Genomic DNA, 72,089 nt, shown 5'->3' on the forward strand with positions numbered 1-72,089 from the left:
GTGTTTAAGGCTTAGGATCCTTTTTTGTGAGGTACTTTTGCAGCCTCTCTAGTTGTTGCAGGTGTCTAATGAGGTATATGCCAAATGGGGCATTGTACTTGATGATTGGCCTGATGAGGGAAGAGTAGAGGGAGACAATGACCTCTTTCTTCCTGGATGCAAAACCCTTAATAATGAAATGAGGAACATAGAAGGACTTTCTGACCACAGTGGCAATGTGGTGGTCAAAAGAGAGGTTGCTGACAACCTGTGTTCCTAGATCTCTTATAACTCCTTCTGTGTTCAGTGGACTACCATCGATGTGGTAATTCATGGGAACCAGGTTTTTCTCAAGGGGGATGATGACACATTTTTTGGCATTGATTTTTGGCCATTGTTCTGACTCCAGTCATTGGTCTCAGTGAGGCCTTTCTGTAGGATATCAACATCACTTGGAGTTAATAATAGCTCCCAACTTGAAATTGTCTGTGAACTTTGTCAGCCAGACTCCCTTCATGTTGGCCTGGACTTCAGAGAAGTAGATACCAAACAGGAGAGGACCCAGGACCGAACTCTTTGGACTCCACTTGTGACAGGTCAGCAGTCTGACTTGGAGTCAGCTACTTTCACACTGTGTGTTTTATCTATGAGCCAATTTGCAACCCACCCGGTGATATAGGGGTTGATCCCTAGCTTAGTGAGTTTTTCTATGATTCCTGAGTGGGGAATTGTATCAAAGGCCTTGGCCAGATCAAGGAAGGCTGTATGAACAACATTGCCTTCATCCACAGCTCTGGTGCCTGACTCAAAAAAGGTTGAGCAGGCATAATCTACCCTTCACAAAAAAACAAACTGTGTGGGATCCAGAGTTTGGAGATTCCCTATATCCTTGTTTATTAGGTCCATAATGATGTGTTCCATAGCTTTGCATATTAGACTTGACAGGCTAATGGGACAAGAGTTCCCAGAGTCTGTAGATGCACCTTCTCTGTGGAGAAGGATGACTGTAGCAGTGCGCAATTCAGTAGTGACAAAGCCTGAAGTGAGGCTGTGACTGAACAGGGCACACAGGTGTGGTGCCAGTTCACTCTATAGTTCATGTAGAACACAGCAAGGGATATTGTCAGGTCCCATAGAAGCTGTATTCTTGGCCTTGGACATTGTTGTTTTAACATGTGCAGCAGTAATACTGGGTGCCTGGCAATCTACTGGAATTGTGATTGGTCCTTTGGTGGGGGAGACAGGGTAAAGTTGGCACTGAATCTGTCGGCCAGTATATTGTCAATAACTGTTGGCTCAGTATAGGAGGTACAATTGTGAAGTAGCTCAGAGCAAATCTGGGTATTGCGTGGAGATTCTTTACATAACTATAGAAGGCCTTATGGTTGTCTTTACTATATGCTGAAATTCTGTTTTCATAACTAGCTTTAGAAGAATTGATGAGGTATCTCAACTTTTTGTTGAGGCTGATAATGGAGTTTTTCCAGTCTTGGGACTTCACCTTATTCCACATCAGTTTCCTCCTTCTGTTGTAAAGTTTGTTTATGGCAGGAGACTACCATATTGGATTCCTTTTTTTGGAGGAGAAGTCTTGGTTCTATTGGGTATGGCGAGATCCATGCATTTGTGTACGTGTTCGTACTGTGCATTGGTGTATGATTCGGCGGTCATGCAACTATTCTCCATTTGCATGGGTGCCGTGAAGTTAGCCACCTCTGTTTTTAGGTCCCTGAAGTTAGCTTTGGAGAAGTTTTTCATGGTGGTTACCTTTGCAGGGGGTTGGGGATGGGATGGATGTGGATTTTCAAGGTGCTTAATTTGTGGTCGGATCTAGCCAGGGAGCAGTTGACTATTGGTGTAGAGCAATGGTTGCTCATGTTAGCAATGACCAGGTCAAGGATGTTGCTACCTCTAGTGGGGGTAAGAACAAGCTGATCCAGGGCATTGGAATTAATAAATTTCAGGAAACGTTAGGCAAGTGTATTGGTACATGAGTAGTTTTCCCAGTTAATGGCGGGGTAGTTGAAGTTGCCCAGTATGAGAGTGTTAGGCTGGACCCTAATATTCTCCAGGCTGCATAGGAACATGGAGTGTGAGTCTTGAGACATGGTTGGGGACCTGTAACAGGCAATGACCTGAATCACTGTCTTACCCAATGTTAGCTGCACCTGAAGTATCTCTGATGCGATATGTTGGGCGGCCAGTCTGGAGATGTGCCAATCCTTTATGAATATGGAAACACCACCTCCTTTGGAGCATCGGTTCAAATTTTGGGGCCGAAAGGTGTGGAATGAGTTATAGCCTGGTAGTAGAGGGGTGCTTTCTGCTGCCTTGAACCAGGTCTGTGTTACAGCACAAGTGTTGATGTTCTCCATTTTAAGAAGTGCTTCGAGTGAATGCATTTTGAGATTTAGATTTCTAGCACTGGGCAGCATGACCCTCAGGTTGCATTTGTTTGTAGCTGTTACAGTCGTAATTTGGACTTTGGAACACTACCTAAAAAGGCATTATAGGGGTGGCAAGAGCCTTGACCAGTATCTGGAAGCCCAAGATGACAGATGCAGGCCATCTCTGGCAAAGCTTCGAGGTCTATCAGTCATGTCATCCCAGGCAGATAGATACTGCATCCCCTTAAAATGACACCAGAAACTTAACCAGTTGTTGAAATCAATGATTTTCTGCTTGTACTGTGGTATCATTTTGGGTAATGGTAGGAGGTTGCTCAGGGCTAGGGTCATACCCTCCAGGGCTACATAATCTGAGAGCTCCTCCATGTCTCTTTTCATGTATTTCAGGGAGGTACATCTCAGGTCATTCACACCCACATGTACAATAACAGAGTCATACTTGTACCTGTTGTTGAGAGTCCTGAGTGCATGCATTATGTGGTGAATCCTGGCACCTGACAGTCAGTTGTCAGTTACTTTTGCCTTATTCAACCTAGTGAGTAGGACATCAGTGTGCCTCACTATCGAGTCACCTATGACTAGTGTGTTGGGCATGCTGTTTTGGCTTAGGGTCTTTGTTTAAGTGGAACACTGTTTAGGAGAGTTATGTGTCTCGTGATTAGTGTTGTGTTGTGGTGGTTGAGTGTGTTTCTGCCTTGGAAGTCTCTGCTGTTTGGGTAAATGTTTATTGAGAGCCTCCACAAAGGTGGGTGTGTGTTTTGTGTTTTTATGTGAAGGCAGCATTGGTGTGTGTTCTGGAGCCATGTGTTCCATGTGTTGTGGTGCCAGTGTTGACCTTTTCTTCTTGTCCAGCTATTCAGGTCTTGGCTGGAGAGTGCGTGGCTTTCAGTTTGGATATATAAGTGCAGCTCTCGCAAGTCTGATTGTTAGGAGGTAAGAGGAGAGGGTTGTCAGTGTACATGAGGCAATTGCCACATTGCCTCAGGATGCCCAAATTCACCAGATTAATAGGAGAAAGCACAGGGAACTGACCTTTAGACATGCCTGGAGGGGTGGGCATTAATAATAAGTACTGGAGCTGTTTCCTCATAGAACATTTAATGCTGGTAGCACTTTTGTGTGCTAAAATAATTGCTACAAAATGTCTGGTAAAGTGCTAGACTAATAAGCTAGTAAAAGTGCAGTAGAGGTTAGAACTAGCAGATCAAAGGGATAAATTGAAGAGCAGACATTGGCACCACTCAGAAGCTCACAAACAGTCCTGGATACAGCAAATCTGTATCTGGACTAGACTAGTTACAGAAAAGGTAAGAAACAAGTGCAAACACAAGATTTTAAACCAGAAAGTTGAAAGAGATGAAAAAAGCTGCCCAAATAGCCAATAAACTACAATTTCTGGGCCAGAAACCACTCCTCTTGTGGTAGATAAGCTACCTGGTGCTTACCACTCCAGCTGATAAGCTAAAAGGCTTCCCTTCAACACAGAAAGGCTTGGGGGGCTCAGAAGCTTACTTACAGTCCTGGATACAGCAAATCTATATCTGGACAAGACTAGTTACAGGAAAGGAGGGAAACAAGCGTAAACGCGAGCTTTTAAACCTGAAAGTTGAAAGAGATGGAAAAACTTGTCAAAAGGCCAATAAACTACAATTTATGGGCCAGAAACCACTCCTCTTGTGGTAGATAGGCTACCTAGTGCTTACCACTCCCACTGATAAGATAGAAGGCTTCCCTCCAACACAGAAAGGCTTGGGGGGCTCAGAAACTTACAAACAGTCCTGGATACAGCAAATCTGTATCTGGAGTGGACTAGTTACAGGAAAGGTGGGAAACAAGTGCAAATGTGGGCTTTTAAACCAGAAAGTTAAAAGAGATAGAAAAAACTGCCCAAACAGCCAATAAACTACAATTTGTGGGCCAGAAACCACTCCTCTTGTGGTAGATAGGCTACCTAGTGCTTACCACTCCCACTGATAAACTAGAATGCTTCCCTTCAACACAGAAAAGCTTGGGGGCTCAGAAGCTTACAAACAGTCCTGGATACAGCAAATCTGTATCTGGACTAGACTAGTTACAGGAAAGGCAGGAAACAAGCTTAGATTTTTTTTTCCATGATGGATGTTATGCTGTGTCCCAACATTCATTTGTTATTCTATAACAATGTTATACCATTTTACTGAAATGTGTTTTGTTGGTCACCCTTTTTGTTAGTGTTTTCATCACATGCAGTACTAATACTCTCATCTAGAGAATTATGCTGCCAAAGGCATGGGTGTGAACTCATTTAGTTCTAGTTTTGTTGTCTTGCTCTCCTCTGTTCAGTGGTCATGAAATATGTTTTGTCAGTAACCTTTTCTAAAAGTGCCTTTGTGGCATGCCTTGCTAATGTTCTGGTCTAGGGTATTTCATTGACAAAGACATGGATTCATACCCATCTAGTTATAGCTTTTTTGTCTTGCTATCCTGAGTTCCATTTTGTGTTTTATGACCTCTTGCATTCTGTTGCAGAGGCTCCTCTTGTTCATGCATTACTATGAAAACATGCAGTGCAAAAGTCATGCTCTCAATTTGATTGAGATCTGTCTTTTTTGTCATCTGTCTGCATATATGCTGCATTTCCTGATATGTGGGCTTTTTACCCCTTTAGTTTGACTACTGCAGTGGCTCTCCTTAACAGTAAATTGTGGATATACTGGCTTATGAACTACTTTGATGGATTGACACCCCTCAGTGTAACACATATTCCTTTTTTACTGATCTTGACAGTATAGTTCAGGCCCAGTACTGACTCTCTGATGTTGTCAGGACTGGTGCAGGTTGCTACATAACAATACATTTTTGTATCCCACCTGTCCTGTGTAGTATTCACATTTTTCAAAACTCACATATTGTCATTATACCTTATTTGCTCTGATTTTACAATTGTTTTGTTCCACAACTCTGTTAGCACTTCATGTTTTCCATCCCTGTGGATTCTGTTACATAGCAACCCCTCTACTCCATTTTCTGCCACCAGCTGTACTTTCCTTAAATTTTCACATTTCTCTCTCTCTCTCTCTATATATATATATATATATACATATATATATATATATATAGCATAGGTTCATAGGTTGATACCAGGCTATCTGCCCTAGGGCATTTATAAGCCTAGCCAGAGTATGTTTGGCTTTTGCCACCCTTTTAGATTAGTTGACTGTGCCTCTGTATAGTAGGTCACAGAAGGTAGCCCTTTTAAGGTTTGTTTACTGTACCTCTGTCAAGCAGCGACACAGAAGAGATCCCAGGGGTAAACTTACGATCTCCCATCCATTCGTCAAGATTTCTCTTGAAGAGGGTCAGTGAGGGGCTCTGCCTGACATAGATTGGGATTTTGTTCCAGAGTGAGGGGAGCCTCTGGGATATGAATCTGTCCCTCCTGCATGTCCTATTTATTTCTGTGCTGAGGTTCAGGTCCCTGGAGTATGTAGCACTAAGGGATTTAGATTTTCTGAGGTGAAGCATGTCCATTAATTCTGGGTTGGACATGGCTTTATACTTCAGACACAGATCGCCTCTGAGTAGGCGGTACGCAACTGAGTAGAGCTGGAGTTTCTTTAGCCGAACTGCATAGGGCCCTTGATCCTCTTGGTGAGATACTTTTGGGGTCTTTCCAGTTGCTGAAGGTGTCGGGTAAGGTACATCCCAAACGGAGAATTGTACTCAATTATGGGCCTGATAAGTGATGAGTAGAGGGGCACAATGACCTCTCTTGATCTAGATGTGAACCCTTTCATGATAAGGTGGGCTATATAGAAGGTCTTTCTAACCACTTTGGCAATGTGATTGTCAAAGGAGAGACTGATATCTACTTGAGTCCCCAAGTCCCTAATTACTTCTTCCATACTTAATGAATTACCACCTATGTGGTAATTTGTGGGCACTTTGTTTTTCCAAAGGGGATGACTATGCACTTTTTGGCATTTAGCCTTAGGCCATGGCTCTGGCACCAGTTATCCGTCTATGTGAGACCCTTTTGGAGGATGCTTGTGTCAGTCAGAGAGTCGATTATAGCACTCAGTTTGCAGTCATCTGCGAACTTGGTCAGTCATAGTCCACCCTTGTTAGCCTGTACCTCAGAGAAATATATACCAAACAAGAGAGGTCCCAGGACTGAGCCTTGTGGGACACCACTTGTAACTGGTTTAGAGTCTGACGTGGCACCTGCTATTCTGACCATGTGGGTTCTATCACTGAGCCAGTTTGCAACCCATCTTGTGACATAGGGGTTGATATTTAAGCTGGTGAGCTTATTTATGATGCCCGAGTGGAATATTGTGTCAAAGGCCTTTGCGAGGTCCAGGTAGGCTGTGTGGACTACCTTTCCTTCATCTATTCCTTTGGTAACTGTTTCAAAGAAGTCGACCAAGTTCAAGAGGCAAGATCTGCCCTTAACGAAGCCGAATTGGGTAGGATCCAGTGTCTGGAGGTTCCCAATGTCTTTGTTTATAATTTCCATGATGATATGTTCCATAGCTTTGCAGACTAGGCTAGTCAGGCTTATAGGGCGATAGTTTCTGGGGTCTGTTGTGGCACCACCTTTGTGGAGTGGGCCACTGTTGCTGTACGCCATTCTTTGGGAACATATCCTGTAGTAAGGCTGAGATTGAACAGTGACTTTATATGAGGGTTTAGTTCTTCTTGGAGCTCGTGTAAGATTTTCAAAAATTATTGGTCATATATTTGATATATTTGTAACTTTTTTTGCTAGTGCTCATTGGTATTTATTAATTAGTACATTATAAATTAGGTAATTGTTGCTAATTGGGCTTAATTATTAACTTATTCTTTAGGGGTAGTGGGTATATATATATGTGTTGTGTTGCATTGTGATTTATGACTCTGATGAAACCAGGTTACTGGTGAAAGCGCTCAGTCTAACTGGTGTAATAAATGTTTATACCTTCATTGTTTTGGTGCCTGTGCCTTCCTGCCTCACACAGTGGTTGTGGCTATTGGATTTTGTTTGAGTTTTGATCCTAATTTTGGATTTTTTTGTCTTTTTGTGCTCGTGTAAGATGCAGCCCGGGACACCGTCTGGTCCCATTGATGCTGTGTTTTTTGCTTTGGAGAGGGCAGCTCTCACCTGTGCATCTGTGATCTCAGGAAGGCTACACTCTGTTGGGATAGACATTTGATCTTTTGGGGGGAAGGGGGGAGAAGTTTGCACTGAACCTTTCTGCCAGGATGTTGGCAATGTCTGTGGGTTCAGTGAATTTTTTGTCATTTTGCACTAACTCAGAGCATATCTGGGAGTTGCCTCCCAGGTTTCTGACATAATTAAAGAAGGCCTTGTGATTATCTTTAGTGTCTTGTGCAATTTTTCTTTCAAAGCTGGCCTTAGAAGATTTTATGAGGGATCGTAGTTTCTTGCTAGTACTGATCAGTGACACCTTCCCTTTTTGGGATTTTGCTCTGTCATGTAGTAGCTTTCTCCTTCTGTTGTATAGCTTATTTATGGCCAGGGTCCACCAGACAGGTTTCCTGCCTTTGGAGGAGTGAGTCTTGGTTTTATTTGGGATAGCATGCTCCACGCATTCCTGTAGATGTCCATAGAATGCTTTTGTAAAGGATTCTGCATTTTGGGCTGTATTGTCCACTGGCCCAGGGGCTTTGAAGGATTCCACCTCAATTTTGAGAAGTGTGAAGTTTGCTTTTGAGAAGTTCTTCACCGTGGTTTCCTTGGCTAGGGGTGGGGACGGAATATGGATGTCCAGTGAGATTTGTTTATGGTCTGATCTTACCAATGAGGGGTATACCTCTGGTGATGACCAAATCCAGTATGTTTTCCCCTCTTGTGGGAGTGGTAACCAGTTGTTCCATAGCATTTGAGTTTATAAATTCTAGGAACCGTTGGGCCAGGGTGTTTGGGCTTGAGTAGTTTTCCCAATCGATGTTTGGGTAGTTGAAGTCACCCAATATAATAGTGTTTGGAGAGACCTTCATATTCTCCAGTGTTCTCAGGAAAGCCGAGCAAGGTTCCTGTGTTTGGGAGGGTGATCTGTAGCAGGCTACAAACTGAAAGGCAGTTTTGCCCACTGTTAGTTGCACATGGATGGTCTCTGAAGCTTTGTGCAGTGCCACTAGCCTGGAGGTGTGGGTATCTTTGATAAATATGGATACTCCCCCTCCTTTTGTGGTTAGGTCCGAGTTTTGGGGCCAGAAAGCATGGTATGAAGTATAGCCTGGTAGTGCTGGGGTGCTCTCGGGAGCCTTGAACCAGGTTTCTGCTACTGCACAGATATCGTTATTCTCCATACTGAGGAGAGTCTCGAGTGTGTGCATCTTGAGGTTTAGTCTTCTGGCATTGAGCAGCATTACCCTTAGTTTTTTTTTTCTTTGTGTTGTCTATGGGGCTGGGTTTGTCTTTTGAGCCTTGCCTAAAAAAGGCACTACGGGGGAGGCAAAAGCCTTAGCCAGTATTCGAAAACCCAGGGGTGACAGGTGCAAGCCGTCCCTAGTGAAGCAACGTGGCTTATCGAGCATGTCATCCCAGGCAGACAGACACTGGATCCCCTTTGAATAACACCAATACTTTAGCCAATTGTTAAAATTGATAATTTTGTCTTTATACTGTGGCATCATTCTTGGTGAGGGTAAGATGCTACTCAAAGTCAGGGTCATACTGGCCTGGGCTACATGATCAAAGAGCTCCTGTACTTCTTTTTTCATGTAGTCCAGGGAGGTATGTCTCAGGTCATTCACACCAGCTTGGACAATGACGGAGTCATACTTGTACTTGCTTTGGAGTGACCTGAGTGCTTGTGTTATGTGGTGGATCCTGGCACCCGACAAGCAGCTTACAGTGACCTTCTCCTTGTTCAGCCTGGTGAGTGGGACGTCAGTGTGTCTGACAATAGAGCCACCTATTACAAGTGTATTAGGTGTGTTATTTAGCCTTAAGGGCTGTGACTGTGTGGCACACTGACTTTGTGAGCTATGTGCTACGTGGATATTGTTTCGTGGTAGGTGTTGCTTGTATGTCTGCTTTGGAGGTTTCTGCTGCTTAGGCAGATTTTTATTTAGAGCCTCCGAGTATGTTTTTGTGTGTTTATGTGTTTGGTTTGCTCATGCGATAGGTCTATGGGAGATGGGATTTGTGGTGTGTGTTGTTACCTTCTCCTCTTGACAGGCTGTGCCAGTACTGGGTTTAAAGAGCTTAGCCTCCAGTTTGGCTATATAGTTGCATCTCTCACATATATTTGAGCTTGTTGGGAGGAGGAGAGGGTGGTCTGTATACAGAAGGCAGTTGTAACATTGCCTCAAGATTCCCAGATTCACCAGCTGGACTGGAGAGTAAACTCAAAACTGACCTTTGGACATGCCTGAATAATATAGGGAACTACTTATTGACTAATCAGAAAGAACCAATAGGGAGCAAGTGCTTTGAAGGAGTATAAGAGGATGTAGTGCTTTAGTTTGTGTTTACCTATGAGATTACTTATACAAGCAAGTGCAGGGCTTTAGAATGAGAATAGAGTGCTTAATTTGAGATTTAGAGCAGTTCTAAGGGAAAAAGTGAAGAGTAGACTTTGTGGAGCCGGGAATAGTTTAAGCTTGTTTAAGCGGCACTGCCCAATGCTGCTCTGTGCGCAAGACTGCGCTAAAAGAGGGTTGCAGGGTTTTAAGAGATGGAGATCAAGGAGTTTAGAATTGACCCAAAATGGCCAAAAAAACTACAGCTTCTAGGCAGTAACCACTCCTACAAGGACAGGCAGGCTGTTCAGTGTTAACCACTGCCACTGGTGAACACAGAGACTTCCCTTTAGTCCAAGCAAGCACTGGCCTCCAAGAAACTTACAAACAGTTAAGAACAGCAAATCTGTAACTGAACTTTCTTAAATTTCAGAAAATGGGAAAAAAGCAAGATTTTTTTTCTTCTTTATATATATATATATATATATATATATATATATATATATATATATATATATATTGCCATTGATTTCATCAGCATTATACAACTCTGTGTGTGTGTGCATTCATTGACTGCTGGAGGTAGTTGTACACAATCACAGTTTATCTTAGCTATTTATATCTTAATGTAGCCATGGAGTGGTTTACCATAATCTAGCTGTGGGTCTGTGCTGGGGTGGTTTACCATGATCTAGCTGTGGGTCTGTACTGGAGTGGTTTACCATGATCACACTGTGGGTCTGTGCTGGGGTGGTTTACCATGACGTAGCTGTGGGTCTGTGCTGGAGTGGTTTACCATGATCTAGCTGTGGGTCTGTACTGGAGTGGTTTACCATGATCTAGCTGGTGGTCTGTGCTGGAGTGGTTAACCATGATCTAGCTGTGGGTCTGTGCTGGAGTTGTTAACCATGATCTAGCTGTGGGTCTGTGCTGGAGTGGTGTACCATGATCTACCTGTGGGTCTGTGCTGGAGTAATTTACTATGATCTAGCTGTGGGTCTATGCTGAGGAGGTTTACCATGATCTAGCTGTGGGTTTGTGCTGGAATGGTTTACCATGATCTAGCTGTGGGTCTGTGCTGAAGTGGTTTACCATGATCTAGCTGTGGATCTGTGCTGGAGTGGTATACCTTGATCTAGCTGTGGGTATGTGCTGGAGTGGTTTACCATGTTCTAGCTGTGGGTCTGTGCTGGTGTGGTTTACCATGACCTAGCTGTAGGTCTGTGCTGGAGTGGTTTACCATGACCTAGCTGTGGGTCTGTGCTGGAGTGGTTTACCATGATCTAACTGTAGGTCTGTGCTGGAGTGGTTTACCATGCTCTAGCTGTGGGTCTGTGCTGGGGTGGTTTACCATGATCTAGCTGTGGGTCTGTGCTGGAGTGGGTTACCATGATCTAGCTGTGGGTCTGTGCCAGAATTGTTTACTGTTATCTAGTTGTGGGTCTGTGCTTGAGTGGTTTACCATGATCTAGCTGTGGGTCTGTGTGGAGTGGTTTGTTGTGATATAGCTGTGGGTTTGAGCTGGGTGGTTTACTGTGGTCTTGCTGTGGGTCTGTGCTGGAGTGGTCTTCCGTGAGCCAGCTGTGTGTCTGTGCTGGAGTGGTTTATCGTGATCTAGCTGTGGGTCTGTGCTGGAGTGGTTTACTGTGATCTAGCTGTGGGTCTGTGCTGGAGTGATTTACCATGATCTAGCTGTGGGTCTTTGCTGGAGTGATATACCTTGATCTAGCTGCGGGTCTGTGCTGGAATGGTTTACCATGATCTAGCTGTGAGTCTGTGCTGGAGTGGTTTACCATGATCTAGCTGTGGATCTGTGCTGGAGTGGTATACCTTGATCTAGTTGTGGGTCTGTGCTGGGGTGGTTTACCATGATCTAGCTGTGGGTCCGTGCTGGAGTAGTTTAACATGACCTAGCTGTGGGTCTGTGCTGGAGTGGTTTACCATGATCTAGCTGTGGGTCTGTGCTGGAGTGGGTTACCATGCTCTAGCTGTGGGTCTGTGCTGGGGTGGTTTATCATGGTCTAGCTGTGGGTCTGTGCTGGAGTGGTTTACCATGGTCTAGCTGTCAGTCTGTGCTGGAGTAGTTTACTGTGATCTAGCTGTGGGCCTGTGCTGGGGTGGTTTACTGTGATCTAGCTGTGGGTCTGTGCTGGGGTGGTTTACCATGATCTAGTTGTCGGTCTGTGCCAGAGTGGTTTACTGTTATCTAGCTGTGGGTCTGTGCTGGGGTGGTTTACCATGATCTAGCTGTGGGTCTGTGCCAGAGTTGTTTACATTTATCTAGTTGTAGATCTGCGCTAGAGTGGTTTACCATGATCTCGCTGTGGGTCTGTGCTGGCGTGGTTTACCACGATCTTGCTGTGGGTCTGTGCTGGAGTGGTTTACCGGGATCTAGCTGTGGGTCTGTGCTGGAGTGGTTTACTGTGATCTAGCTGTGGGTCTGTACTGGAGTGGTTTACCATGATCTAGCTGTGGGTCTGTGCTGGAGTGGTTTTCCATGATCTAGCTGTGGGTCTGTGCTGGAGTGGTTTACCATGATCTAGCTGTGGGTGTGTTCTGGGGTGGTTTTCCATGTTATAGTTCTGGGTCTGCACTGGAGTGGTTTACCATGATCTAGCTGTGGGTTTTTGCTGGGATAACAATGAGAGACTCCTCACTGTCCACATTGGCATGGTCATATGCATGCATGATTAACATTGCTGCTTATCATGCACGCACTGTCAATGATGTTTGCTTGCCTGTGATCATGAGCACAGCATTTATGAATCTCTGGGCTTGTTGCCTGAAGGTGGGACAATGTGTCTTATAACTTAGTTGTAATGCAGTGTGCATTCAAAATTTCCCTCAGAATCGCATACCTTTTTCTGTATTAGAAGCATATTATTAACTTACCCATCCTTGTATCTGTGAGAGCTGCATCCAATTACTCCTTAATGGTGGGATGCTCTGAATTAGGTTGAGTCTAACAATTTTAAATTTAGTGATAGTAGGCATTGTAGAACACTTCTACCTCAGAATAAGTGCTCTGGATTTCTTTAAAAGCTCTTGTCTGATTACTTAAAATTGAAATCCTCGTTTTGATTTGGCATTAACTAAGAACTTGACAATATTACAAAACAACTTTCTGCCAAAAAAATAAGTTACATTTTACAGATTTTATAATGCATTAATAGTAGATTGTGTACTTTTGTACTTGTAATGTTTTTTAAATATGTGTGGAACATTTTTCCAGATGGACATACTTGATTAAATATTAGTTAAATAAATATACAACCCTTTATTTAATAACTCTGTTTACAGCTTGGCTTTTCAAGCATCATGTTTTGTTAACTTTCCATTTCTCTCAAATTTAGTTTTAAAATTATTTGTCTTAAAGGCTACAAGTATATGAGAGTTATATTGTGGCACTTCCAAGCGTTGTACTTTTCCTTGACTCTCACTTTAGCAAGTAGAGGCGAGAAATGTAAGGAAAATATAGTGCATGGAGGTTTAGTCCAGTATCTATCTATATATATATATATATATATATATATATATATATATATATATATATATATATATATATATATATATATATATATATATATATATATATATATATATATATATATATATATATATATATATATATATATATATATATATATATATATATATATATATATATATATATATATATATATATATATATATATATATATATATATACCTGTGTTGTAAACACAGGGGGAAATCTGTTTCCTACTATTTATTTTATTTTACATTTGTTAACTGGGAAAGTTTGACTGGAGACAGGTCCATTTTCAGTGGAGGCCCGGGGAGAAAAGCTCCAAATGTACAAAAACAAGTGTAAATACAGTGAAATTATTACAGTGAATTATCACAAAACTGAGATTTGTTTAATGATATGTACACACAGGTACATGTTTTTCTCACATACACACAGCAAAGGTCGGAAGCAAGTAGATGAGAAAGAAATAGTTAAAGATTTCAGCTGAGAAAGGAAAACACATATATTAAGGTGGTTATCATACATGGTGTAATGTTAACTTTAAATCTTTCCAGTAGATGGGTGATACACAGAACTTTAAACAGTTAGAGTGTCAAAGTTTTATTCTTGTAATGAGGTTCTCATTTATGAATTATGTTTGAGTGGGGGTTAGTCAGGGTTTGTACAGAGACAAAGCTAATGCATTTTTAAGTATTTCCTAAGGGATTATTTGAATTGGGATAAGGAGAGGTCAGTGGTGAGTTCAGCAGGAAGTAGGTTCCAGTTTTTACCGGCAGAGTTGGAGAATAGTGATTCACCAGCTGAATTGTTGGTTTTAACAGTCTGCACTAGCAATTTTTTGGAAGAGCGAAGGGATTTTAGATTACTGTAGGGGGTAATAATATTTTTCGGTATGGGTGTACTATCCGGTTGGTAGAGGATTTTGTGAACAACTATTAGTTGGTTATATTGCAGTTGATATGGTAGGTCAAGCCAGTCTAACGACTGAAGGTTAAGGCTGTGATGGGTTTTATAAGATGATCCTGTGGCAAATCTGGCAATAGTAAATTTATTGAGGTTTGATTTGCTTAGGTTTATGAAGATGGGTGAGGCATAAAGAAGGGTCAATAGCAGATGTGTATGGGCAATAACAGTTCTGGCAGATAGGGTTAGGAATGGTTTAATCCTGTATAAAGAGCCTACTTTTTTATTAACTGTTTTAATAGTTTTGTCTATGTGAGCATCAAACTTGAGGTTGTTGTCGATGATCACTCCCAGTAGTTTAGTACAAGGTTCTGGGGAAATTATGGTACCATTGTTAGATATTATTGTGAGAGGTGGTGAGGGGACCTTGTGAGTGGGGGAGAAAAGTAATAGTTTGGTTTATTTGGGTTTAACAGTAGTTGGTGACCAGTGAGCCAGTTCTCTACTTTGTTGAAAGTGATTTGGGACAAGGATTGTAAATTTGTAGGAGAGATGGCAGAGCAGATTAGAGTTGAGTCATCTGCATACTGAATACAAGTTGCATCAGGGATGACTTTGTACAGGTCATTAATGAATATGGAGAATAGGAGGGGACCTAATATAGATCCCTGTGGGACTCCAAGGGTGACTGGTAAAAGGGACGATATGTTATTCTTCCATAGTACAGCTTGTTGAATGTCACTTAGGTAAGAATGAAACCAGATAATTGCTAGGTTATCTATGGAAAGTGATTTTGATGTGTTTAAGAGTAGCTGGTGATTTACCATATCAAATGCCTTGCATAGGTCAAGGAAGAGGGCTGAGGAGAGCTTGTTGTCATTATGGTTTTGATTTATTGTATGGGAGAAGAAGAGAAAGGCTGAGGTTGTACTATGGCAAGGTCTAAATCCATGCTGGGAAGGGGCTAGGAGAGTGTTTTGCTTCAGATAGGCAGGAAATTGCTTGTGGATACATTTTCCATTATTTTAGCCAAGGGAGACAGAATGGCTATATGCCTATAATTTGAAAGTTCAGTGGAATCTCCTCCTTTACGAAGAGGAACAATGTGGGAGATTTTCCAGATGTGGGGGATATAGGCTTTGTAGATAGTTCTATTGATTAAAATTGATATGGGGTATGCTATTTCATTAGCGGCTTTTTGGAGATATTCTGCAGGTAGTAGGTCTGCTGAAAGGGTGGTGGGTTTCAGTTTTTTAAGTAGGGACTTAATAAAAAATGTTGGTACTGGATCAAGCTTAAAGGGGATCTTATTATCAGGTGTGAGGTTGGTAGTACTTGGGGTATAGGTAGATAGATTATTGGCTAATGATTGCACGGTTCTTGTAAAGAAAGTGTTAAAGGTGTTAGCAACAATTTTAGGAGGTTGTTGGAGGGTAGTTAAGGGGGTAGGGGTAGATGATTGGCCTGGGTGAAGAAGTTTGTTTATGCCTGACCAGAATTTATGTGGTTGATTTTGGTGCTTTTGTTGCAGATTACAGTAGTAATTATTTTTGTCTAGCACAATAGACTTCTTTATATAATTTCTCAGCTGTTTATATATAAGGTGGTCTTTTGGGGATTTAGTGGTTCTCCAGGAGGTCCATGTTTTGTTTCTGCTAATAATTTTTTGTCTTGTATTATTGGACAGCCATGGTGCTACTTTGTTATTGCTTCTGATAGACTCAGTAGATAGAACATATGACTTGTTTCTCATGTAATTTTGGCTCTTTATATATTCTTGAAAGAGCATAATCATCTGTTTATTTACTGTTCGTTTTGTTTGTTTGTTTGTTGGTTATGAATGCCCTACTAGGAAATCACACTTTCAGAGGACTCCCAGGCAAATAATTCCAAGAAATATATACAGAAGATAAAACAATATGAAGGAAGTCATCTACAGCTCATCTATGTCTGACATCTTTAAACCGTATTTACACTATTTCACATTGTTCTTGTACTTAATCACCTGGGTACCACAAAGTTACACATCTGGTAAAATTAGAAGGGTATCTAACCAAGATATTTTTTCTTATTTCTTAATACGTGTATATGTTGTAACCTATCAGAAGGTCTTTAGTTTGGATAACTATTCAGACTAGGGGTGTAGCCAACCTAAATTGTACTCCACAGAGATTAAATGGATTTCCAGTTAAGGGATGCAGCAATTTAACGTGCAGTACTCCCTTAAGGGCTAATGAGTTCTGCAAACCTTAAGAACTGTTCCAGGCAAACGTAATGTTAACTTTGAGGACATTTGGGATAAAAATTGTAATACTTGCATGCTATTCTAGTTTCAACTCTTTGTATGTCCCTAGTTTGTTAAATGTGTTTACCTTTCCAACAACATATGTAATTTTTTATAAGCTTCCTATATTACCATTTTGCATATATGTGAGGACATGAAATAACATATCTGTATTATTTGCTTACCATAACACCACTGTAGGTCAAGAACATGTATCTCACAAAATATCCCCAGCACCAGTAGTTTCTCAAGGTGGATGTCTGAAACTCTGTAAATGTTATTTTTACTCTTTTAAGATACTTCAGTGGCATGTGAAAGTCTTCATTGTGGACAGAAAAGCAAAAAAGCATATTTATATTCAGAATATAGATGTATATTCATATTATATATTTAATATATTTTTTCCTCAGTTTCACTATGACAACAGGCCAGACACCCCCTTTTTAGTGCCTAGTTATTACATGCCTTCTCTTTAATGTTTAGTACATTACCCATTCAGGAAGTAAGCATAGTTTCTAGTTATAGTGTATGCTTACATGAATAATGTGGATTTCCATTTCAGAAGTGAGGACTTCTTAAAGGAGGGGATGTATTCTGGGATGTCTGTACTTTTGTTATACCATATCAAAATATTGCCAGGTTACCATCTAATTGCTTGAAAATAGAAATTTTAGAGTATCTTCAGATTCATGGTAGGCAATATGGAATTATTTATATATGTCATCACTTTAATCTCTAAAATTTTCAAGAGGGGCAGAACAAAAATAGGCTAAAAATCAGAGCTGTTAAGAGTTCACATAACAGGTATGACATCAACAAGCATTTTCTGAATGAAAGAAGTATGATGCCCTTTGACTGAATATAATTTTCAATGGCATATAAAAAAATCAATCACTTAATTGAAGTACAGGATAAAAATATCAGACAGAATCAAGGCTGTTCTGCAAAATCATACAGAGTAGAAATGTTTACGCTAAAGCGTCAAATTTAGGATTGATTAACATCACTACTGATTTTTTTTAACTTGATTTTTTTCCTGAGGTGTCTTTTTATAAAACTGTTTGTGATAATGTTTAGAATGTTAGGACATCAGTACATAGCTCTCAAACTGCGTTGTAGCTGTAACATTCTAAGCAGTTCACAAATACACAAGTGCAGTATATTTTTTCTCCATCATCACCAGAAACTCAGTATTTCAAGGAAACAGAAATAGAATAGAAACAATGCTGAAAGACTTTCCACTATCTGCTGGAGTCAAAATGGTATGTTGCTAAAGCCTCAAACCTCTTCACTTTGTAAAAAGTCTTCCAAAATTAATCAGTGATTTACCTGGTTAGTGTAAAATCAATCTGCCCCAGATGTATAATGGTTGTCAAATCTGTCAAGTCCTTTTGCTGTTACATTTTGAGCATTACTTTTATATCAAACATAGGTAAAAATATTAGTTTGCATCACTAGGGATGTATGTATTTCCATATATCAAAAAAAGGATAATATCAAATGACAAGTGATTGAAGACAACCAGTCAATCAACTGCTGATCAATAAAGAATGAAAAAATGTAAAACATGTTTTTTCCTGATAGTTGTATATACCAAGTCTGAGATTGCACTACAATGAGGAAAGGGCAAATTCCTTGAACCCCACTGTTCAGCAATCTCACACAGAAAAAAGCCAGCACATGAAATAATCTGATTTTTGATTAGCTGTACCAGATATTTTTCTGCTGAACAAAATGAGTGTTCATCCACTTATCAGCAAACCCAAAGCACATACCCTGTCTTGGATGCAGTTTGATTAATCATAGCCCAACTCACCATGGTGTATGCATTCAAAGCCAAACAAATGAATAGGTGAGCTATTGCTTCTTGTAGGGGAACTTCAGAAAATCCATGTAGGGGGGCTCTAAACTTCTTTTCTATTACAGCAGTTTCTAAGATTTCCAAACATTAGTATGTTACATTCCACAAAGAACAAATCATCCATTCAGCTGAACAGGTTCAGCGGTTGTGTCTTCCCTATGTGTGATTAACTGAGATTTGATAAGGTCTAACTAAATGATCACATATTGTCAAATTTATACTTGCTTGTAAGTCTTCTTGTAACATAGGCAGTGTGGGATTGCTGTGTGTTACTGTTGTACACTGTAATGTTTTTTTTTTCTTCTGTACTATTGTGTCTCCATGAATTTAAGTAAGGGGATATAGGAGGTGAAGTCCTCACACAGGGCTGGAGGGAGCTTATCCAGGTTTCTTCCAAGAACTGTGTTTTCAAGGAATTTACAAGCACTGAGCTGATTTACATTCTTGATTAGTGAGGATTATGATTTTGTGTTGTGAACATTTCTTTATTGTTCATGGGAGCAGTTCAATTTGCTGTGTGATTAAGCAACTGAACACCCTTTAAATACAACACATGTATTTTTAATCCCAGCTTCACAACATTCTACGTATTATTATTAAATCTGTGTGTAGTTTCTGAACCAGCTCCTGGGATCACAGAGTTTTTCTTTTATTTCAGTGCATCCTACTCATATGCCTTTTACTAGACTTTATAATCCTTCTTTTATGCCACTTTTAAATCAAGTTAAATGAATGAAATGTTTCCCACTGTGTCCTTTTACGTCAGAGTGAAGCACCTGTCTTGCAGTCCTTAACTCGCAGATTTGGAGAACAGTATACAAAGGTATAGTTGACACCTCCTGGTCCAGTATAGAAAGTGGGAGACTAAAATGAGTCAGTACTTTACATGGTCAAATAAGACAGCTGGTATTGCCTGAACCTATTCTAGACCATCACAAATCTAGACATTACACTGAAAATAACTCCAGCTTTAGTTAGTGATATGACAAAAAATATATATTCTCATTTAAATGAGATTGATCCTCCTCTTATTAACAACATTGAAAGAGAAAATGGATTGCTATAGATTATAAAAATGAGTGCTGATGGTTAAGTTTGCAAACTGCTTCTAAAATTTAAATGTAGCCCTGAGACTGATTCTGTGAGCCTCAAAATGAATAGTATGTGACAAAGAAAGTCATTTAACTGGATAGATGGATTTCGTTACACCTAAAAGAAAGTAGTTCAACCTTCTGGCTTTACTTTGTTTGCAAATGCATAAAATGGAATTTGCAGTTTCTTTTGTTATGACTTGAGATTCTTAAAGACCCATAACAGCTAATTCTTATTTTATTTATTCACCTGCTTAACAAATGATAATTTGCTAGAAGTCCATCCCCCAATTATTGTCTGTTTCAGCTGGTTTCTCACTATCTATAAAGGGATGCATTTGCAAAACAGTTTGACATTCTTTTTTTTTTCAGGAGTGATACAAAGAAACTGTGTGATAAGCTTTCCTTATAGTATGCTCTTAGATGGAAACCAAAATAAATAGCTTCATTAGAAATGAAGATATAGGTGCAGATTCAGTAAAGCCTACATGGTCTGCTAAAACCATGTGCGCATCGTGGTGCAACAAACATGATAGTGTACTGTTTTGTATTCAGTAAGTAGCTCTACACACTGTGTAGAGCAGCACAAACATGATAAACATTGTGGCATGCTAATTACAGCATAAACAGCTGAACTGTATGCTAATCAACCAATTCAAGATGGAGGAGCTATTCAACAAACTATAAAGCAATCATGTAGACTCAGTGCTAGTTTTCCCTACGGATTCCGAAACCTATTGGAATAAAGCCACTGAAGCTAGGCTACACGGAAAGAATGTTAGGGGCTGCTGTTGCTCTTATTCATGTGTATGTGCAGCAGGCCCATGTCTATGCTGCTGCTAATAGACCATGGCCAAGAAGGAGATGGGATTTTAGACCTTATTTAACTTTTCACAATCTGCATGAGGTGGAAATTACAGAGTGCTACAGGGTGGATAGAGACACACTGCAAGAACTCTGCAACCTCTGTCGTCCTCAACTGAGAGCAAGGGCAAACGAAGGGGAACCAATCCCAGTGGAGACTAAGGAATGTGTAGCACTTAGAATTTTACCTACAGGAACCTTCCATACACCAACAGGGGATATGCTGGGGGTGTCAGAGACATCAGTATCCAGGACCCTCCATCAATTCCTAAATGCTATACTACAACATGAAAGTAAGTACATATATTTTGCCCATACACCTAAGGACAGAGACAGAACTATACAGGAGTTTTACCCTGTAGCACACTACTGTGAAGTCCTGGGTGCCATAGACTGTACATACATAGAAATCAAATCACCACATGGGAACAGGAAAGGGTGGACATAAACAGAAAGGGCTTACACTCCATTAACTGCCAGTATATAATGCATCCAGAATGTGTGTCCTGGCAACCCAGTCAGTTATCATGACTCACATATCTGGCACAATGCTCAGCTGTATCAAATGTTTAATGGGGGATATCCCACAGGGTCATTTACTGAGGAATGAATGCTATGCACTGGAACCATGGCTAAAGTCGCCCATCAGAAATGCACACACACCCGCTGAAGAACACCATAATGGGGCACAAGCTAAAACTATAAATATCATAGCACATGTGTTTGGGCTGCTAAAGTCATGGTTCTGGTGCCTAGATACAGCTGGGGAGCCCTACAGTACAATCCCCATACATGTGCTGAAATATTCGCTGCCTGTGCCATGCTCCATAACATTATCCTGAGAAAACAGCTTCAGCAGGAACAGCAAAGGTAAGGGCCACACATCCCACTACCATTGGCAAGGTTACCACAGCCACACTCAGGTGAGGAGTCAGTTGGGAACCCTTTGCACTAGCAGCTACTGTGGATATAGGCAGACATAGACATGCACAATATGGCCTCACACTGGCCAGGAAACAATGGATAACACACACGCTCCCCACCTAAGGGGGTAAACCTTCATCCTTTGCACAGTATACAGTAACAGTGATGCCAGGCAACACTCACACCTCTACCTACCCATGTAATGGCTGTGTACTGCTTGCATCAGAGTCAGCCCTGAACTTAAACTCTTGCAACTGCTGGATTTCCAAGGTAAGAACTGAACCTGGAATAAAAAAATAATTGTCTAAGAATACAAGTAAATGACATTTCCTTGTACATTGTTACTTGGTAATGTAAGTAAGTATAAGGTAGGTGATTTTTACAGCAATTACATCAAAATGTGACAACAGTGACTTATATAAATCACAGGATCATAGGAGGTTACTAGACTATTGGCCCTGAAGCTCTTATAAGCCTAGCCAAGAGTTTAGCACCTGATGCTCCTGTCCAGCAGGGACATGGGTGGAATCCCAGCGGTATATTTTCTGTTCCCCATCCAGTTATTCAGGTCGCGCTTAAAAACGGGTAAAGAGGTACTCTGCTTAATGTGGAGAGGGAGTCTATTCCATAGATGCAGGAGTCTCTGGGGCCCCAAATCTGTCCTGCCAACAAGTCTTGTTGATGTCACAAACCAAGTTGAGGCTGCACGTGCAGGTTACTCGAGTGGAACTTGACTTGCAGATATGCAGCAGTCCCATCAAGGTGGGGTCCATGAACACCTTGTATGTCGGACAGAGGTCACCTCTGAGGAGTCTGTATGAAACCAAGTAGAGGGATAGGGCTTTTAGCCTATCTGTGTATGGTAGATGTTTGAGGTCCTGGATTTTCCTGGTGAGGAACCACTGTGGTCTCTCCAGCTGCTGCATGTGCTTTGTGAGATACATGCCGAAAGGAGCATTGTACTCAATAATAGGCCTTATAAGGGAAGAATACAGGGATGTTATGACCTCCTTGTCCCTGGATGAGATACCCTTACTTATGAGGTACGTGTCCTCTATCAACTAATAGGCCTTACATCTAAAATGTGCAGATTTTCACTGAATGTCCACAGTTTGGCCTCATATGTTTGTAATGGTAAATCATTAAACAGTGAAGTTAGAAAGTAATGACATACATTTCAGTTTCAGACTTCATATCCCTCAGAACAAACATAAAATAGTAATGCAAAACATGTTATTCCATCAACTGTCTAAGTCTGTAAGATCACAATGTGTAAAAACGGTCCCCATTGTTGGGCTTTTGTCACACTTTTATTAATGACTTGGTCCAGCTTTGTTGTTGTAAAAGTTTGGGAGGGATGTACACATTACAACAAACTGTAAAAAAGCACTACAATTTGCAAAACAGCATCACAAAAAACAGATATATTAATCAGTAAGTCAGCTATGCACCCTGAGCATTAGACAAAAGACTTATGTTTCCCTGAATCCAAAAGATTAGTAAAAACCACAAGAAAAACCTAGCCAAGCTAGAGTTTTCAGTGTGTGATACCTTAAACCTCCTGTAATACAGACCCATGGGATATATGCAAATGACCCTTTAAGTACAGCCAGTTTTTCAGCTATAAGGCTTCTGAATGTTCATAACTTGTTATTTTTTTCCTTTTTAAGTCTTTATGAACCGATTCAGGCCAACAAACCCAAATGCCACTATCTGGGACATGCGCATTTTGGCCTTCTTATGACCTGATCAGCACAGCATAAGTGGACTTTTTGGCAGAAACTTATAAAAATCAAGCAGATGCAGAAACAAACTTGTAACACAAACCACCTGTTGCAGTGCCCATAGAGAACAACACCAAAATTAAGAATAGCAAATTTTATTGTATACTTTCATTAAGTGCTTTCATTCCTAAGTATTTTGGAACGCCATCAGAACTCCATAATAGACTCCCAAAAAGTTTAAATACACCATGATTAAAATAACATGACAAGCATATCCAATAAAATACAACACTAATTTAATTATTAATTAACCAATAACACTTCGTATTTTTTTTTACTTAAGAACAGGTGGTTTATGTTATAAGTGGTCTAGAAACACAGGGTCTTTAAACCCAGCTGATGTCCATAACATTAAACTGCCTGCAAAATTTCTCAACTAACAACTAAACCAAAAAGTAAAAAAGGTCACACAGACAAACCAATTAGTAAAAACCACAAGAAAAACCTAGCCAAAGCTAGAGTTTTCAGTGTGTGATACTTTAAACCTCCTGTAATAGAGACCCATGGGATATATGTGCATGACCTCTTAAAGGCATTAAGTGTTTCATCTACAGATATGTTGGCCTGATTCTGTCCATAAAGACTTAAAAAGAAAAAAAAAGGAAAATGTTATGGACATTCAGAAGCAATGTAGGTGAAGCTTCCCTATGCTTTTCTTGTGGTTTTTACTACTTGGATTGTCTGTGTGACCTTTTTTACTTTTTGGTTTAGCTGAATCTAAAAGATAGAAAACAAAGATATGGCACAGTTATCATCATTTGCACTGGGTGTTGTATGTGTGTGAGTGGGGGAGGGGGACAAGAGGCATAGGCTTACTCAAAAGGTAGTGAGTGCATGTGAGTAAGAAAGAGAAACAGGCAGACATTTGGATAAATTAACAAATGGCCAGTGAGACAGAATGAGTTTTAAGCCTCACGACTGCCCCATGTAACTGTTATGTGCATGCATCTGTATAGGCACTCCAGGCCAAATTGGTGTGTGAACGTCTGCAAAAACACAGCCAAGCACTGTGTTAGCTCTACATCCTGGTATGTCAGACAGGTGTGAGCCATGTATGGTAGAGGTGACAGTTCATTGTCCTCATTCTGACCCCGAGAACTGGCTCTGCTAGCAGTGGCACTGGCATGTCCATACCCATGATCAGCTGCACTGCTGCTACCTGAATCTGACTGATGTCTACTAAATGAGATCTCCTCACAAGTACACCTAGGACCATGGCCTGCCACATCTGGGTGTGGACACCTCAACAACTGAAGGAGCAGTAGAAGTAGTGCCACTATGGGAAGTGTGATTGGGCATGGCCATTTCGGATAACATCAGATATTATGACTGACCTACTCCCACATAGATGCCATTCCCTCCCAGCAGACATTCTGTCACAGACACCACCAATTCCATGTCATTTATCCAATCCATTGAGTTGGCAACATGATGGAGGCAGTCACTCATGTCAGCCTGTACCATATATACAACCATAAGCATTTCCTCATAGGCCCTATTGGAACATGTCTGCACCTCCATGATGGCCCTAAACATACATTGAAAGGCACTGAAAGACACACCAGGATCAGGTGGAGGATGGACAGCAGGCCTCCTCTGAGCACACCATAACAACCATTCTGTGTGGCACCTTGTCCACACTTTGGCTATAGCCAGAGTCAACAGGCACTGAAATGGTAGTAACTACACTACCCTATCAAATGTCTCACCCTCCATCTGTCCAATATCTGAAAGATCACTGGAATGGGTTGGCATAGGCCTATTGACTATGTCTGATGGAATTACAGGGGATGTCTGAATGTCAACCTCAGTGTCAAATTCAAACTCTGCACCCCCTGACTGTGCCTGTGTTTGGCCACCACCATCATCATCAGGGTATGCTGATACTCTGACATTACGTGGTAACCATCCTATACATCCACTGTCAGGATCACCAGTGGAAATGAGTAACAGACATGGGATTTGCACTACTACAGTTTAAAATTGGTAACAAAGTAACACTTTGAAACCTGTCAGTTTAATACTGATAACAAAGTAAGACTGGTGCCAGTATCACAGATGGTATAGCAATACACACACTGTACTGACACCCACCTCACACATATGGATAATGCATATTTCTGTCAAACGCTCATCAGTACTAAAGTAAAAATGTTTTGCTTACCATGTGCAGATGACTTCACACTTTTTAGGGAGGATAGTTCTGGAAGGCATTAAGCAAAATGTATGGACACCATCATCATAATAACAATAACACAGGTGGAAATATTTTGGCCAACATATGTCCATTAACAATACATTTAACTGAAACTTAGTTGACACATCCATCCCAAGCCCATGTGTAGTGAACCAGAATGTGTTGCTAACTGGATCAATCTATAAATAAGTTACCCCCCCAAAAAAATTTACTAAACCAACATAGCTATTGCGTTCAATATTTTACTGTACAAGAAATATTTAAAAATTGACATGTAAGCCTGCCTGGAAGCACCAAGGGACATATTTGCCCTCCCTAAAACAGAAGCACCAACATCAACCACATGCAGTTGTGCACTTTCCACTGAGCTTTCTGGATACCTGACAGTAGACAGGAACTCTTCATTTGGTGTCAGTGCTGGATCCAGCTGTCCATGGGCCACTGGAGCTGCTGTGCTCTGGGCCGATGAATTCATGTCAGTGGGCCTATGACGCACCTGATCGTATGTCCTGCTGTGTCCTCCAACAGCACTGACATAATTCACTATCTGGTTCCAAATTTGCATTCTTCCAGGCATATTCCCAGACATATCTCAAGTAGAAAGGCACCATGTTGATGAAAGGCTTGGATGATCATGTTGTTCTTTGACTCACTGAATGGGGATTTGTGGGGCTTAGGATGCTTGGGTACCATAGTCCTAGGTAACATAAAACACAAAAGAAGCATATTATACATAAATATCACATAAATGAAAGCCTGCTTAGATATAACACATATGATTAGTTTTTTTTCAATATTACCCACTGGAGAAACAAAATACTTTGGTTATTCAAATATAAAAAAGGGTTATGTGTGGTTTGATCCAAAATAAGGACTAACAATAGCAAAGCAAACCTTTGTAAAATCTTTCTGGTTGTACCAACGCAGAAAGGGAACTTGGATCCCCTACCCCAAAAACTTAGGCAAATGACATTTTTGTACCAAACAAGGAATAAAACATCAGTGAATTGTACCACATCTGCAACCCTAAGCATTTCCTTGTAGGCCCTATTAGAATGTGCCTGCATCTCCTTGATGGCCATAAACATACATCGAGTGGCACTGAAAGACATACAGTGCTGTCAAACTACCCCAAAATATGTATACACATTTACCAAAGAACAGTAATTTTCTATGCAATTACCAGCCACATCTACTAGTGGCCAACACTCCCTTAGAGGTGTCTACGGGCCATCCTAGAAGTCTAACACCGCTGTGTCATTGACAATATAGGACTTTTACATTTCACTGAAATAACATAGAAGAGTATAAAGAGAAACAGTTGTAACTGTACCACATGTGATGAAAGTTAATAAGGCTGTGCATCTGAGAAAGTAAAATGCCCTGACAAAACTGCCTATGCTATCAGTAAACTTCTAAGAAGTGCATACAGTTAAAAGTTGCACTTGCTAGTGTGTGTGTGTGTGTGTGTGTGTGTGTGTGTGTGTGTGTGTGTGTGTCTGTGTGTGTGTGTGTGTATATGTGTGAGTGTGTGTGTGTGTGTGTGTGTGTGTGTGTGTGTGTGTGTGTGTGTGTGTATATATATTATATATATATATATATATATATATATATATATATATATATATATATATATATATATATATATTCCTACTGGCATGTGAGCAAATCCAGTATATAACTGAAAAATGCAATCATACCTTGTCAAGATCAATAGTCTTGTGTCCAGATAAATTCAAAATAATAGCAGTCTTCTTCTGTGTTATCCATATATTAAACTCTCCTCACCTTCAGGTTCCCTAGCTACACAGTTCACTTTTTATAGTGTAGATTCAGGCCTGTGAGCACTGTGAAGATGCAAATGAGGTGTGAACTCATTAGAATTGTCGAATCCCAAATTCTTTTCTCCGTGTAGCACATGTAAACATAGTGCAGCACTCCCTCAGTGTTTGTTGCTAATGGATTGCAACTGTAAATGATTACTGGTAGGAAGAAGGAAAACAAAACAGCAATTCAGACTCCCTTACCTCCAGTGTGTGTGTCAGCCAGGTCACACTTACAAAGTGTAGAAGTAATTACGTCAAGGATTTAAATGTAAGCAGCACACATTTCTCAGTTTCTGTTTAGTAAAATCCAAACTCCTCTTCATTTGTTGAAAACTGTAAATTATTACCATGCAATTTTCTTATACACTTTAAGGACAATGATACAAAGTGTCTTATGGACTGCATGTCTCAGATTACTGCTCAGATAAGAGAAGAATGAACGCCATGCAAAGATAAGACAAAACTGCATTTCTGCAAGCAATAGTCATAAATTGTTGTGTGATCACTCATTGCACTACATCTAAAATAAATGAACACATTCACAAACAACTCAGAAGTGCACAAGTATCATTTGTCCTATTCACACAATATAAACTATCTGTAGATTACAGTTCAAGTACCACATTTGTCTTTTAAGGATGAAACCTAAGAAACATTGCTCACATAGATAAAACAAGTTTAACTTTGTTTCTTACTTTTGAGTGTTGCTTAACTTATCGCAAACCTGGACTAATGGGAAACAGATGAAGCAGACAGAATACCTGCAGACCACATGCAGACATTTTTAATTTCAAAAAGGATACATTGTTGCACATTTTGCTTTCCATTACACAAACCAGCTAAGCAGCATTGCACGGAGGTTAGCAACCTTGCCCAACATCTGCAGGTCTAAAACATCTGTAGATAGGCAGCAGACAGTACACAATTCCAAAATAGATACATTCTATCAAGTATGTTGGGCACTGTTCAGAAATGCTAAGCAGTATTGCATGGTGGTTAACACACAGAAGTTAATAATGAATATGAAAATATCCAACTGCTTTTTAACTGTTTGTGTGGCAGCAGCTGTAAGTGTAGGGCTACGATACAAATGAACGTCAGTTCTAATACAGCAAATTCCAAAATTATTTTACTGTTGTTCAATTTTACTTTATATTAAAATTCACACAAAATAATTATTGCACACTATCAGTTGTATTAAGGGTTGTACACTCAGGTTTAATGAACACAAAAAATTTAAACATGATTATAAATAATAAGCATGTATAGCAGTGCAGCTCATATGAATTGTTTTTGTGACTGAGGGTATACTGACTATTATATTTCTTTAATTATAATGGTGGTCTCTGGCCTTGGATGGCCTTCAGTCTTCAGTAATACTCATACACAAGTGAATGTATACATCAGGACCTTATCTGGTCTCATGCATACATGATTAACCATTTAGTCTGTCATGTATATTTATATTGTAGAAAACCAAGAACCAAAACATAAATAGGTAGACCAAGTGTGAAACAAAGAGGGTATACCAGTACAACCAAAAACGACCAGTCAGCAGTCCTCCACAATGACTTTATTGTATTTTTCCAAAATAGTTTAAGCACTTTCATCAGGAGTACATCAATGACTTGATCAGAAACATTGAAACAAGCCTTTACACAAGTTTAAAAGTGTTGCAAACAGCATCACATGATAAAAACCACCAATAGAAAGACTAACCCTAAATTTTTTTAACTAACTTTAATAGAATCCATTTAAAGTAACAAGCCCCAATATGCTTTACACATAAAAAAGTCATGTGAAACAGTCAAGATTCCAAAGCAAATATTCTGATAGAGCTTAATAAATAAAGTTTAAACATTTAAAGATTTTAATTTTAAAACACTACTTATGGATACATTGTCATTTAAACTTGGGGCAGAGTAAGCATTAAGTTTAACCTGCCAGAGTAGCTCTTTATACTCAAGCACAAGTTTCCAAGGACCCCCCCCCTCCCGTACCTCTTTTCTCACCATATCAATACCTGAAAAACAAAGTGATGGTTGGGAAACATAGAAATATGTTTAGCCAGGGCATTTTTGTTATCATTAATCCTAATGTCCCTTGTGTGTTCATAAATATGGTCATGAAACCTTCTCTGGGTCTTGCCAATATAAAAACTGGGACAGTTTTTACAAGATGCACAGTAAACCAAACCAGAAGAGTTGCAGTCAAAGTGAAAGGGAATCTTAATAGTTGTATTGTTTAACTTAAGGTGGTCACAGACCTTCAAAAAAGAACATTGTTTACAATTTCGACATCTGAAGGTACCATTCCTTCTATTAGAGGATGTAAAATCTAAAGAACCTTCAAGGTATTGCTTATATATAATTCATGAGTATATGTGAAAAGCACTTCTTCTACGGCAATGATGAAAAATCACCTCTGTTTAAGAAAATGTTTTGTCTCTTATGCATAGGTGTGAATGCTTAATTGTAAATATTAATTTTATCAGTGTGTAAAGCCACACACAAAAAATGAGTCAGGTACTAAAATGTATGCCCCTGGTACATGTCTGCAATGTCAAATCACCTAACAGTTACATCAGCAAACAACCTTCAAAATAATACCAGTTGTCAGATTAACCTTCCATTTCAAAAACTGCTTTCCTCTCTGTTTGGCACTGTTGCTCTCTGCTTAGCATCATGAAAATGCAGCTGGCATTGTTGTTTGGGTTTGTGCACTACCAGTAAATGCAATAACACACATTGGTGGGAAATCATTCTTAACTATTACTTTTTTCCCTGGTTGGACATGTCTATTGGTAGAAGGGAAGGTGCCCAATTTAGGGCACAGAGGTGGGGTGTTAAGGAGTCCAGAATCTTTGCTGGACTCTTTGTAAAGGTCCACAGCTGAAGACTGCTGCAGGAGGACTATACCAGCTCTCAGTACAAGTCTGAGGCATGGCATAGTCTGGCCAAGGCTATTCCAGTGTGCCTGGCATTCCCTGCACCGGAGAATAGTGTTATCATTATTTTAATGACCTGAAAAGACAAAAGTGGGATTCACTCACCCAGTGGCTGGATGAGTTCAGGACTGCTGACATTCCACAGTTGTGAAAATATACTGATATAGAGAATTTATAGTAGAGAGAAAGCTGCATATAGGCAACACTGGTATGCATAATGCTTTTCTCTTGTTCTCTTCTCTTTATTCCACAGCCAATCAAGAGATTATGGTGAATAGAGATGGCCATGGTGAGCATCTAGAGAGACTGAGGGAAGCAAGGAGTATGTATGCAGTACAACTCAGCTATTATTTTAGCTTAAGCATTGCTCTTCTATATAGTTGTACCAAATTAAGCATGCATATCCTAACTGTAAAAGCAAGCAAGCATGCTTTCATCTGTAGATCAAGCCAACTGTAGGAGTCAAGTGTAATATTGTAGTCAGACATTGTTAGTTCAAATACCACAAGTAACAAATAAATATAAGTACAATCCTATAAAATAGTACATAATTTAATTTTAACACGTGTCCCAAATGCCCTGCTGTTAACTTAATATGTATAATTTGACTAAGTATATATGCAATATATGCAAATTGCAAGGATTACTTTGAATGATCATTGCATCATTGCTTAGAGTTTGTAGTTGTTAAAGGTAAAAGTACAGATAAATATAAAATATTTTATTATTGTGATAATGCATCATATGTCACATATGATGATACTAACTATATATTTTTTTGTTTTACCCTGACCCTTATCCCTCTTTTTTTATTTGTGTGTGTGCTGTCAAAACATTTCCATATAATCTATCTTTGACAAATCACAAAATGCTTTACAGCACAGGGAGGCAGGGAGGTAGGCCAACCCCCATGGCTCAGCCACTCCACTGGTTCCTGCACTAATGCCCAGCATAGTTGGGAGCCAACCTGGCAGTGCTGCCTGTGCTGGCCCTGCACTATCTGGACCCTCCACATTAGGTAGTATTACCCCAGTAGCTGATGCTGTGGTACCCTGCGGGAGTACTGGCGGAGGTGGGGAATTTATCTCCCACCAGCAGTTGCCAGGTTTGGTGCATAGGGTCATACAGAGCACCACTGGTGCACGTGTAAGCCAGATGGACATGGTGCTTTCTTTTATGGTCTAGACGAGAAGATGTCAAGCACTGCAACAGCCAGCAGAGTAAAGGGACAGTGATGCCAGTCCCATGGGTGAAGTCTAGATTCTCAATGTCCCCATGTCTGACAGGCATGGGCATCTGTTGTCTCCTCCCTAACTCCAATCGTGGTGTCCCCAATATGTCATGTCTGTCTCCATCCCTGTGTCTTGTCTTGTTTGTTTGCATCTGCTTCCTCACCTACCATACTTACTTGACCTGGAAATACCCATGTCCCTTACCCAACATTTCTCTTTAACTGAAGTAAAATATAATGGCCACTTGTCTCACAAAAAAGAAAAAAAAAAAGAAAGAAAAAAAAAGTAAAGGTCAAGTGACTCTTAGCTTTAGTATAACATTGATGTTAACAGTTTTAGTACCAAAATTATTTTTCCATGAAAAAATTTGCCAATTCAGCTACTGGAGGTATAGGTGAAAGGAAGGAAACAAGGATTCACTTCTCTATAAGGTAAACAAATGTCACTTTTTTCTTTTCCTGTATGTATTGCTAAGCTAATATTGTCTATTTTATTTTCCATATTAAACATGTGTCTTAGCTTAATACATATTAAGAAATTAACTCTTTTACTAATAATAAGCTTTCTTTACACACACACACACACACACACACACACACACACATATATATATATATATATATATATATATATATATATATAGATATGGGATCCGTCAATATGTTTGAAGCTTCACTACTTTGAACCCCACCTCACCGAGTCCACTTGTTCGAAGTAGTGAAACTTCAAACATTGACTTCAGCAGTCACACTACAGCGTGGAATGGAAATATTCCCTTTTCCCCGCTGTAGCTCGATCTCGGAGTTGGTATATTTAAGTAGGGGGGTATGGGGGGACAGGCCCCCACATGGGGGGGTGCAGGGGGGCTTGCCTTCCTGCAAAAACATGTTTTAGTATTTTTTTTTTGGGGGTAGCCCAGGGAACTAGAACTTCAGCAAAAGTGCACTTTTGTTTAAGTGGACTTTCGCTGAAGTGTAGGGTCTACAGGGTCTACTGCTCTATTTCGAAGAAGTTTATTTCTGATGTAGAGCAGTAGACTCATATATATATATATATATATATATATATATATATATATATATATATATATATATATATATCCAGGTTACCTTTCTTCATATATGTGCCACTTAAATTCTAAAGTGATAGTTCATGATAGCATAACATAATAGCAAGTTGCTAATAGTACATTAAATAAGTGTGTTGTGAATGGAATGAATGCTTATGGTGTTTTTATCTTTTATCTCTTAATTCATATATCATGGTTGACTGGAATATGTGAGGTGTTATATGTATGAGATTTGGATGTGCTTTCAGACTTATGCTGTTTATGAGTGCTTTTTTACTAATATAATGATAAATTGGTGGGTGCATGTGGTGTGTATGAAGCTGTTTTCTTTATTTCCTATGTTATCTTTCTTTTTTATTTATTTTTTCTTTATATAGTCTTATCTGTGATGTTTGGTGACAGTTTACTTGTTGTGGAGGAGTTAGGAGAGGAGAAATAAAGTAGTGAAGACATTTTTTGTGTTTTAACACTGGAGTTTCACTTTGAAGCCTGTCAGTTATTCTTTTGTTCTCCCATCCCCTGCTAGAATAGATATAAAAAAGAAAAAGAAAGAGGTAGACTGAGAGTATGTACCAAATAGTTACAACAACAAATAAAATGATAACAAGAAGTGTTACAGCATGGCTTCTTAAACATCAAGGAGGAAATTGGCTTTAACCACTTATATAGCTTTCTTTCTCACTGTGACATGAATGGAGGTTGTTTACTGACAGTGGTATTTCCCTGTCACAGAGCAGGTTCTATTAGTATGTTTCTTTCCTGTTTTTTTCTCTCAGGAGACAATTTATACCAAGTTCTTTTAATGTGTGTGTGTGTGTGTGTGTGTGTGTGTGTGTGTGTGTGTGTGTGTGTGTGTGTGTGTAAGAAAGGCTGGATAAAATGTTGTTTTATGCTTGATTTTAGCACACAAATTAAGTGCAAAAATAGTATGAAGGTGTTAATTAACTTGCACTCTGTTACATTTATCTCAAAATTACTATTTTAAGACTTGTGAACCTTTATTTCTCTCTTTAAGTTTATAATATATTATATAGTACTGTGGCACCCTACACAATATAGAATTCATTTCTTCAATTCATCTTTCATCCTAAGATATTATATTATTCAAATTAAATTTGGTTCCATTATTTTAAAGAAGGGAAAATGATCTTGTTTATGTCTGTTGATGTCAGCTCCTTGCTTGGTTGACTTGTTCTGCATATGTGAGCAATATGTATGTATATATCTATGACAGTGGTTGTGGTGATGATCTGTGTTGGTTTCTGTGTGGATGTGCTTTTTGATCAGGAAGTGACGATCTCAAATATATGGCAATATTAGAAGCTCATGTTGAAAGTTAATTGAAAGTCTGATGCACAGTAAAGGAGGGACTAGTATAAAATAATAGCATGTTTTTCACAAAGTCAGACAAAACCAAACAGCCATTTTGATAAGCTGAGAATTTATGTGTCTCTCAAAAACACTGTAGTGGGTATGTTGCCAACCATGTAATTCTGAGAACATATTAGTATTTTAGACATCACAGTTGCTGTTTTACTATTTTATATCTCATAGTATGTTCTAGTGAATATGATACCCTATTTATAGAAGAGACACATTCTATAAGATAACTGCATATGCAAGTCCTCACAAACAGACAAAGATTTTTTTAGCAAAGTTTATTTGTTCTTTGAAATATCATGTGTCAGCCATAATATCCAATCATGTACAATCTTGTAGTCTGAATTGAGTTTAAAGAGTTAACTAGTTAGTCACATTATCAATAATATATAATAGCATATTAGTAATATAGTGTGATTGTTATAAGCAATGTTATATGTATTGTCTTTTATCTGTGTTAATTTATTTTTTTCAGAACTGAAAGAAATGGTTGGATTTATTATAGTACTATATATGCTCTTATAAATAGAATAGAACTGAATGACTACAAGATCTGCTATATTTTACAATTTATATGTTTTATAGCAAGCAAATGAGTGTTTATAATCTGAATATTATGTATATATGAACTCCTTTTAATTTTGTTAAATACGTTAGACCTTTCATATATCATAACGTTAGAAGTAGTAGAGTGATGCTAGATAGTTATTGTTGGGTAGAGTGTAGTGTTGAATAGGACTGCTATTCAAACCATGAGTTTTAAACTCCATTGGGGGAGGGGGAGATGGGAAAGAACAGTGTATCTATAGTAGATTACAAATTAAGCCCGGGATTCATGAAGCTCGGAGCAAGGCCGGCGTTAGGCTTGCGCCGATTGTGTGGCATGTAGATGGCACAGTAGTGCCAAATGCATATTAATGAAGGTGCGCTGCCGCCACAGCCACGTGCATAGGAAATGAGCGCAAGTGCATAGGGTGTGTTGAAGTGCCGCACGGAGGCGTGGAAATGTCAGCTGTCGACGTGCAACCTAAAATGCTTGAATATAACAATTTGCCTGCAATAGTAATCACACCTGTCAGTGTCCGTGGATACTGAAATGTATGAAAAGCATGCAAGACAGTTCTTGTGAACACAAAATTAAGAAGCAAACACAAATGCACGGTAGGGAATATCGAATTTCCATCCTTCAAACAAATGACATTGAAAACCGTGTGCCCATATTCTAACACTGTAGATAGTTATACCAAGTGGAAGTGAAACGCATCATGTTAGCACGCCGCCAATAGCTACGCCTAGCCCAATGGTCAGGGTTACCAGCTGTCCCACATTGTGAGGGATAGTACACAGCTGGGCAGATGTGTCCATACCAAAACCATGATAAATGTAAATGTCCAGTGACCGTATGACAGAATTATATCCCACATCACATGTAATAGTCACATACAATAGCTATGTCCGTATGTAACATACCACATGAGACATCAAATAGAATAAGCAAAAAAATGAAACAGAAGGCGCATATAAACTGCTACAGCAATAAGCTAACATGTAGGCAGAAAGAAAAAGTATTATCCGTAGTGCTGACCGTGGGTATGTGTTGCCCTGTAATATCAGATTTGTGTCCGGAATATATCCCATCCTGGACATATGAAAAGGTGGCACCCTACCAATGGTCAGAGCAGTCGGCCAAAATCCGCTCATATGCGGTCCAAGCCATACTTGTCAGGATGTGTCACAGTTGAACGGATATTACCTGGGTGTACCAACCATGTCATGAAAGTTAAGTATGGGTGTGTACCTATGTGCGTGATGTACAGCATGTGGAAGGTGAAACATGCCAGGGTAGTCCACACAACCACACAGGTACCTGACATATGTAGTGTATGCAATGTGTTCCCTTGACCGTGTCATGGGCCATCAACCAAAGAAGTGATGGATGGAGTGTCAGGAATATGTGTGTGGGGGGGATGGGTAATGGTATAATCCACAAAGGCAAGACTGTGTTGGATGCAGAATAGGTGAACTGGAGGTGTATGAGGGAGCAGCGGTGAATCAGAAAGAAACACAAAGAACAAGTATACACATCTGCAATACAACCTGACAGGCCATACTGTAGTACACAATCACACAAACATATGAATATTAAAATGTGCAATACACATGTACGGAAATGTCACGGGCACATACCCACAGAATGATCTGGATGGAACTGACTCATCCAAATGCAACACACCTGGATGCATAATTGAATACCCATCATCCCCTCCACAGCACACAACCCGCCCCCATACCTGAACGTCCACCAAATCAAGCCATACTCTGCCTACTAGCTTGGCGCAGCCATATCTACACATAGTGACCACTACTCATATGTAGTAGGCAGTGTCACCCTAGGCAGTGTCAGGATTGCAAACTATGTATCCCTTGCATGTAAAACCCTAACACATTTTCGTAAATCCAAAAGAATGGACGGTATTGGTCTTGTTCAATTTTTGGATATCCCTCATGGGATAAGTAACCTGTGTAAACATCAGACTGGGTATCACGACATGATGTCTAGTCCTGTAGACATCTAGACACAAGTTGAATGTGCAGTAGTGGTGCACGAGACTGTTCAGCCCTAGACGGTCATGCAGAACCTAGTACCCAGGATCAAACACTTGCCCGTGATGCACGTCTCCCCACATAATAATCGAGAGAATATATTGTACACATTCGAATAGTGGCACTTGGAAATAGGGTGATTAAGGCACTGACGTAAACAGGGTACCTCCTGACCCACTGTGTGAGGGACAGTCACTGTTTGGGTAGGTGTGTCCTGACCGATAATGATACAATGGCAAATGTCCTGCGATTGTAGGAAATAACAATGTACCATACTTCATGTAACAGTTGCCTAAAGCAGTCATGTCTGGATATAAAATACGTAATTCGTACAAGAAACAGAATAAGCAACTAAAGTGCTAAAGGAATAGGCTCTCAGCTAGGAAAATATTGAATGTTCTAAACCCTGCACTGACCATGGGTATGTGCTGGCCTAAGCAATCTGGTGTCTCCAGAATATATCCCATCCTGTACATATGAAAATGTGGCAACTCTACCAATGGTCAGAGCATTCGCACAATAACTGGTCAGCCTCTTAATGAGAATGACAAATGACAAGAATTAAGAGTAATAGATGCATTTAACTGCAGAAAATAAGTAGTAATACATATGTCTCCGAATCTGTCAACACGTTCCAAGTTAATAGTACGAATATTGAGAAGTGTCCTTGATTGCCCCTGATTTGTCATTGCCTTGTCCCTGTCAATGTTGAAATTAGTCCCCGAGTATCACAGAGGTCCATACACATATGTACACCAACCAACTGTCACATTTGTTGACAGGACTATTGCATACCTATAGTGAATTCATAAGTGATGTCCAGAATAATATTCATTGTATATATGAATGAATGAAATAGTCAAATGTGAAGGGAAACACCAGTGGAACCCCCCCCCCCATCCTGTATCATGTAGTGGAACCACCCCCCACCATATATTATGTAGTGCCAACCTAATAATGTGGTCAGAGGTGCCCAAACCCCTGCTTCTGTAAAAACAGGTAGAATGTTAAAATCGGGACAAACTCTGTCCATGTGCTACGTCTGACATTTGAACAGGTACAGGGCATTTCCAGTCACACAAGCCTAAACCCGGATCAGCACATGAACAACCTGACAATCAAACACACGTATGTGCCAGGACTATAAGCGTTGGCGTTCTGAATATCCTTGGAGTGAGTAAACATGCAGCACGGGTCCAGAGCAGTAGGGAATAGGGAATGTCGCAGGTGTAGTATTGCAGTTTTCCCAGCAGGAGAATGGATGCCTGCTGTGTAAGTGATGTAGTGAGGCATATGTTAGGGTAGCTATGAACCATGGGTATACATATAAATGAGGCAGAACACCAGTAGTGTAGTGGTTAGAGTATACGTCTAACGTAAAGGCATTCTCGGTTCAAGTACGACTATAGCACATATCAATTTTTTGTGTAATGAATGCCTCTGTGCTGTAAAGCCAACATTTAAACATGTAAAGGTGAACGCGTGTTTCGCATGGGGCCATTAACCGGATTCCATCAATCAAAGTGGTAGTGTCATAAGGAATAAGGCACATGTAAGCACAAAGAAGTGGCAGTAAACATATGTAACTCACAATAAGGAGATGCAAGTGCACCTGCGCAGGTGTAAGCAGCTTTTAGCATAGCAAATGTATGTTGTTTTGTACAGATGTAACTTTATATATATATATATATATATATATATATATATATATATATATATATATATATATATATATATATATATATATATATATATATATATATATATATATATATATATATATATATATATATATATATATATATATATATATATATATATCTATATATATATATATATATATATATATATATATATATATATATATATAAATATAGAATGAACACCAAAAGACAAAAGCATACATAAGGGTTGTGAAGGGAATCTAGAGCAACTAAGGTATTGTAACGTGCTCGCAGTGTATGTCAGATAAAGCTGCACAAGAGTGAGTAGAGCACCGCTATTCACACCAGAGGCAGAGTTATACCAGTGGCCATAATATCGTTGAAGTGCTACGTCAACATTATACACAGACAGAATGTAGTTCATGTTGTAACCACCTAAACTTGTAACCCACAAATTGTTCATAATCCATAACACCAGGAAAGGCACATATGTGCAATTATAAATGGAGGGAGACCCTGTGAATACACGAGGTGGTACAAAATGTGTGTAGGGACCCAACGTTCTGAAGAGGACAATGTGTAAAGGTGGTCATGGCTGCGATATCAGGTGGATAATGGCTGTTACGTGTGGAAACTCAACACTGGTGGGCTGGAGAAACTATGGCTATGCGATTATGGACACAGGAGTGCTAGGGTTTGCTGCGCCGGTTGCAATGGAGTGGCCCGTGTAGGTCAGCTAGTACGTAGGTGCGATTCCCATTTAGAGCGACTTCTGCGTGGAGACATGCATGAATGGGCGTACCGTCGTTGGAGGTTGTGCGTCAGGGTTGGCAGCTCGGCACGTAAAACCTATCTGCCAACCATTAGCGGACCAGAGATCTGCTGTGGCGACTCCAAACCGGGAAAAGCCAAAAGACATAACTACATGCAGACATCAATATGTTGACATGCATTCTCTGTAACACAAGCACTCCATTTAGTAACATAAATAATATGAATGTGCACAGAAACAAATACAGTAGCAGGAATAATAGGCTGTGCAGATGAGAAATAGGTCAAATGACACTGTATCACATCACACTTATCAGCGGTACTCCAGACATGAAAAAAGTGCGACATCTGTCCGCTGTATAACGTGCTGTATACTGATTGCAAGTTAACCGGAGTGAAGTGTTGGTGTCATAATGACTAAGGCAATAGTATACTGTTGAAGCAGAGATAAAACCCAATACGCATGTGTAAGTGGGTATGTCTGGGAAATGTATTGGTTAATGGACACACAGATGTACATATATATATATATATATAAATAAATATATATATATATATATATATATAAATAAATATATATATACAACAGTTATTGATATATACACATACACACAAAACAAATATATATGTCATTGTAGATATACACATGTACATAACTAGGTTACTTTACAGCAATTACGGGTAACATATGTTCAGACCGGGCATATGTTACTGGGAGGTCCAATAACCAAACGTTTACCTCCCACACCGCCCAGCTAGGCCGGTCAGACATACAGACAGGCAATAAAGATAAATACACTGCTGCTGTCCAAAGCACCGGCAGGAAAGTACCAGTGGGAGAGATCTGCAAGGTCTACACTTTAAACATGAATAACGGGGTCCCTTGCGGGACACCAAAAATTCACTCTACGTGTGAACCCCTGGTTATCGATGCAAGCAGAATGTAGGTGTATATGGAACAGTAGGTTGTGCAAGTGTAATAACACATGGGTTGACAAAACGTACAACATGTGTCCCGATACGGGGAGAGTGGGCAATGTGTAGGGGTGTGCTCATACCCCAGCAGCTTTCACAGTAAGTATTTGCTATGAGTGCTGTAGAGGGATGCCAGGTAGGTGAATCATGGGTATGCAATAATGGGCTTAAGTGTGCAGGTGCTGGTTGGCAGAGATGTAGTAGGCCCACCCAGTGGAAGTCATTAATATTCCTATGTGGGCATAGCAGATGCCTATACCTCCCAAACCTGAAGACCACATCTACTGGATAGTCTGTAAACCATTGGGGGAACACATAGGGACTATATCAGTGCCGTGTACCCAATTAGCATGGACGTCCATATTTATGAATCAGAATGTAACAAAGTCCAACTAAACACTTCCAGAACTAGTGATATTAGGTGGACAGGTGGTGGAATACAGGTAATGACTGATGACAACATGTATGAGTCATAAACAGCATGTACCTCGGCAAACATGAATGAATGCATATGCTCTGTGACTGTCAATGTGTCTGGTTAATAGAACCAATCATCTAAATGTGTCCCTCAGTGTGCTATGCAGTGTCGCTGATACAGTGTTCATTCTCCCCCATTGGTATGTGAGGTCTGCTAGTGATGGAAAGCGCATATTTCGCTGACCACCTTAGGTAGATGATAGCATAATAGATGTGGATTATCACCTGTTCGCCTTTGTGAGGGACACACCACTCTGGGCAGTTGTGTCCTGCAAAATGAATGTTATGGCACATGGCCTGTGAGTTCGGGAAAGGAGGTCATATATTGTGTGTAGTGATGTCATAAAATGATTTTGTTGTATCAGAAACAGCTACATGTTATAGGAAACAATATTAGCAACTATAATGCTACAAGAGTAACCTTAATGTATGCAAACTGGTGAAGTAGTCAGTTTACTACTGGCTGTGGGTATGTGTTGCCTTGCCAAATGTGATAGCTCTACATATAGTTCCTATAGGGCTGCCACCATTCCAAATGGCCAAAGTGGGACTTGCTCTGTAGAAATGTCAGACGTACCCGGGCAGAACATACCTACAGCCATGCATAGTACAGAAATATACATATTAGCACAGATCAAAGCTTAGTCTAGCAGCAGCCAAGTTGTTTATGCTACTTCACATAACATATCGACGTGTCATGTATACAAGTACCGTTACATGCAACTATTACAGACACGTAGAATATAAGAATGTCCTCTAATTAAGACAGTTGCAATGGCTAGAGTATTGTCACATGACACAAATGCCTAATGAGGGACTGTCCCGTGCAATGTGGGAAAGGTGTTACTCCTACAGTCTCCCGTCGTCCAATCTAAAAGGTGGAAAACCTACATTAGGTATGCGGTAGCATGACCAAGCAGAGAGCTGCGTTAACCAAATAACATTCACATGTCAGCATTGCAGAGTATCGGTTCCCATGTATCAGCCAGACGGGAGCAGATTGTATGAGGAACACGCATACAATATGATTATGTCACTGGACAGGCCGCCGAGTCCGTACAGTCGAACGCCTGCCATCGCCTAATTGTTAGATATACCCGATACTGTAATCATGTAGTCCGATGTAATACGCATCACAAGGGATCACACACACCCAGCGTGAGTGACAAATGTAAGCACAAATGGCGGTGAGCGAGCGGGTGTAAGCATGTTTGTCTACCAGTATGTCAGTAGTGCACTGTTAAAGAAATGTGGAGTCTAAACGAGTATAAGGAGCTGTAACCAGAGGCCAGCAGTGCTTAACACCATGCAAACCCATGCACAACCGCTCCCTCCTGCTGGAATGTGCCTTACCCACTCCGTATCCAAAGGCGTCGTTCTGTCCGCAAACAAAGATCCGTCCTTTGCACATGTTGGTAGCAATACCCTGCACACACAGCTCATGTGAATTACCAATACACCATGGCATATGTACAGACAACAGACCACCCACATACTTACCATACAGCACAGTCATCCAACAGTATAGCAATGTACTGGCAGATATGTCCAGACCACTGGTGTTTGCAGACATGGCCGTCCTGTGTTTCAGTGTGTGAGCATGCCCAGTATGACTGTTACACATGTTGTCGATTGACATTACCATCATGCTGTCATGTGTTTGAGCATGCCAAGTATGGTCAACTGGATCGCATGTGTCACATGTCTAGATAGTCAGTACTGTGGTGCCGACCCCTGCATTCTACACCAACAGATGGCATGCTGTGTCTACAGGGTAGCTAAAGGTCATGTGGCATTGACAGTTGCTACATTTCTGCACAGCGTGGGGGGACATCCAACTGCATCCACAGTCCTACACAGCACCGGGGGTGGTGCACATGACTCTCACGTGTCTACATTGGAAGGGGGGCACAGCTGACAGTTGTACACATTTGCCACTACTGTACTGGTATGCCAGGTACTCCATGTCAGTGTGTGGACCTACCTAAATTGCTGGTTGGAGGCATACCAGTGTACATCAGATCCTAGCTTTAATTACCAGCATAGTGGTGTTGGACGTCCTAGCCTTGACAACCTACATCCAACTGCCTGGCCTGCTGTAGTCTGTTTGTGTCTGTGGGGGTTGGGGTCATTCATTGGGCATATCCAGAGGCCATTGTATATCATTTGTCTGTATTGGTCTACACCTGTCCAGCTGTATGGAACTTGTGTGGGCTGTATGGACACACATGATGTTCAGCCCATAACCTGCAGTGGGTTAGGACACCCTGTGTACTACTGGCTACTATTGTGACCCCGGTATGTGCTACAGATGTCATGGTGCCACTATGGACATTTTCTGTCTGCTGCCCTAACCGTCGGCCACCAAATTCTCTTGTATGCTCACATCCATACCATAGCAATGGGTAAATACACATTCTAATACAACTGCCAATTGTTAGGTCGATTGACTTACCTTGGGGGTGTTCCAGACCTGAGGACGGTGCTGGAGGGCTGCCTATGTCGGATGCACACAGTGCACTTCCTATACATGGCTGAGCACAGGTAGTGTCATGTTTGGCATCCATTGTACTGTGTGCAAGTCAGAGAGGGTGAAATCCCTGGGTACCTACTGTGTCAGTGTATATGCCTTGCGTTGCCTCTTTGCCAAGGGCAGGTCATACTGTGCACTGCCCTTTTGCCTACTGGGCCCAGCTCAGGTAGTTCCTCCTCCAAGTCACACTGTGCCTGTACAGACCTTGGCATTGGTGGTGGGCCGTGTGGACCTGCCCCATGCTGTTCCTGCAGAACTGAAGAAAGCTCTGATTATTGTATCTTCCGAAACCGGTCTGTGTTTCAAAGAACCTAATACTTTTATTAAAGTATTTTATATCACTACAAGGTGCCTTGTATGCTGGACCTCTTTTTTGTTTTGTATACTGCTTCCTTTGGGACCCTGCAGCTGCCGTACTCACAGAGGTTGCATCACTTGAGGTATAGATACACCCCTAGCTTAGGCGTGCTAAGGCAGGAGCAATCCCGAGGCACAGGTCTCCAATGTACGTACAGTATGCCTGACACCCCTCCCATGCTTTCATCTATATTCGAGCCCTGCACCCAGCTATCTACACACATACACTCCTGGGATCTGCATCACACCCTGGGGATAAACAGGATTCACTATTGTCAACCTCATCTGCATAGTATAGTCTTCTAATGCATAGTTATATGACCCATACCAAACCTCCAAATTAATAACCACTGCTTACTGTCACTCATATCTATACACAACTGGTTAAAGGTGCCTTACTATCACTGTATTTGATGTCCCTTGGTCTTCCCAGCAGCAAAATAACCGGTGTCTACACGACTAGAACCCAGTACCCTGCACATCACAGACGATGTGCTTTACCACTACACCATGGCAGATATACATACATCTGAGGTGATCACGTACAGATCATCCAGCACAAACATTTAATAGTGCTAATGTCCACATACATATATGTATATATCTATTCTATCTATCTATATCTACAGATATCATATTTATATATATATATATATATATATATATATATATATATATATATATATATATATATATATATATATATATATATATATATATACATACATACACACATATACATATACACGCACATACGTAGATATTGCATTTATATCACAACAGCAGACCACATGACACCAAAGCATTAGACAAAGGAAACTACATGTGCCACCTGCATTATGTAGTGTTGTTACTATCAAGGCAAGTGTGTTTTGTTGCATCACACGGGTCAGACTGTATTAAGGGTAAGAGTAGGGCTGCTGACATTTACTCACCAGACCTATTGGCGAATGTATGTGTTGACAACCCAGTGTCTTGGCTAATTATGTGATCTGTGGACACTATATAGGAAAGCAACAAAACACATTCAACACATCCTGAAGCTAGCCACCCACAAATACCAACACATAAGGTATGACTGCCAAACACACACACCTGTCATGCCTTGGAATCGAGCATCAACCTGTTTATTCTATCACACTACAGCATTACACAGTAACAGACTGTGCCACCAAGATTACTGGATCACAGCACTCCCAGAGGCATACTTCTAGGTGGGTGACATCATCAGCAAAGGCAAAGACGCCGATGGGGAGTGTACGGAGAGTGAGCTGTCTAAAAACATTACTCTGTCCCCAGGCAGTTGGAATCACACACATGGCAGGGCTGGGATTAGAATATGGACCTGACTACGTGACTACCTTATCACACTACAGCATTACGCAGTTACAGAACGTGCTACCGAGATAATTGGATCACAGCACTCCCAGAGGCATACTTCTAGGTGGGTGACATCATCAGCAAAGGCAAAGACACTGATAGGGAGTCTACGGAGAGTGAGCTGTCTAAAAACATTGTTCTGTCCCCAGACAGCTGGCAACACACTCACGGCAGGGCTGGGATTAGAGCATAAACTTGACTACCTTATCACACTGCAACATTACGCAGTTACAGAATGCACTACCAAGATTACTGAATCCTAGCACTCCCAGAGGCATATTTCTAGGTGGGTGACATTATCAGCGAAGGCAAAGAAGCTGATAGGGAGTGTACGGAGAGTGAGCTGTCTAAAAACATTACTCTGTCCCCAGACAGCTGGAAGCACACACACACACAGCAGGGCTGGGATTAGAACATAGATCTGACTACTTTATCACACTACAGCATTATGCAGTTACAGAACGTGCTACTGAGATTACTGGATCACAACACTCCCAGAGGCATACTTCTAGTTGGGTGACATCATCAGCAAAGGCAAAGACTCCGATAGGGAGTGTACGGAGAGTGAGCTGTCTAAAAACTTTATTCTGTACCCAGGCAGCTGGGAACACACACACACACAGCAGGGCTGGGATTAAAATATAGACCTGGCTACCTTATCACACTACAGCCTTACGCAGTTACAGAATGCGCTACTGAGATTACTGGACTGCAGCACTCCCAGAGGCATACTTCTAGGTGGGTGACATCATCAGCAAAGGCAAAGACGCCGATAGGGATTGTACAGAGAGTGAGCTGTCTAAAAAGACTAATCTGTCCCCAGGCAGCTGGATACAAACACACACATGGCAGGGTTGGGATTAGAACATAGACCTGACTACCTTATTACACTACAGCATTACAGAGTTACAGAACGCACTACCAAGATTACTGGATCAGAACACTCCCAGAGGCATACTTCTAGGTGGGTGACATTATCAGCAAAGGCAAAGACACCGATAGGGATTGTATGGAGTGTGATCAGTCTAAAAGCATATTAGTGTCCCAAGGCAGACGGAGACGAACACATGGCAGTGGTGTGAGCAGGAAAACTGGCTATGTACGGAGCACTATTACAACACTACATAGATACGAGATGCACCACAGACAGTACACCTTTCAAGACAGTCCTTCTAGGAATGCAGACATTGACATGGATGCCGGCAGTTACGGTGTACATACCTGTGAAGCAGTGTGTTAAATTTAGGAATCCATCCTGAAGTGGGGTATGGCCATCTGATGCTTGGATGACCACTATCGCTATACAGGATAACAATGGCCATGCCCATACACAGGGATGCTCACACACTTAGTAGCACACGTCAGTCTGGAATGCACTATGTGTCCATCTACACAATGGCATACTGGGCATGCTCACACAGTAGCGAAGGGCTGTCTTGTATACACACAGATTCTAAACAGGGAAGGGCACAGTGTGTCGATAGTCATCATTGTTAGCATGAACGCTGTACGACATATGTCTGACACCGGTCTTCTACACAATGTCTGCTGCTGTCCATCACCTTAGCTGTACCAATCTAAACCTGGCACACTAATACCACCCGTGGTGTTGTCCTGGCAGGAGTGGGTACTTTGCACATGTAGTACCATACATAGACGAAGAACCTGAGACCAGGTAAACACCCTGACACCTACAGGACAACTGCATTGTATGCGTATGCTAAATAGTGCTAGATGTGTAGCATTCGTAATCATAGCTGTGAATCTAGATCCAGCAATGGGGAATACTGACATCTGTGCAGTGAGGAACACCTGGCATATGGATCAGTTGTGCACAATAGCACTACCACTGTATACCTTAGATACAGACATGTGGGCCATAAGACCGTTATGGACCGCTCCAGGTGTTAGTGTCCCCATGTATATGAAGGCCACTCACATGTACTGACCAGTACACTCTCAAAAGCCATCACAGATGTGTCAGGTGCAGATCATAGTGGTAAATGCTGCACTGTAGTATGTAGCCCTCACACATCACTGTGCCCTTGGACCAGCAACACACATCCATACATTAGTACAACACCATGTTACTCATGACCAGTGGACTGTACCTAGCTCTACAGCAACTGTGCAGACTACCCATGTACTGACAGGGTTCCATCATGTGTTATGCAATGCACTGATACCACTATTCATAACCAGGTCGGCTGTACACATAACAGGGGCCCTGGGTCTTATACAGCTGTAACAGATAACTGTTGCTGTACACCAGGCAACACACCCATGTTTGGATGGTGGATATTTACATGCCCCACACACACACAACACATATGTACATAGCATAGCTAATGCTGTCCTTCATGCTGACACGTGGCTACAATGATTACACGCATGCACATGGAAGGTAGGTCCATGGCTATTCAATGCTAACAGTACATAAGGTAGCAATGTTGACTGAGTTAACATTCCCTCTGTACTGGTTACCCATGACAACTATCATAGCATACAACAGTCCATGTGTCATGTATGTCACACATGTTCACCATTTGCAATGCATACAAACATGGCTACATGACAGTAATGTAGGACCTATACACATGTACATGTAGTGGTGTGCCTTCAGCTACCATGCATGAGCAGTAGCTGATGTTTGCAGTTTATCTCTGTCTGACTACAACGTGCAGTTACAATGCAGTCCCATCACTGACACCTGTATATGGTGAAATACTGACAATACGTAAGATGTGCATCAGGTATGGATAGATGTGTGCACATAAAGTGGTGGGCCACCTTTGCAGATGGATGTTTGCTGAAGACAGCTCACAGGTGTGTCACAAGCCGTCCTACCATAACATGTGCAAACAGTAAGCTATGTTTCTGGTAATTGAAGGTGAAGATATACAACCTACACTGCGGTCAGGGTGTCACTGACTGTAAAGCAGTTGACACCTGTAACACTTAAGTCCTCCCATGTGCATATAGCAGCACACTTGCCGAAGGTAGCGTCAGTACACATTGTAATGCAGGCAATACTGCTGCATGCCTGTCAGATGTATCAGAAGATAGCAGGTGTTTGTTTCACAGTACTGCCATGTGTGTTTGCTTGTGTGACCATATATGCCACGTATGGTGGGGAATAAATCCCAATTGTTACACACCCCTGTACACTGTTGTAGAGATCTGTACATACTGCAGTGTAGACAGCAAGACATAGGCAGGGGCGGTGTGTGTATCACACACGTTAGCTATCTGTATGTGCATGACGTGTGTGTACTCCAGTGTGTGTATGTGTATGTATGTATGTATGGCTGTCTGGTGCAAGGAGTGAGGATGTATGCTACCATTAAGAACAGATAGGGCCCCTAACCCCTCAAGGTGATGCAATCTACTACCCTGTTGATGCCATCAGGCTTACGCATTACTGACTACCTGTACATGTTCTTTCTCTGTGTCGCGTCATGTGGGTGCACAGTACTGTAATGGTGATTACCACATAGGCAGGGGTCCTCACATCAACACTATCAAGTGTGTGTTACAGTGCTGTTGACCCCGTGAGTGTGGGAGTATTACTGTGTGTGTCTGTGTATGTCTGTGTGTGTTCACATCCTGTAATGTGACAGTGTTTTACTGCTACACAGTGAGTCCTCATGCTATCAACTGGCCCCCTACCCTTGACATCAGCTAGACCACTGTGTAAACCCCCCACACCATGTAGCTGTACCTGTGATGTCACCTGGTATGGATGTCCTGTCTCTAGCCACTGTAGCCTAGTACACAGCTCACATGCTCCTGGATCAGTAGGTGTGCAGAGATCTATGGAATGTCAGCCTTTCTAACAGTGAGGTTGAGGCTACATATAGCATGCTGGTATTGCCTTCCATGCCTGTGAGTATTCCACATTTACACATGTGAAACTGGAAACACTGGTACTTAATGGCACATGCAATTAGACCTTAAGGAGGGAAGCAGGACATCATTACCAACATGCTGTTACTGTTGTTACCAGGACGCATACTGTGAACATAAAACAATGCATTCTAGCCGCAAACACTGTTACATAATGGCATATGCAATTAGACCTTCAGGAGGGACGCAGGGCATCATTACCAACATGCTGTGACTGTTGTTGCCAAGACACATACTGTGAAAATAAAACAATGCAGTCTAATCCTGTACTACATGGTATGTCTGCTGCGTGCCAACAGTACACAACAATTGTAATATACACCTATCTCACTATTCTGTTCACCCTGTGCATCAGACCATATGAGCATGTCCCTGCACTGATGGTGTGGATGACAGGGATGTGGCACAGGCATCATCATATGCACAGGGTGATAATGTTCGCCAGGGGCCTAGGCTGCATCAGTGGATGACATCATGTGTGTGGGTTAGGGCCTGTGATCTACTTGGACATGTGTGGTTATTATGCATGAGGGTGTTGGTGCCCTACAGATGTTACTGGTGTGTGCATGTATGTGTGCACACAGTTCTGCCATGTATCCGGCCTACATAAGGGTATTATTGACAGCTCCAGATTGTACAGACTAGGATGTACAGCTCACTGTGTCCAGCCACGGCCATGTAACCTGTGCCTGCCAGGGGTTGCATGGGCACTACCAGACAGAGGTACAGAATGGGTACTGTCCGATGACACATGTCCACTGGAACCGTGTCCCCACTGGGACCATCCAGGGCCACGTCCACGTGGCCTGCTGTGTCCTTGTGTGGACAGTGCAGCACCAGCTGCACTGCTGCTGCTACCGGCACTATGGGAGCAGACATGTGAGGTAGCTCGTTTGCGTAGACCTGCACCAGGTGGTGAAGCTGGCCTACGTCCACGTGGCCTACGCCTCACTCCTACCAGATGTTCCAGCACAGACAGCTCATGTTCACGGATTGCCATGTCACGGTCAAGGATTCCAACCATGTCACCCAATCGCCTGTCCAAAACATCAGCAATCTGCTGTTGAGCATTTGCCAATGCCTGGATGTTTTCATTTAAAGAATGGATAACAGCCCTCTGAAGCCTCTGCCCTTCTCTGTTCTGCCATTCAGCACATGCCTGTGCCGCTATTACAGTCTGAAACATGTGTCTGGTGACACCAGCTGCTGCGCTCTGTCATGCAGGTGCATGTCGGCCAGGGGTCCTCCTACGAGCAGTGCTGGCCATATGCCTGTGTGGCACATCTGTGGTCATTTCACTGACACCATGGTGTGACGACACACCTTCTGTAGCCACCACACATTCCTGTTCCAAGCTAACACAAGGTAACTGTCCTTCCTCTGTGGCCACTGGTGATGGGGTATTTGTTGGCATGAGAACTGTGTGTGGGGAAGAGGGGGATATAGGTGGGATGGCAACCAAAGGCACAGATTCAGCCCCTGACAACCCTGCCTGAACCTCAAGCATATGTTCATCACTGCTAGAGTCTGTGGGGACACTAACATCAGATGGACCGCAGGAGGGCAACGCACCTACATCACCTGTGAAGGCAAACAAAGACTCTACATTACAATAGAAACACACACACACAGACACACAGAGACAACCATGCATGTGATATGACAGAAGGCATGCAGCATGCATGTGATACAGCAGATGGCATGCAGCTCAGACATTAACAGTGTTAGTTAGGCTACATCCCTGGGTTGGCACACAACAGCAAGCATGTGTCATAGCAGAAGCCATGTATTTCACACAATCATGGTAGTAAGCATGCATCCCTGTGATACACCATGTGGACCAGCACAGGTTAACAGTACACATGGCTGATGTGAGGCATATGTCCTTGACATTAACATGTATTATGACATGTAATCTGCTGATGTGTGCAGTGACATGCATACATGTTTGACACAATGGTGTCCTGACACATGTACAGCGGTGTAATGGTGTCACATTGCAGTGTTGTCTGTATGCCCTACAGATAGAATGCACTTTTATCAGATGTGTATGACCATTGAGGGTGGTATGAGGCGTCTATATTGCTATACAGTGTGAAGTACAGACACAGTGCCATTGCATGGAATCATGAGGCATCTGTATTGCTATACAGTGTGGAATACACATACAGTGCATAGCCATGACTGTGTGCATACACAATACATACATACTGTGGATTATGACCCACGTCGCTGAGGTGTATACACACTAAACCATGCTGTGTCATGTGTGACAGGTCACCGGACAACATACCAATGACACCCCTGCACAACTGCTAACATTTCTTAGCTGCCTGTCAACTGTGTCCACACATGGCAGACTGGTCAATACGCCATGTTCCACATGACATTTATGTACCACACACACGAGGTGCATGGCTGACAGTGATGTCCAACAGCAGCAAGGGAAATGTACGGTATCTCTGGCCTGATGTGGTGTCTGTGTATGTATGTGGAAGCTGTACAGGTGACTACTTTCATGCTGTGACACAGTCATGATGTGCAACACATCATATGTGGTTGAATTAAGTGAGACCTCCACAAGCTGTGCACAGGCTGCTAGGATGTCCAGTGTTCCACATCTACTATATAACCATTCAACAAAGGCTATAGTTGGACCATGTGTAGACAATGTGCAACAGGGTGTACACACATACACATCACATCTACTGTGTATTACTACATGTCTCTGGCCATCTTCCATGGCCATGTGTGAACATGTGTTGGCCAGATGTGTGTGATGGCCATCTATGTCACATGTCTGTGTTGTCCCATATGACATACACCCATAGATGCCAATCTCCAGTGTCCACAGGGTTATACAGACAAAGAGTTGTATGTTTGGTATGTTGGGTATGTTTTATGGGATAGTGTAACAATGTTGCAGCCGGATCACTACATGTCTGGGACATGTCAGCTGGCACATCACAATGTCTGCACTCATTGCAGGGGCACATTCCACAATGGTGAATCATGTGGGCTGCCCATATCCCAACTCACTGTGTAGTACTGTTTGCGTACCCAACATGTGTTGTTCTGATGTATAGTACATACTCCTACACTGAACAATGCCTCCACCATTGTGTGGACAGCTGTCCACACATCTAGCAATGACAGTTACTGTGGTTTCATGTTGTTGTTTCATTTGGTTTCTATATATTGCACATGGGTAGCCAGTGTGATTGATGAAAGCTGTGACCTGTATATCATGACTGGACCATACATTATGTGTACATGTGTTAACTGGCCACATGGCGAATAGATCTGTGCATTCACATGCCTGATACTGATAACTGTCTCACCTGCAACGGACTGCTGTCTCTGCGGCATGCCAGAGATACTTATATAGGGGTGACACAGCAGCTTGATCATTATCCATGACTGTATGACAGCTACAGGGTGCACTTTGCATGTTAACACATTCGCCAGTACAATAGCATATACTATGGAGTATGCACATGTGTGCATACACAGGGTAGCATACTACAGTATGTGGCATGTGTGTAAAAATACCTTGCATATGATGTTACATTACATAGTGTACAGTGACACATGCGACTAAATGGGATATAATATTTATATGTGCAGTAGTGACTGACCAAGCAACTCCAGGCTCTGTGGTTGGGAGAAACCCACTTCCACGATGGCAGCTAGAGTTTGTGGATGCTGTTCTGATGGGGTCCCCAGACTAGCCAGTAGCTCCTCGGTAGGTGTGAGTGGGGGCTGGATTGGTGGCCCACCAACTGTTCTACCTTGTTCTCTGGCGATTGCATTGGCACACTGTTTCGCATGTCGGATCAGGTCTGTGCAGTGTCTGCGCACCTGCTGGTAGGTGTGGTTATGGCCACCCACATCATTAACCCTCCTGCGAAGTTCCTGCCACAGGTCATCACACTGCTGTGCATGCTGTGGCATATGGCTGAACAGTACCTCATAGTTATCATGGAGGTATGGTATGAGGGCATCATCCTCCAAGCGGCTATATGCCAGCAGTCGTGATCGAGGCATTATCTGTAAGACATAATGATGGAGACAGGTCACAGCATCTCAGAGATGCACAGAGATACAGATGCATATTCATGTGTATTACATTTAGTACTTATGAACATTTGTCTTTGCAATTCATCATGACACTCACACGACTGACATGTTTGTTTCACACACATGTAACACCCGATGGGGATTGGATATTATCACCATATACGTGTGTCACCTCATTACATTGCTCATACTCCATGTGAATGCTGTCTTGATGTGGGCATGTCTGTTTGCCTGTACTGGTGTTCATACCTATCAGCACATGCCTGGATGTGTGCACATTAATGCTGTTGACCTTGGTGCTGTGTATATGTCACATATCATCACATACACTGCCTTCATGGACATGGGCAGTGACAATGCAGACATGTGCATGGAAACCTTTACATGCATGTGTTTTGCCATATACATCTACACGGCACTGTACAACAGTTCAACATCCTGCCACGTATCGCAGGTGTTGCACATGTGATACACATGGGACAATGGCTAGCCAGATGTAATTCACAGGGATGGTTATCAACTATAGCATGTATGGCCAAGATTATGTAGTACTGTGTATGCCCTGGGCCATGTATGAACATAGGATATCAGGTTTTCTAGCTGTATCCGACAGCCATGTTCCTGCCGACAGGTGAATCAGTGCCACATTACTGATCCAGACAGTCACTGATACATCTACCATGCGGTCATCGCACCATGTATGACAGAGATGACATGTGCAGCTTTGCTGGACAAGGTTGCATGGTATGGCAGGAGTATGTCACATGTATGGCACAGGGATCTGTCCAGCATGTGACGACCCTTGTACTAGGATGGTGGTTGTCCATGACGTATGTCTTTCAGATCAGGATATGTACATGTAGCATGTCCAACATCACAGTGTTGCACATGTCTTTATGCAGGGTAGGCAGCATGCTGCATAGTGGAGATGAGGATTGTGAAGGCTGGTTACGCCCATCCAAGCATTGCCAATACCCCTTAAAGGTGATATGTGATCCAATATTTGTCATGTGAATGCTGAGTATGGCTGTCCAATGATCTCCATGCTCATGGATGGAACCCTGTCATGACTTAGGTTGCCTCTTATGACTACCTAATAGGCCTGGTGATGTCACTAGCTCAGGGAGGTAAACTGCACAGCACTATCCCTTACACACAGTGTCCATAATGTTGATCGCTGCTGAGGTGGTAGTTAATGGGTACAGGGTTATTAACATAGCAGTGACAATTCAATAAGCAGCTGTCAGATTGTGAACATATATCACGCACCTCACCCACAAAGCCCATGCTGTATGTTGTCCACAACACTGAGTCAGCTATTGCTCCTAGGTCATGGCCATTCACATTCTTACATATGCAGATGCCTCCCATTTGTCTGTGTGGTATGGGCTACAATGACAGGGGAGTACAAAACATTAACCCTGTTTTACTGTAGCTGCCACTGGTGTGATATGCACATGTCACTCAGACACCTTTTGTAGTGTTGCTTCTGTGAACAGGCCACTGGTAGAACACTCCTGTGACATACGAAGGTACATGTAGTATACAGAGTGTAGGTGGAACACAGTATGGGTGATGATGTCCTCTGACATGTCACATGTATGCTATGCAGTGTGTATTCATCGGTACTGTCATCTACATCTGTACTGCTAACAACATCTACGTTGATTAAGGTTCATAGGCTTTCAGACGATACTCAGCAGGGTAATAGTGCTGTGCCTCCCATTATGAGTGGTGTCTTTACTTTGTGGGTTGTGATAACTGTTAGTGTGATCCATTCTGTATTTTCACAGACTGCCATGAACCTATGTTTTACATGGCAGTGTATCTGTAGAGCAAACTGTTTTGCCATATGTGTATTATATGACCAGGGATTTGAGCAGGTCACATGCAGCCAGAGTGTACCTTGTACCATCATAGTTATGGTTACAGGGGCTCTGTCGTGTTCATGGATATGTGATTGTGTACCTATTGGGTGAGCAGTGAGTTTATATTATCCAACACCCTATCTGTATTGCTTATTCATGCTCAACACTTGTTCAGAACATGCACACACTTCATGAGCTACTAATTACTATATCACTCAATCCTACTCATTTCCTACAGGTAAACACTGTTTTTCCTTACATTTCCAGCATGCTTACAGTACAACAGCTGTTGTACACACTTACCTCATATATCTTGTGAGTAATGGTTGACTAGACAGGTATGTCCAAATGTCGATTACCAGTGTTATTGCCTGTCTATGTGATGAATGTGGGCAACATGAGGCAATATAGCAATCGTCTCATGTACACAGTCAATGCTCACCTCCTAACATACGACACTACAGCCTGTGGGAGATGCACATATGTAGCCATGCTGGAGGTAATGCTCTCTCCAACCCAGACTTACTCTGACAATCATGAGGGGATGTTAAACATTTGCAGCACACGCCATTCATCATATAGTCTCAGTAGATCTCCACCCCCACAGGCCACAAGTAGTAAGAGTACAACATTTGCGAAACCTCTCCATACTACTCTATGTAGGCAACAGAGGCAGCCCCCATTACCAAACAGAACACCAATTACTTATAGTCCACAGACTCATGTGTGCCCATCAACTACAGCCAATAGGGTGTTATAACATACCCAACACACTAGTCAATAGGTGACTCTGTAGGCGGTCACACTGATGTCCCACTTAGCAGATCACACAAGGCGATAGTCACTGTCATCTGGCTGTCGGGTAACAGGATCTACAAAATAACCTATGCACTCAGATCATTCCTCAACAGGTACAATATGACTGTCATTCTCCACGTTAGTGTGAATGCCCTGAGATTTAACTTCCTGGACTACATGTACAGGGACATGCAATAGCTCTCCAATCTTGTAGCCCAGGCAGGTATTATCCAAGCCCTGAGAAGCATTCTGCATTAGTCCAGACTGATGACACAGTAGAACAACAGAATTATTCACTTCAACAGTTGCCTATGCTTCTGGTGTCATTCCAAGGGTATCCAGTATCTGTCTGCTTTGAATGACATGGTCGACAAACCACAATGCTTTGGCACAGATGACCTGCACCTGTCAGCCCTGGGATTATGGGTAACATCTAAGGCTCTTGCTGCTCCTATACTGCCTGTTTTAGACACATTTCAGAAACATATTCACCACCAGAACAGGTACAGGCAAGCAAAACCTGAGGGTATTGTTACTCAATGCTTGACATCTTCATCTCAAATGCACTCATCAGAGGCACTCCTTATAATGGACCATTTTGATGTCTCTGCAGTGACTGTGACCTGCTTCAAGACTCCGGAGAGCAGCCCTGCACTGACAGGCTATTACACAGACCACACCTTTCAGTCATGTAACCAGGACCGGAACACCCATGGCGGAGGTGTGTCCATATTTCACAGGGATGTACACACCTCCATGCTGGTCGCTTAGCATGATGCATCAGAGGCAATCCAAGTGCAACTAACTGTGGCCAGAACTGATATACAAATTGTAGCTTGCTAAGGATTCCACACCATACCCCATGGTTAATGGCCCTCATTTCTTGGTGTACTGGAAAGTAGGGTTCAAACAAGAACTACTGATATGACACTGACACTACCCCACACCTAACTGTGATACCTACTCATGTACCGACACATTAGGCCAACACTTTCGTGGATTAATAAACTCCATTCAGTTGGATCAACCTATACACACCACCACCAAGGCCAACAATATCCTAGACCTGGACATTACCAACATTTGTGACTGGTGTTACACACCTGAGGTTATCCCCTTGTTGGTCAGTTCCGAACGTATGCTAATCACCCATGTTATCCACATCCCGGCACCACACCCGTCACAGAAAACAGTACAATATTTCTACAAAGCCAACTTCACGCTTTGTATGACAGAAGTAGTAAACACCATGACACCCGTGCAGATGGACAATATAGTTACAATCGCAGAAACATTCCCAACTGCACTTCATTAGCACTTACACGACTGCATGGATCATGATATCCCAAACAGAGCCATGACAGTACCCACCACATAATGGATGCCACTCTGGGGGTCCATTGCCATGGACATACTGCACGACAGAAGGAGACAGTTGCAAAGTAGGGTACACTCCCATGGGTGGGGTAGCTTCCTGGTCAGCCTCAGTAGGATGCTGGGATCCCTTCTTACATCCTCCAACGCTAGCTACGTAAACATTACTGCGATACATTCAAAGGACTACCACTAAACGTTATGGAGGTATGTCACTACTCTCGATGGCAATACCCACATCTGCTCTGACATACAACGGTTAGGCAGAAACATTACAGAACCGACTGATATTGGCAACAACCTGGCAGATAAGTTTACACCCCTCTCACACCCTAAAGGGCCCACATCTATACTGGATCAATGCAGAGTCCCTGTGGTCACAACTACATAGTTCAGACCTGCTCTCTCTAAAGCCTGGAACACACACTCCATGTGACCATCCAACATCCCAGGCTGCGATTTACACAAACCTCAGAATGACATGGCTCCCCAATTGGGCACCAGATTCACTAATAGCATTGTATCAGGCATTGTGAACCCTGAATGGTGCACAGCAACAGTTATCACACTCCACAGAGATGGCACCACAATGAACCAGAGGAACTATTGCCCTATATGCCTGACTAGACTGTTCTGCAAGGCTATGGAGAACACCATCATGGAAGTCATTCACAGAGACATTGTTTGCCTCCAAACCTTTGATACCACCCAGGTTGGATTTGTTAGGGCCACACCACGGCTCCTACACCTGGTGGAGTCCTTTGAGATAGTTACCAAGGTAGTAGATGATGGTAAGGAGGTCCACACAGCCTACCTTGTCCTCTCATTGGCTTTCAACACCGTTCACCATTCTGGTATTGTCAATATACACATCCACCTGCACAGCGACCCATATGTCTTGAGATGTTATGCAAAGTTGCTCACGGACAGGATACACATGGTGAGGGTAGCATACCGCAGTTCCTACTGTACATCAGTTACAATTGGCATACCCCAGTTCTCGGTCATAGGGATCCTCATGCTCATTATATGCTTCCCTGAGGTACAGTCTAGCACAGAAAGACTTTCCCTGAATAGGTTTCCAGATGACTGCAAACTAGCGGCCATGATTGATTCACCAGGTAATACACACACCCTCCATACGGATATCACTGTGATGGTTACCTGGTGTCGGTAACATGGCCTCAAACAGCATGGCAGAAGGTGCATAGACATCCCCTTTAGATTACAACAATCACCCTGTGACTATCACATAGGTGGTAGTCCCCTACATACATAAGACATTATAAGGGATCTTAGCACACACGTAGATAGCACCCACTCCTTTGATAACCTTATTGCCATTGGGGCGTGGATATCCTTCTACATGGCCACCCTAATCTGTAATGGGTTTGTAGCCAGAACAAAGGCTGCTATTGTACCTCTATACTCCTGACTTATGAAACACATTCAAGGGTACAACACCCCATTTGGGGTGTACCTTACAGGACAGCAATGGCTTTAAATACCACAACATTAATGCACCAACAGTATTACTCACCTCCAAAGGATGACATATGCAGCACAACTACTGAAACCCCAACTGTAGTCATTTGCATACTGCATACTCAGAGGTGACCTCTGCTGAATATACAAGGCCCATGTCCACACCAATATTGATGGATATGCTCCACATAAGCAACATAAGCAAAAGCCACTGAGAGCAACATGCTCTGGGATATGTACCCAAATGCAATGATGAGTAGCACGTGCTGGATGGATACATTCCTGAAACGGACACTCACCATGCTTTGGAACATGATTCCTATGTACATCAGGCAGGGACCCTCACTAGCACTCTTCATGAGATACCTCGATGGGTGGATGGGGAACAGACATGTACACCAGGGATCACTGCAGTGGCTGTACTGTACGCAGGTGCAGGAAACAAATGGCTGTGCTGTTCACAGGCAAAGAACACTAACCTAGGGAGGTGCCACCAGTGAAAACACTGTATTAGGGCTTACAAATGGACTTGGCCAGACAGCATAGTACCTAACTATGAACCTATGAAGCTATTACATGTCCTTTGTGCATGGATAATTGAGTAGCTCTTCCATTTCAATTAGCTATCATGCTGTTACACTGTCTGGTGACTACAAGACATATTGTATCCTGTTATTGTGTATTGTAGATTCCAATACACATACCTTATGTTTGCATAATATACCAGTCATGCTATTTAAAATATTTGAAATATCTACCTACAATACTGTACTTTTCACATTTTTGAAACCATATCCCATAATGCAAAGCATAATTGCACGGTAAGACCACCTTAGGCATGTTATTCTCATTATACACCCGTACATATGCCTACTGTTACAGTATATCAACATAAACTATCCCCTGTTATGGCACATACTTGTTGGACAAACCCTACCACCGACAGTGGCTGGAGTGGAATTGTTATGTTTAAAGCCCTTATGTAGCATCCCTTGTGGTGTATGAGGTGTTTACCTTGTGGCCCACAGCAGTACACACAATTTCTACAAGTGTTACTATGCTCAACAAGACATCACTACATAATACCTTTTCCTACTGTCTGCATTGAGTACACTTTCATTAATACAGAACAGGCACTACATACACTAGCATACTGAGTGTGCTACATACCTTCTTAGTGGTCTGAGTATACGATAATATCTGTGTTACTCCTTTCCTCTTTAAACGATTCAATGGTATGAGCATGCAGTTTGAATGTATGGCAAGCCATCGTTTTATACGTGGATACCTGTAACATGTGGTATCCTGCCACCAATTGGTGTTCCAGAGTAAATTATTACATGCACATCAGCTGTGCAGCTACTCCATTGGCCAATTACATGGCAACAGTGGTGTATAATTGAATACTCCACTTGGGCTTTGTCCTTTTGCCCTACCTTTGAGAGAGACGGTCTGGATGTATTGTATTGTGATGAATTGCAACAGCTATATGGAGAGACACAGATACTTTGAATTCATGTCCCCCGTGGATTGTGTGTGATGGCTAGAGTAAATAGTTCTACAAGTGAGTGTAGCTGTTATCTCAACTGTCTGATGCGAGACTATTGCAAACAAAACCTGTAACATCGGCGTCTGTTCCATTGTACAACAGCAATGATTTCACATGGTGCCATTACAAGTGTGTCCCTCACAAGGTGAGTTAGCACTTCTGCAGATGTCATTGAGTGAGTGGATGTTTATGATATTATTACTTTCTGTATTGCAATTGTTTTGGGTGTGGGGGAGATGTAGGTGCATGTACATAGCAGATAAAGGTTTGTGGGGACTGCATTTATACATATTCCATATGTGTGTGGGGGCCCCTTCCCTAATTGAAGACCTGTCATTTAGTAGACTAATACTATGGCTATTGCAGGCTTATTCATTAAACCATTGTTAATTGGTTCCTATATAGCATGCAGGTGATGTTGATCCATCAATCCCTCTGAAATACATCGATATGTACTGAACTGTTGCTACATGAAAGCTGTCTCTTGTATTTCTGTCACAAATATTTGCACTCATTGCAGTTGTGTTGGTGACTCAAACTCTTTTGGCTTGGGTTGCCACCTTTTTAAATGGCCATATTGGGACATTTGCAGGGCACACATCAGGGTTTACTTTTGCCCTAAATAAAACCTTATTCTTGTAGCACTTTAGTTGCTTATTATGTTTTTTGTACAATTTACGTATTTGAGAGACAGAAATAACTATTTAATGCAACTATTACTTAATATATGGGACATCATTATGTCCTACAATCTCAGTACATTTGCCCTTTTTAATATTTGTTGTCAGGACACAACTGGCCAAAGAGGGACTGTCCCTCTCAAAGTGGGACAGGTGGTAACCGTATGCCTAAGGCCGGCTATGACCACAACTACTGTAATAATCTACCTCTGAGTTAGCATGAAAAGACCCATGATGCAAACACACACACACACACACACACACACATACACACACATTACAGTCCCATGGAAACACACACTGCACTCTCAACACGCACTTACACACACTACAGCAATCGGAACCACACTTAGACAGAGTACCTACCTGGACCGCAGCACTGGCAGCAATAACTAAATGTCCCTTAACATCATGATAATATTAATCGCGATTATACTGTTCCGGTACTGTGGTCTTTCGGTCTTTAAGCCTCGTGATTACGCATGTCGGTATGTAAAGCATTCGGTAGTTGGCAGTATCCTATACATTTGTACCTCCATGGTTGTGTACAAGTTGTTAACCTGTCTATATATTCACATATATATGTATTTCCATATATATCGACATACATCTCTCTGTCACCCTTTCTATCCCTATTTTATATATATATATATATATATATATATATATATATATATATATATATAGACAGGGAGAGAGTGTATACACACCTTTTGTTGGGTACATCGCAGAGTATTCTGTTTGCTGAACTCTGCCCTTTTGTGTTTTAACCTGTCACAATACACACCTGCCATTGGTACATATTGGGTAGCTTAGTGGTAGGTGATTGTGCACATGGTTGCATGTTCTACTCCTGCCAGTGGTCGTTTTATCTCTCAGAGCAGGCACTGTTAGTACAAGGGTGAATAATGCTGGTTTCACCTGTTCTGGACATCTTTGACCGTGATCTGCGTGGAATTCGGCAAAGCTTAGACCTGTTTTGCGCATATCCGTGTAGTCATGTTTAAACGATGCTTACCGTCACTTGCCGACACATAAACCCACTAAGATATGCTTACACGTGCTCTAATGACCTACATCCAATATTCATTATTCGTGCCATCGGGATTACGTAACAGACCTTGCAGGACGTGGCACCGGGTACATACACGACACAGTCAGTGGCTTTACTGCTTAGTCATCTGGTGTTTGTACAGGTGTTAATGGTGTTTTGTATGTGGACAGTACTACGGCTGTTCCTCCATACTGCAGTCAAATGTGTAACTCAGTTAGTTTACATATGGATGATATCAATTCATGGTATGTCCAATTGATGTTTAATGGATGTGCTCCAGCACTGGGAATCTATGTCAGAGTGGGCCACACACTGTAATGTGCTACACCTTGACACAACCATAACTGGATAATGCTGGGGTGGCAGATACCTGTGATGGGTACTCCCCATGCTTTGGAACTACATCCCTAATTACATTATATGGAGGCCCTCATTAACACACCCGGGAATCCATGCAGAGTAGGTGGGGAACAGTGGTTACACATGTGGATCCTGCAATTGACTCTGCTCTACAGAGGGACAGTTGGTTGATCGATGGGGTGGCGATAGCAGACACATTTTGCCTAGGCTGCTGAATGGCCTCTGACAATCGGGCATGTACCTACTGATGTACCTAGGAACCTATACATACAGTATCAACATATGCTGTTAGCTTCATTTTCTGTTCATGTGTTGACTTTCCTTGTTCCAATAGCTGTAGTGTGTGCAATAGTTGAGGGCTGCCTATGTAGGATTCACACAGTAGGCCACCTATACATTACAATTTGCAGGTGGTCGTGTGTGTGTGCCATCCGTTTTACTGTGTGTGCAGGTGGAGAAGTGTGTCAGTCCATAGGGGCCTACACTGTCAGTGTATGTGCTATATGTTCCCTCTTTGCCAAGGTGTGGGCATATTGGGCATGCCTCCATCTGCCTACTGGGGCTGGCACAGGTTGTTCGTGGTCTGAATCCCTCTGTGCCTGTTATGGCCTTGGCAATTACAGTGGGCTGTGAGGGCCTTCACCATTATGTCCCTGCTGCAGCTGTTTCTGCAGGATCATATTATGTAGCATGGCACATACTATGAAGATGTGGGCACACGTCCCTGGCGAGTACTGCAAGGCTCCACCAGATATGTCCAAGCAATGGAACCGTGACTTCAGCATCCCAAACACACACTCTATGATGATTCTGGTTTGTGCGTGTGCCTCATTATGGCGTTCTTGCATGGGTGTGTGTGCATTTCTGATGGGAGTCATCATCCATGGCTCCAGTGCATAGCCAGCATCCCCCATAAGGTGGCCATATGGGATGTCCCCCCTGACAAATACCTGATACAGCTGTGAGGCATGCCAGATGTGGGAGTCATGGTAGCTTCCAGGGCTGCCAGCACACACATCCGTGACAATGCCCTGGGCATTGTACAAAACCTGGCAGTTGATGGAGTGGTATCCCTTGCAGTTTATGTAGTGCCTACCATGGTCTCCGGGTGGTGACTTGATATGTATGTGTGTGCAGTCTATTTCACCCAGTACCTCTGGGTAGTGTGCCACATGGTGGAAGAGACGCATATTGCTGGCCAACTTCTCCTGAGTTCGGGGGAAGTATATATGTTCACTGGCATGTGGTAACATGGCATCCAGGAACTGGTGGAGTACTCTGGATACTGATGCCTGTGAGATCCCCATGATATCTCCAGTTGGCCTTTGAAAGGTACCTGTGGCTAGTATTCTCAAGCTTATACATACCTTTGTGTCCACTGGGATGGGTTCCCCTCTGTTGTTTCTGGATCTCAGGCGTGGCCAGCGCAGCTCAACTATTTTCTGTATGATGTCCTTGTCCACCCTGTAATGCTCTACTATCTCCAGATCATGTAGCCCCTCGTAGGTTACCCTTGGTCTGAACATTCTTCTCCTCTTCTGGGGCCTGAGGTGGTTGTCAGCATCATCCTCCACAACACCTTCAGTCTCCAACACATGCTGATGAATCACAGCTATGGCAGCTCCCAACAAGTACATTGTAAAAGTTCCCCATCTGTTTACACTGATGGTGCAGTGTTTGGGAATACACAAGTGTGTGTGAGATGCCTTCACACTTTATACTATTGTGCTTTGAACACTGATGATGTCATAGGGTGTATGTACATTCAGAGCTGCAGAGTACCTTGTGTTTTACCACAGATACTGCTATTGTGCTGCCTTTGGTGTTGAATTACATTTAGCTGCCGTGGATTACCTCTTGCCCTTGCCTCAACTTTTCTTAAAGATTCCCCTCCCATTGTCTGGCATGCATCCGGCAGCCTGCTTTCTTGTTTTGTACTTTCCCGAACCAGGATTGTCTTGTGAAATGTGTTCTATTGCCGATCTACTGCAGGTTTGCTTTGCTCGGTGGTTACAGTTCTCTTTTCTTTGCAATCTGACACCTCCCCTATCCTGTTCTGCAGGTTTCTGCTAGCAGCCTTGTTAGCTGGCGTCAGTTGCCCACTGTAAGTTAATAGGTGTTAATTGCTCAGCTGTACTTCAATTACCCTACTGTGGCATTTCCTTATTGTCTTCCCCTAAACTTCCTTTTTGGGCTGTGGTGCGTGGCACGTGAGTCTGCTTTCCGGGTTTCAGACACGTTTTCTTCCACGTACACATGCGCTTTCGGGCAACATGTCTGCTCTCAGCTGAGCAAAGCTATACCTACATCCACGCCCCTGTCCTGCAGCTTTGCTTAGCAACGAACAGCCCAGATTTGCATTGCTCCAATGTGGTTACAGCTGCAGTGGCACACCCCACTGCTGATGTCATGTATTCCTCCAGACCACTCCTCGGTGTTGTTGCGCTGCACCGTATTGTACATCCTTAGGCTGGCGGGACATTTGCGATTCACTATTACTTGTTTCATTTGCATGGCATTGACTACTAATTCATAGTTACTGCGCCAAACACTGTCACAGGCCCTTAGCAACCCTTACAGCTTGGTTGTGGTGTAGCATGCATACCATTGACTATTATGGTGAAATCATGATTTGTGTTACATTGCTATTTTATGACATTTGTATATATTTTCCTTGTGTTCCCATTTGCGCACACATGCTCTATGGTTGTACTTTGCGTTACTGTGGCCATGACATTAAATGTTATTTTTTTATGTGTTGTGCATCTTTTCTTATGCCATTGACTGTATATTTAGCCATTGGCATATGTTAACTTTGTAATACATGAGTCTGGTCTACTTCCAAGGCTCCAATGTTCTGTTTGTCAACATGTAAACCATTTTTTTTTTATTTACATTTCTGTTGGCTTACTCTACGCCTACGCCACTTCATGAATCGCTATGTACCTTCATTTGCTCATTTGCATGCTGCAGTACTGCTCATGGGGTGATTTGCATACCTACGCCAGGAGCTGCGCAGATCTGGTGTACGCTGGTAGTGCACGTGGAATTGGATCATACCTGAATCGCTCGGCGGCCATATTTGGCATTATACCACCTAAGCTACGCCTGTGCCAGGCGCAACCTTCATGAATCCCGGGGTAATTCTTTTTTTTTTTTTTTGGTGTCTACTATTCTTGATAGAATATTTACAGTTAACAGTCTCAATTATCTTATACTTATATCTATGAATAAGCAGTTCACTAGATATAATAATATTTTTTTCAGTATCATATTATTTACAAATGCATGAGGGTATTATATGTAAAACTTTTTTATTTTTTTCCTATTTCGGTAGTATGGCCAATTTGAAATGTATATCAATTAATATCAATGGATTTGGACAGACTTAATACCGAACACTATTCTGTATTGACTAGCTGTCTTTATAAACAAAAGAGAAGAGGGGTTGCTATTTTATGGAAAGATTATTTGCCTCTACCTAAAACCCTGAATACATTTAGTGATGAAAAAAAAGGAAACTATACACTTTTATTAATTTCTATTGGATACCTGGATTGAGAATACAAACAGTTAAAGAATAGTAAGAGGAAATAATATGAATATCAAAAGGAAACATTATATGTTATGTAGTCCTATCTCGCCGTAATTCTTGCTGGATAGGTTTGGAGCTGATATTCGTCTCCGACTCGGCCTATACTAAAGCTCAAGAGCTTTATACTGGCTCGAGGCTAGCCCCTATCCCATGGTTCCTCATGGCAATTCCCCAGATCTCGTTTGCCATGAAAGCTTCAAGGTTGTGTCTTACTGGCTCGTTGGCTAAGTAGAACGATTATTTTACTTATTTAGTCCTTTTCTATCACCTTTTTTCTGTCATATATATATATATATATATATATATATCTAATAGTTTCTTCTGTATTGTGCATCTGTTTTGTGAAAGTTTTTAACCCCTAGTTCCCCCTCAGGACTGTACGGCCTGTTTAAATTAGAGGGCCGTAGTTCCCGTTTAAGTTAGAGGGCCTTTCCTCTGTGTGTGCGTGTGTGAATGTTATATAAAAAAAAAAAAACTTTTCTTCTTCTTTACTCTTTTATTTTTTTAGTCTTTAACTATGTCTAAAGACAAAGATAAGGATCGCAAGGATCATCACCCTTCGGGCTTCAAAAAATTCGACATGTGTGCACAGAAAATGTCTCTTACAGACAGCCACACCAGTTGCGTATATCGTCTGGGTGAAGCCCATTTACAGGAACCTTGCATCTTCTGTCACACTTTTAGTACAAGAGTGTTAAACAAAAGGAAAAGAAAACTTATTGACAGGGGTCTCATGACCAGTTCCTTCCAGGAACAGCTGGAACTTGGTCAGGCAGCTCCAAAATCTTCAAAGAGAAAATCAACGGCCCCGACTTCGGAGCTGACCAAAAAGTCTAAAGCATCAGAACCAAGGAGGTCCAGTACCGACTCTGCTTCATCTTCGATGCAGTGTATTCCATCGGTTCCAAGACAGTCTTCAGTACTGAAGGTTTTGCCTGACATCGAGACTGTATCTCCTATTTTGACATCTCCTATTTTTGAGAGACGGAGGTCTCCTTCAGCCTCCACCAGATCCTGCAGGACCCTATCAGATGAGGACATTGAGAGGATGGTGAAGAGGTTGCTTTCAGATCCAGCGCTGGCTAGAAAATTGATCCCTCCAGACCCAAAAGTCTCGGAGCCATCCCCCATACCGATCACTGTTCCTCCTCTGACTGCTTTCTCATGGAGACTATTACGTCAGGTTCCTCTGTCTTTGACCCTTCAGCTCTAGGGATTCAGCCTGTTTCCTCGGAGCCAATTACTCTATCCTTGATGGCTCAGTCTGGAGCCTAGGCTTCTGGGAGCCGATGCTCTCGTGTTGACTCCGATGGGGACAGTCACTCTGGGTTCTCTTCGGAACAGACCCTTCCTCTCGGAGCCTCGGCTCAACTCAGCTCAGCTCCCACTTTTACTTTGGAGCCGCTCCCTCTTGCTAGGTGTCAACTGTCCACCCCCTCGGAGCAGAGGTCTTCTTTGGAGTGAGTGGGAAAGGCTTTCAAAGCTATAGAGAAGGCTTTATCCTCTGCCAAAGCCATTCCTTTGGAACCTGTGTCTCACCAGCAGCATGCAGCAACCTCTTCCCCCCTGCCACCCCCACAGCATATGGAACCAGAGGCCCAAGTAGCCCCCATTGGAGGCGCCCCCTCTTCTGAGACCTCCCCAGATTATCCCACTGGAGAGCTGCCTCAAAAGAGGTTATGTAAGAGCAAACATGTCGACTTCCCTGAGTCTGTCATATAAGACACTGATTTTGAGGAATCAGAAGGGTCCCCCAGATCTCCCTCTGAGGATGTCTCCTTCTCTGACATCCTAGAAATCCTTAGACAAAGGGGTGATTGGAAGACCTCTAACCCTACTGAGGATGAATCAGTGTATCTTGAGGCCTTTGGCTTCTGACCTACCACCTCTTGGGTGACACCACCTTATGACCAACTTTTGGGGGGGTCATTTCGCGGAAAGCATGGACCTCTCCAGATTCAGTGGAATCCATCCCAAGGAGGCCAAACAAATTTATGACAGCACCTGAGGACATGTCTTTCCTTAGCAAGGGAGTTCCAGTTGATGCCATGGTGGTAGCAGCAGCCACCAAGAAGGAATTATCTGAGATGTCTTCTAATATCCATCCTCCTAACAAGGAGTCCAGGATGATGGATAGGTATGGGAAGCATACTTTTTCTTCAGTGGCATTTTACAGTAAGATCACTGAATTACCTGACTCATTTCACTCATCTTCAGTGGGATCTCTTGAAAGAGTTAGGAGATACCCTCAAGGGTTCAGTAGCTCTGGGTTCCATGGACAAGGTTTCCATGCAGCTCTCCACCCTTACTTCTATAGCTAACTCCTCCATGAGGCTGATCTCATATGAGGCAGATGGAGCGAGCAGGGCAGCTGCAGCAGGAATAGCTCTCAGGAGACATTCTTGGATGCATCTTTGTAGTTTTATGGAATCCTTCAAGTCTTCCTTCACTAACATTCCCTTTGATGATTCATCTCTTTTTGGACCCCAAGTGAAACAGACTTTGACTAGGTGCAAGCAGGAAGGAAAAACCTTCTCTGCCATTGGAGTCTGTTTCTCTCTCCCATCCAGACCCTAACCCAAGGGTAATACAGGAGGGGAAAATGTGGTTCCGCAAATCCCAAAATGTTTTTTCTCAGGCACAAGATTAACTCTCCCCCCGGGGGCAGAGGGGGAGGATATAATGGAATATGCCACCCTTGTGGTAGATGAGGTCTGCAACATCAGGGAGACAGAGAAACTTTCTCTGATCATCCCTTCCATCAACCCTGAGGGGTTGCCCGACTGTCCATCTCTGGAGGCAGTCGGGGGGTATATATTGCTGTACCCAAGCACCTGGCTAACTATCACTCAAGATCATTGTGTACACACAGTAATATCCAGAGGTTACATGATTCCCTTTATTTCCAAACCCCCAACAAACCAATCTCTGCTAGATGTACCACCCATCCAACTAGACCTTGCAACATCAGAGGTCATCTTGTTGCTACAAAAAAGTATCATCCAAGAAGTCCCCGCAGAGCAAGTAGGATCCGGAACTTACTCTCGATTTTTTTTAGTTCCAAAAAAGACAGGGGGCTGGAGATCAATTTTAGATCTCTGCAGGTTCAACAAGCATGTAAGAAAATCAAAGTTCCGATTGGTCACTCTGCAGTCGATATATCCCTTTATCAGGAAAGACAACTGGATGTGCTCAATCCATCTCCAGGATGTGTACTACCACATCAAAATGGACAGGTGCTCCAGGAGACACTTACGCTTCTGGCTGGGAGCCAGCCATTTTCAGTTCAGAACATTGCCCTTTGGCCTCACTACAGCCCCCAGAGTGTTTACCAAATGCATGGCAGTGGTATCGGCTCACCTGAGACATCAAGGATTCCAGGTGTTTCTGTACCTAGACTGGCTCCTCACTGATACCAGCAAGCATCAACTCATAAGGACCAGGGATGAGACTCTATCTTTGTGCGCCAGCCTAGGCATCACTGTCAACTTGCAAAGGTCAGTCTTATCTCCCTCGCAGCATATTGTATGTCTAGGCTCAGAAATAGACACAACCACCATGTCAGTAAAGCTAACACAGGAAAGAGTGGAATCTCTACGCAGTCAGATCAGATTCTTATTAAACAAACAAAGAGTCCAGGCCAGAGTAGTCCTTCAAGTCCTAGGGATTATGGCTTCCATCATCTTATTAATTCCTCTTGCTTGTCTACATATGAGGATTTTCCAATGGATGCTGTTTTCACAATGGTCGATGCAAGGCCTTCCACTATCTCACCAAATATTAATAAATGCATGCAAAAGGGATCTGACATGGTGGTTACACATGAAACAACTTGTCATAGGTCGTCCACTTGTTCCTCCCCAAGAGAAAGCAGTTTTGACCACAGACACTTCCTAGATAGGGTGGGGGGGGGGCATTATCTGGGAAAGACAGTCCAAGGTCCATGCCAAAACCATGAGAAACACTTACACATCAATGTTCTGGAGATGAGAGCAGTGCTATATGCGTTGCAAGCACTTCACAGCTCCTTTCCCACTGGAGCGATTATGATTCAGTCAGACAACATGTCTGTTGTATGGTACATAAACAAACAAGGGGGAACCAAGTCTTACCCACTTTGCAGAGAGGCCTTAAGAATTTGGAAATGTGTAATGGATACTCAAAAGCTTCCTAATAGCAATGCATATCCTGGGGAAATCCAACGTAATAGCGGACAAACTCAGCCGAGCAATTCTGATGCCTCACGAGTGGTCCCTGAAGCCAATGGTTGCGAAAGAGATCTTTCACAAATGGGGCCAGCCTTGCTGCAATCTATTTGCCACTCACCTGAACACCAAATGCAGCAGCTACTTTGCCCTCATTCGGCATCAGGGGATGTCACCCAGGGATGCTCTAGTACACGATTGGCCCCCGGGACTTCTCTATGCCTTTTCTCCCTTTCCACTCATCCCAAAGTAATACAGAAAGCAAGACAGTGGAGGAGTTCCTTGATTCTCATTGCTCCTTACTGGCCTCGACATGTTTGCTTTCCTTTCCTGTGCCCTACCTTTTGGAGGAACCGTGGATTCTGGATCCATCTCCAGATCTCCTGATTCATCAGTTGGGACAGTTCCTCCCCTCCATCCACGCCCTCAAATTGACAGCATGGCTGCTCCAATTCCACATATAGCCAGGTGCATTCCCTTATCCCCAACAGTCAAACAAATCCTAGTTTCATCCCACAAACCTTCAACTCAGAAACTATATTCTAGCAAATGGAAAAGGTTTTCCCTTTGGGCTACGAACAGGGGCTTAGATCCATATACAGCACCTTTAGAATCCATTTTATCCTTCCTAACAACAGTTTTTCATGAAGTAGCGGCAGCCGCTACAGTTAGAGTTTAATTAGCTGCCATTTCCAATTTCCATTTTGGTTTCATGGGAAATCCAATCATGCAACACTAGTTATGGAACCTTTTGCAAATTATAAAAGATCAAACAAAAACATCAAAGGCATACTAATAAATAATCATTTAATCCCCAAAATACAGTTATTTGCAGATGACATTCTATTAACTTTGACTGATTGCAATTCTTTTCTTATTGCAATATTCCAAGCAATATAAAAACTCCAGAACAAATTGAGACTCAGTTTCAATGAGAATAAAACTAAAATACTACCTGTTAATTATAATATTAATAAAATAGATAAGAAATTACATAAATAAATTGTGAAATATGGTAAAAATCCCTTACTTATGAATAATCTTGTCTGATAATATTAAAGATATAACAACCCTTAATTATAATCTTCTTCTTCTTTTTTCGGCTCTAGTCCGCAAATGATTGCCAGTAGATTTTTTACAGGTAGCGAGGTGCCAGCTCGATGCCCAACGAAGGCACGGCCATTCTACATGTCTTTCAAATGCCATTTGACCATGGGGAGGACATGCAGAATCCACACAGAAGGTGCTCCAGCCGAGAATCGAACGGGAGAACATCTTGCTGTGAGGCAACAACGCCACACCTTAAATTCCATAAAACAAACTCTCATTAAATGGAATAATTTATTTTTTTTTACAATGGAATAGAGAATGTACTTAATTAAAATGATTATCTGTCCTAAAATTCTGTATATAATACAATCTTTACCCCTTCCCCTCTTCCCCTCCAAATAAAATAGTATAATTCTTTGTTTCTGAGAGTTTTATGGTTTCCTAATAAGCCTAGATCGGCTTTAAACCATCACATTTGTGATTGTACATCAGGTGGTACTTGTCTTCCAGATTTAGAATTATATTCCTTATCCTCAATTGTTAAGACAATGCCTCAGATTCAAAAAACCCTTACACAGTTAGTTTTTTCTTTCTGTGCATCACACCGCGATGTACATGCTGAGGCAAGCAGTTTGTGATTCAGTAAAATTCATGTAGCAGTACGCAATCACATGCACCCTGCTAGAGTCCATGTAGCTTTTGTGGCATGCAAATCATCCCTGCAAAGCTATCTTCTGCAATTCAATTAACTCTAAAGCAGCTGTGTTGACTTTGTATAGCTACTGACCATGTATCTGATAACTTTTTAAATACAGCCATGGAAAGGAGACTACACAGAAGCCAAACCAAGTAAAAGTGACCACATCAGCACACAATTGACCTTAAAAATTAAAAATACACATATTAATATATTTAGTTATTCTTGTTGCAAAAAAGGGTGAATAACAGTGTTCACAATAATTACCAAATGCCATGTCATAAATAGAAGCCTTGTTCCCCCTATACAACTATACCTGTAAGTAATGTATACATCCTAAATATAAAATGTCATGAAAAACAAAACTGACACTGTAATGTAGGCATTTTGAGTATGTAGGTTGTAGAATACTGTAAAATGCAAGAAAAAAATTGTTGTCCCTTTTTGTTATATATACCTCTTCCCGGGTCTATATCACATAGTTGAACTGTCATAAGTCTGACTACATAAATGTCGAACCCGGAAGTTCGAAATGCAATAACTTCGAACACTCAGAACAGCGATTTTTTTCTCTGGGAAAAAAAATTGCTGTTCTGGTACAAAACCAAAAAACACACATACACTTCAGACTGTTCCTAATGTGGGGGGCTTCACTCCCACACCCCCCAATGTGGGGGGCTCTACCCCCACACCCCCCTAATTAAATATACCAACTTCGAGATTGCACCACAGTGGAGGAAATAGCAAAGCCACAGAACGGCCCACCAATTTTTTTCCTTGGGAAACAATTTGGTGTTCTGCGGCTTTGCTATTTTAACATTTCGAACTTCCCAATTCGATTATTTTGGCATTCGGACAATTGTGCGTTCGAACTACTAATATAGATCCCCTCTTCCCTGCATTTCTCTTGCC

Source organism: Protopterus annectens, chromosome 1.part0 (assembly GCF_019279795.1).
Source record: "Protopterus annectens isolate FY-2018-M chromosome 1.part0, PAN1.0, whole genome shotgun sequence".
NCBI classification, from domain to species: Eukaryota; Metazoa; Chordata; order Ceratodontiformes; family Protopteridae; genus Protopterus; species Protopterus annectens.